We start from the raw sequence: 64,107 nt of genomic DNA, 5'->3' as shown, positions 1-64,107 counted from the left end.
GGGCCCAAATTATTGTGGTGAATGGAGTCAATTCCACTTGGTGGCTGGTCACAAGTGGTGATCCCCCAGGGCTCAGTATTTGAGTCAGTTCTGTTTAATGTATTTATCAACAATCTGGACGAGGGAATTGAGTGCACCCTCAGTAAGTTTGCAGATGACACCAAGTTGGGTGGGAGTGTTGATGTGCTGAAGGGTATGAAGGCTCTACAGAGGGATCTGGACCATCTGGATCAATGGGCTGAGGCCAATTGTATGAGGTTCAACAAGACCAAGTTTCAGGTCCTGCACTTGGTCACAATAACCCCAGGCAATGCTACAGGATTGGAGAGCAGTGTCTGAAAATCTGCTTGGTGGAAAAGGATCTGGATGTCTTGATCAACATGAATCTAGTGGAGTGCCTCAAGGGTCAGTACTGGGGCTGGCATTATTCAACATATTCATCAAAGTTTTGAACGAGGGAATAGGAAGGCTGTGCTGCTGTCCAGAAAGACCTGGACAGGCTGGAGAATTGGGCAAGGAAAAAAATTAATGAAATATAACAAGGGCAAGTGTAGAGTCTTACATCTGGGTAGGAACAACTCCAGGTTCCAGTATAAATTGGGGAATGACTTATTAGCGAGCAGCATAGGGGAAAGGGACCTGTGGATCCTGGTGGACAGCAGGATGACCATGAGCCAGCACTGTGCCCTTGTGGCCAAGAAGGCAAATGGCATCCTGGGGTGTATTAGAAGGGGGGTGGTTAGTAGGTCAAGAGAGGTTCTCCTTCCCCTCTACTCTGCCCTGGTGAGACCACACCTGGAATATTGTGTCCAGTTCTGGGCTACTCAGTTCAGGACAGGGAACTGCTGGAGAGAGTCCAGTGCAGAGCAACAAAGATGATTAAGGGAGTGTAGCATCTCCCTTATGAGAAAAGGCTGAGGGAGCTGGGTCTCTTTAGCTTGGAGGAGACTGAGGGATGACCTTATTAATGTTTACAAATATATAAAGGGTGAGTGTCACAAGGATGGAGCCAGGTTCTTCTCACTGACAAACAATGGTAGGACAAGGGGTAATGGGTTCAGACTGGAACACAAGAGGTTCCACTGAAATTTGAGAAGAAGCTTCTTCACAGTGAGGGTGCCAGAGCACTGGAACAGGCTGCCCAGGGAGGTTGTGGAGTCTCCTACTCTGGAGACATTCAAAACCCGCCTGGACACATTCCTGTGTAGCTTCATCTAAGTGTTCCTGCTCCAGCAGGGAGATTGGACTAGATGATCTTTTGAGGTCCCTTCCAATGCCTAAAATTCTGTGAATCTTTGGACATGAGCCAGCCATGTGCCCAGATGGCCAAAAAGGCCAACAGCATCCTGTCTTGTATCAGGAATAGTGTGGCCAGCAGGACAAGGGAAGTGATTGTCCCCCTGTACTCAGTGCAGGTGAAGCCACACCTCAAATGCTGTGTCGAGCTTTGAGTCCTTAACTACAAGAAAGACATTGAGGTGCTGGAGTGAGTTGAAAGAAGGGCAATGAAGATGGTGAGGAGTCTAGAGAACACACCTTATGAGAGGCTGCCGAGGGAACTGGGGCTGTTTAGCCTGGAGAAGAGGAGGCTGAGGGGAGACCTTATTGCTCTTTACAACTACCTGAAAGGAGGCTATAGCATGGAGGATGTTGGTCTGTTCTCCCAGGTAACAAGAGAAAGGACAAGAGGAAAAGGCCTCAGGTTGTGCCGGCGATAGTTCAGATTGGATATTAGGAAAAATTTCTTCACAGAAAGGGTTGTGGGGCATTGGAACAGACTGCCCAGGGAAATGACTGAGTTACCACTCCTGAAGGTGTTTAAAAGAAGTATAGATGAGGTTCTTAGTGACATGGTTTAGTACTAGAGTTAGGTTATGACTGAACTCTGAGAGTCTTTTCCAACTAAATTTATTCTATGATTCCATGATTGTTGTTTGTGCCATGCTTGTGGCCTAAATAGAATAGTAGAATGTAATGTTTTGGTTGGAAAACACCTTTTAGATCATCGAGTCCAATCATTAATCTAGTCCCTTCAAGGATATGGAGATGCATGCCCCCACTCTTCATGGGAAAGGTCCAGTATGGACTCAGGCAGGCTCAGCTCAGCTTGCTCTCCACTCCACTTGCCACCAGTGCTGGGGGAATGTGGGAGTGTAAGGAGCCTTTCCCTCCGGTTAAAGCCCACTTCTTCTCCTCTGTCCCATTCACTTTGCAGCTGCAATTCACCCACCTCTGCAGTGCCACCTTGCCCTCCCGTTTCCCCCAGAAGATGAAACGGACCAGAGGCAGGGGCCCCAGGGCAGCCCGTGGAGCGAAGGGTACCGCAGCCCAGAGCCAGGCCGGGTTCAGCACCGCGGACAGCAGCCTGCCCTGCCCTGCCCCGGTCCTGGCCCGGGTTGGGTACAGCCTGTGGAGGCCTCTCCCAGGGCTGGCACTTACCAAGCTGTGCAAATCCCGCAGTGCCCACGGTCTGGATGGGATGTTGTTCCTCAGGACACTGAGACCTGCTGCCTGGTCATAGTGCTTCAAAACTCACCGTGAATTTTGTGTCTCAGCCGGGTAATAGATGGGGAAATCAAGACCTTCCCAGTGCTTTGTCTTGAGCCAAGGGCAAACACTGCACTATTATGGTCTCTGGAAAACATGATTTGGTTGCATTGTCTTATCTTCCTTGGCCAGGGAGGAGGTAAGAGCAACACAGCACTGGGGTGTATGACCCAGACAGGATCAGCTAAGGGGCACATTAGTAATGTCTCCATCTGCAAAGGGAGGACAGAGAGGTGGTCTTCTCTGTAGGCCAGCAAGATGACTTTCACAGAGGTTCCAGTACGCTATAACTTGGGGTATGACCATTGTTCAAACCCAGAAACACGTTTGTGGATGTCAAGAGATACCATGCCCTGACAGAGGTAGAGCTGAACCCTTCCTGAGCTTGTCCTGCCAGCTGTGAGAAAGATGTAACCCTGGTCTTTTTGAGAGTCTACTTCACTGGAGATAGAACTTGTTTCTGTCATAATTTTAACAGAGAAACTTAGCCTGGAGGCAGTAGTCAGCTCCTGTAGGGCTAGGGTAGAACAGGTCAGATCCCATGGGTAGGAAAAGCTCAGAAGAAGGCAATGAACTTCGTCACTGGCTCGGGTCTCTCTGGCACTCCCAAAATTGTGCCTGTGCAGAGGGGACACCATTTGGATTGGTCTAGGGTTTGGGGGAAGAGCCTCTTTGGTTCCTCAGGGCCATGGTCAATGCAGAGAGGGGCCCAGTGAGGTAAGAGAGAGTGGGGAAGAGGAAGGGCAATATCATACATTGTGCAGGGCAGTCCAGACTGGGAGATGTAAATGGGGCTCACTTTAATTGCCTCTCCACAAAGGAGCCCATCTTCAGGGTTGAACAGCTTGCAGACACCTTCAAACAGAGCGGAAGGGTCATGCTTTGAAGTTACCCAGAGGAGGAGGGTTCTCTTGGGCTTTTGCGCATATCCTACGCAGGCGGTTTCCCTTGATGTGTCTGGCATGGCCAGCATAAATGTCCCTACACCTATCACAGTAACAACCAACTTACTTTGCTGCTGTCTGGTGGTGCTGATCTCACCACGCACATATACAGACTGCACCTCCAGTCTCACCACATCCCCTGGCCATTTCTCTGGGAGAAACACTCACATCCTCAGGCAGTTCCCACTCAACATCTGGCAATTGCAATCCACTCCTCTGTCTCCCAATGAAGACGAACTTGGTGGGGGACTCAGGCCAAATGGAAGAGGCCAGCAAGGAGAAGGAGATGTGTGGCATGGAGTCATTGAACAGGCAAGGAAACATGGACTCCAACAGGGAGGATGGCAGAGCCAGTCTCCTCCTGACCCTCACCCTTTCCAATGTGAGGAAGATTGAGCTCTCTAAGGCAGCCAAAGTCTTTGAGGTACAGACATCACCCTTTGCTTCCTTCACTGAGACCTCTTCTGTCCCTATTGCCTTAACATCCCTCACTTTGCATCTCCCTCTCTCTCACCCTTTTCTTGCTCCCTGCCTGATTTGTGCCTCCACCTGCCTTCGCCCCTTCTCACTGTCCCTGATTTGCTACATGTACCCTGCGAGGTTGGCTAACCTCTCCAGGTGAAGGAGGAGAGTGCTCTGGAGGGAGGGAGCAACTGGACACAGTCATTTAGAAGCATCATAATTTTATATAAGGGCTGTTTAGAGCAGATATCAATCTATTATTTCTTTCTAGCAGTTATGGTGGCCAGTCATGACTAAACAACAGGCCAGCATATCAAACACTCAGATTGGGGGGAATATTAGAAGCCAATGAATTTTCTCCGCATATTTGGCAGGAGATACAGAGAACACAAGATCTGTAAACCATACAGGCTTTGTATCTTCTGGGCACTTGAAGTATCCCTACCAGGTGCTCAGTCTCATCTGTGAAAATGAATAATTCAAAACAAAAGTCTTATATTTGTTACTTATTTTTAACTGTTTGCAATTATTTAATGATTAGGGTGTTATTATACATCAATAGATCTTCTTTTATTCTGCCAGGGTCATAAGAGTTACCCAGCCACTCCTTTGTTATTCCAGCACAGATTAAATGCTACAGTCAACAGTATCTCATCTTTCATCTCCCCCTATCTCTACCTAATTGTACAATGTTTAATCCTTAGCTCTGCCTGTTTTTTAGCTCATTCTAATCTGGGCATTATTAGGCTTCATTGCTTAACATGCACTTCTTGTTAAGATCTCTTTTAGCCACTTTTTAAAGACACTGTAGAAGTGTACCTAGACTTACCTGGATTGTCAGTCTTTGGAGAAGCTTCTTCATATGAACGTCTCTTGCAGATGTTTGAAACTCAGATCCATCACTTTGAAACCAGACAAGCCAAAAAGCCCAAGAACTCTGCTGATGATCTTGACATTTTTGTTGAATGTGAAGTTCGCAGTGCTGATGTTGCTGTCATTATCACCTCCTTAAGGAGAGTAGCAGAGGATGTGAAAACTAGCAGAGAAGAAGAAGGTAAGAAAAGTATGCACCTGATAGTGCTGTTTTGTTTCTTTGTGCAGTAACTTTTTTACCATTAGCACCATAATAGTAATTTAATTAGTCTGGAAAGCAAGTGAGCATGCATTAGTTTTTCTTCACTGCATGACAGTTTTCCCTGAATTGACACCATTACCATTGGTGTGGAAACAGAGGCAATTCGTCATAGCCGGTGGAATTGAAGTGAGAAAAGCATTCCAGCAAAAAGGGAGATGAGAAGGATAAACCAGCAAAACAGGAAGCTGAGGAGTAACTGCGAACTTCTCAATGACAGGAAGATTGTGGGCTGAGAGGTGGGCAGAGAACTGACCACTCTGAGGTGAACACAGATAGTTGATAGGAATACATGATACGGCAGATGGTCTGAATGTTTCATTAGCTTGTAGTGTATTGTGTTTGTTTTGTTAAAAGAAGCAGTAGCTGTCTGTTTAAGGTGTCCACTGCCATCTAAGTCAAGTAGTCTAGTCTGTAGGTAGATTGCTCCTCCACTGAAAAGAACTAGATACAACCAGCTCAAAGAAGCTTCCAGAGGGCAAGAGAGATAGGGTCAGCAGAAAGCCTTGTAGGGCAGGCTGGTAGAAACAGGGGATGAGCTTTTTGTAGAGCACAGACCCACTACCAAATTTAGAGTAACAGAGCATCAGGCATTTTCCCAGGCACCTGAAAATCTTCTTTGGAGATTGTGCAGCTTCAAAGGTTGCACTTCAGGAACAGTATTTCACTTGGCAAAGTGCTGCAAGTAGTTACTCCTCTGCCTCCGTTGTATTTGAGTCACCATCCCTACCAGTCATTGGGAAGGAAAACGAGTTTGACAGAGGTAGACGGGTATTTTTCCCATTTACAGACAGGTAGGAGATCGATGAGTACAATAAGCTGTTAGAGACCTTCAGTATAATCCTGAGGATGCCAGAGGTGCCCCTATAGATAAGAAGGCTGAGGGTCCAGCTCACAGGTTGAGTTATTTAAATACAGAACTGTCAAGAGGTTTGCCACCCTTGACAAGGCCAGGCAGAAATCCCCAGGACCCTTTTAGCTAATACAGTCCTGTTTGAAAACCTTTGGGTGTTGCTTGAAATTCACCTTCAGGCTAGTGGTGACAGGCAAGATGTTCTCAGGAACTGTGGGGATATCAAAAGGATATTGCTGTCATCAGGGAAATTGGAAAACCAAAGAGGGTATTGAAGCTGAAGAGGCATTTCTTTAGGTTTTTCTTGGCACTTGAGAGTTTTGTGTTAAGAAGTAGCAACTAGTTACAGGTGTGCTGGGACTGGGACATACAACAAAAGTAAGGGACTGCTAAAAGAGGGTGTGTTTATGGTTAAAGCAGAGGAATATTAGGGACACAGTTTTCTTCACATTTTCCTTTTTCTTATGGATTTGAACAATAATCACAAAAATAATCAGGCTTGGTTTGGAGGTAATAATGCTAGAATTAATATACTTGGCATGAAAACTGACAAAGTCTGTTTCTAAGTTAGCTCAGACTTACACATAGCACTCATCAGTTTGTAAGGAGTCTTTTCTGGGTATTTGAAACCCAGAATTGAGTAGTTCCCTAAGCAGTTCATTTGATTTTAAGATGAAAGGGTCCGAGAGTTGGTATTTGTCGTGCACAGAGACACCTTAGGTATGGGCACCAGGAAGAACTGTGGATTTGGAGGTTTTAGCTTTAAAGTTTTTGTGGTTTTGGACCTATGAAGGTGAATTCAGGGGTGCTAAAGTGTCAGGGGACTTTCAGTTCAGCTATCCCCTAGGTCTAAGATCGGCTAGTGGCCCATTTTACTGATATACCTTATTGAAAGTGGTGGTGAATCTTATTGAAAGAGGCTAGCTGGAGCTTCACTTTCTAGTGAGGTTTGCAAATGCCAGTCAGAACATATTGGTAACTAGGAGATATCTGAGTTGTATAGACATGCTTACTGGTCAGCAACTATTATTCTGGGAAGAGGCAAATATGTATGTTCTGGCTACACCCATCATCTGAGGCTCCAGTTCCTAGATTAATTTATTTTTTTGTACTTTTTCTTCAGAATTTTCAGGTGAGCCTGAAAACCCAAATTAATTTGGTACAGTTGAGAAAAGCAGTGGTTTTCTCTGCTTCCATGCAGCAGAGGCAGATGCAGTGAAAATTACATGCGTCAGCACTATCCCTGTTTTATTGGCTGCATCTGTTTCTGTGACCAGACCAAGGATTCTGCCATGGTCCTTCCTCTCCTCTCCTTTAACCTCTCTGCCCTCTCCAAGGACTTGGTAAGGGATAGGCAGGATGTGTATGGGGACATACGCTGGAAGACTTATGATCAGGTACAGGTTTTGAGGAGATATGGCCATAGATGGTAGGGCAGGCATCTTCCAAGCAGAACCATCGGTACAGCCAAAGACAAAGGCTCAACAAAAGTAATCTGGGGTGATGTAAGACATCTGTCAGACTAGTACTTCTTCCTTCTTAACACAGAATTGGCCATAACTGCATGAAAGAACTGGAATTTCCCAACATTGGTGTGTATGTGTAGCCTTGTACCTTTGTGAACTGGCTGTGTCTGGATATAATATAACAGGGCTAAAGCTAGATTTGCCATTCAGTACAGAGATGCCTGGTCTCTTGTCAAGTATGAGATTAAGGTGACCCCAAATGGATCTTTTCTGAGCTGTAACACACTAAGTCTGATCATAACATCAGTCAGACCTCAGATAGCAGTATCAACTTTGGTTTTTTTTCAGTATTTTTTAAATTCATGGATTGTAAATGCTAGTACTTAAATTAAAATGAGCATAATTTAATTTTATTTTAGTTACTAGCAAGGTCCCCACTTCAGGGAAAGAAAATCATTTGGAAATTCAGCTAATGCTAGAAAAAAATTGCTGAGGAAAAAGAAAAAAAAAAGAGCCAGAAAGAAAAAACCTCAAAGACAAGATATTTCCCATTTTCCTTTTAAAATGTTGTTTTCACTTTTAAAGATATGAAAATATAAGACTACTTTTTAGTCATGATCGAATATTTTCTTAAATCCAAAATATAGAAATAAATTTGCTGAACTGTGTTATACAGAACATCTCATTTGGCCTAAAAGGAAAAGACTTTGCCTTTAAAAATTGTTTCTAGTAATTAAAACTGAAAGACTATAATTGCAAGTTACTTTCAGATAATTTTTCATCCAATCTGCCTGTTTGGCTGGCAAATGAATACAATTACTGACATGGTAACACATGAATGTGCATAGTCTTAGATAATGATGTAAAGAAAGCTTGTAATCTTCCGCACAACTTTTATTTTCTGTGTCTTTTGAAAATTATTTGATCCTTTCTTATCTAACTCCTGCTACTTTCTCTGCAGTGCCCTGGTTCCCCAGAAAAATTCAAGATCTGGACAAGTGTCATCATCTGATCACTAAGTATGAACCCAGTTTGGACCATGGTCATCCGGTAAGTTTGATGTCACTGTTATTTCATTTTTAAAAGAGAATTTTTTGTAAGGAAAATTTCAGGAGGAAGGAAATACTCATGAAAGGACAGAAAAAGTAAGGGATCAGATAAAGCCTGACCTTTAGCAAGATTAGGAAGTATAGAATGAATAATTTAGCGAGAAAAGCTTATGGGTCCTGTTTCATCAAGCTACATATGATTACCATCAGACACATGCTGAAGTAATTAATGTTTTTTTCTATGTACTGCTCTGTGTGGTACAAAAACTTTCCAAGTCTATCTTCTATTTTTAAGAATCACTTATTAAATTACAGTGCTCTTGAAGAGCTTCATATATTCCTTAAATAGGACATCTTTCATTCTTCCTCATATCTTTCTGATAGCAACAGTCTAAGTATTTGTCATTCTCCAGAGCTAGCCCTGAAACTATTTTTCGTTAGATAAACAAATGCACATTAAGAATTCTTTGAACTGGGCTAAGTTCCTCTTCTACTTTGCCAAATAGGAGATATGAGCACTGAAGAGGATGAGAGACAGCACCAACGGTGCAGAGCTACCGAAGTACAGAGTGGGGATAAATCCACACTGCAGAACGATGCGGTGTGACGTAGAAACACCTAAACTAGCTTGAAACAAGTTAGCTCAGGCACTGAAAATCATTTGTCTATGGCAGGAGGGAGCACAACATGGGCTCATTTACTGTGTTTCTAAGCACAGCTAAAAAATTGACAGGCTGGAGGAAAGTACAAAGGAAGCTGATGAGCAGGTAGTTCATCAGAGATTTTGCATTTTTACTACCAAATAGGCAATTCAGGCTGTCCATCTCAACAGCTTCACTTTGTTCTTTACTGTGACTTTAATGGCCGGAAAAGCAAACCGATTACACTGTGACACCAGTCTCTGGGGCATCCTGTCACTGGCTGTAGTGATCGCCTAAGGAGGCTCCTGCTGCTCTGGTGGTGGATACAGAGCCCTGGGAAAGCAGGGACAAAGCTGACAGGTCACAGCATCGATGCTAGTCTGGACCCATGTCTTTTCCACGTGTTTCGCATGGACTTGTTACAACCACTGACAAGCAAGGGTGGCATCCGAACGAACATGTTATCCATAACACATGACAAAAATAAACATGCTTTTGGGATCCAGTTCTTTCCTCAGATTCACGCACACAATACTCATTAACTGCAGTATTACTGGTATTATTGCTACACTGAAAATTATGTGAATAAACCTAAGGGAAAAATTTGGCTTGTAGTATGCAAAGTGGTTCCAGTAAATTCTGAATATTTTAGAATAATAAATATTTGTACAGTGATGTTGATCAACGCTGCTTTATGAGTTATATTAGTAACACAGTGCCAGATTTCAGATTTTATTCCTATTATGAATGATGTAAAATTCAAAGGAATTTAATTCCACATCTCTATTTGTATTTAATAGTTGGAGAGGCCTGCCTGAAGCTCAACTTCTAGTACACACTGAAGGGGCAAAAAGAAAACTCTGGTATTTAATAAATAAGTAAACTGCCCCTTTAAACAGATACCACTGAATCTGTCTGTATTATAACTTGGTAATATAAATGGGCAAGGTGACTGAGCTGAAAGCCTGTCCTTTCTGCAGATAGTGATGGCTCTAATGATTTCTAACCAATGAGGACCCCTTCTTCAGCCAAAGTGCAGGGTATTGTGCAGCTGTATTATACTGTCTCTGATGAGGCGGTACTAGGCTTGGTACCATTGTGTTCAACGCAGCCCTATATTGCAGTCTTTACGCTTAGCCCAGAAAATAAATGATTCAGAGATTTATCTCTTCCCCAGCAGAAGTGACACCCAAATTACAATTCCATTTTCAATGTGATTTGCATTTAAATTTGACTGTAAGTGTAATAGTCTCTGATATAGTGTTTCTGAACAGCTCCGAAAATTTCCCGCCAAGCCATGTTACTTTCCTTTCTGGCCACAGACCCCAAATTTTCATCAAAGTGTCAGAAATGTAGCTGCCGTCAGCCTTTGTCTTACCCTGTTCATAAGGCTCAAGATCCATTGCCTCAGAGAAAACTACATGTTTGAGGCCTAGGTTTTCTGAATGCTTCTGTTAGCAAATTTACTTATGTTCACAAATCTCTCTTAATGTAAAACTTTTTTTTTTTTTTAATTATTTTCCAACTCAGGGAAATGCTGACCTGCAGTACAAGAAACGGAGGGCATTCTTTGCTGACCTTGCCTTTAATTACAGAGCGTAAGTACAAGGCTGCTGAAGGAGACTTCAAGAGTCCATATGTGCTTTCAGACATCTTTGTGTGCAAGACATACCAGAGCCTTGATCTTTTGTCAATGTATGAATGCGGCTATCTTTTAGAAAAGAGAGTTCAGCCACAAAAGCTTTCACTCCTAAAACCCTGTCATGTCTCATATGGGTGATAAGAAATGTTTCTGTCTTACATGTAAAACTTCACCAGAATCACACTGCTGTCTGGCAGAGTCAACCAGATGTACAGGTAGAGCTGGTTGTGGTTTATGAGCCTTATGGTGTCCAAGAACTGGTGAAATCTCCCAAGTCTTGAGCGATCTCTATTTGAGGACAGATTTCTCACTGCAACCATATATCACAGTTAGCACAGTGCAAAACAGCACAAAAGCACACACTGAACTGACTCGGAGCTCCTGAAGAAGCAACAATAAGGAAGAGAAGATGGCCCATCAGAGAAACTAGTGATAACCACGCAACGTATACCTGGGCATCTCTCTGCTGAGTTTATGAATGTTTCTCTGAAATGATGTTGTGCTGATCACATCCTTCAGGGATGGACTCTCCAGGCATACACTGCATTTTGGTTGCTAGACTGCCTTAGTAGAGGTAAGGGTAAGCCTAAAGGCTTCTTTTGTCTTCTGCAGAGCAGAATGTCCCTCCCTTTCTTACCATATCCCTTTTCCTTTGCACACTGGAACAAAGATGAAAATGCATGCATTAGAGACTACGGAGACAAAGAAGTTGTTAATTATGTACTATTTTGCTGTTTCTGTCTTCATTACAGCAAATATTTATGGTGCAGGCAAAGAAAATAATACTTCGAAAGTGAACTTGAAATCTACTTCAGGCACATACATTATTTCCTCTTTTCATTACAGAGGAGATCCTTTGCCTCACATTGAGTACACGGCACAGGAAACTGCAACTTGGTGAGTCTGTTATTTATACTCCAACTCCTGGGACATTCCATTGCAGTCCCAGGAAAGACTGTCAATCTCAAATTTTACTCCTTGGTTAAGTGTCACCTTCTGGTAATTTGTTTTGCAGAAAGCCACTCATAGTGGCTGGTCTTAACTTTGCACTTTCTACAGCAAAATTCATTTTCCTGACTGTGACTCTGCCTGGCAATCGCATCAAGATATCAAAAACCAGAAAACACCTAGAGCCTACAGTATAACTTCTTCTAAATGACCTTTAACTAACCATAGGTATGACGGTGACAGAAATATCACCTTTCCAAATCTGTTACCAGAAGAAAATGCCCACTCACAGGATGGAAATTTACTCATAGGATGTGGCTAATTCAATGTTCATAGGACAGATGAGCCTTGCTTGTACTGCATGCATTTATTGCTGTTAATATGAATATATATCATTCTCTCAAAGTAAGATAAAGGAAATTTTGGAGTGACCTTCCAGGATACGTTGTTTACACTGTAAAAAAAAGCCTTTGATATTATACAAAATAGTGCCAAGTTACTTTTACATGGATGCAGCATTTCTTCAACGGAGCTTCATTTCTCCTGAAGATTTGCCACTCAAAACAAACAACCAAAACCAAACCAAAACCAACAAGAACAACAAACGACCAAACAAAATTAGTTCAACTCAAAGTATGTTTGCAGACTTTATGTGAAGTACATAGCAGATCTGAAAGAAAGCAGGGTTCTTATTTCTTATACCCCTGTTCCCACTTTGTCCCACTAACTTTACCAAATCTCAGTAAGCAGCAATAATTACGTTTGTATGATAATACAAACATAAATACGTCCAAATGTCCCAACTAAGAACAGAATCCCAGGATTGTGCAAAGTTCTACATGTGCACTTAACAAGAGTCTTTGTTTAGAAAAGTTTACAATTTAAATAGAAATACAGCCTAAAGGTGGGAAAGAAGAATGATGACAACGTTTTATAACTGCAACTGGAAAAGCTAGAGCTTAAGTGATTTGCCCAAAATTATACACAAAGTCTACGTCAATGCCAGGAATTAAATTCATACACTAGATGCCACTTCATGCCAGAACCTCAACCACAGGGCCATCCCATATTTTTTGGTGATCGTTTTCTTTTAAATAAAATCTACTGTGTCATAGAAAGCTTGAGAGGCATTGCCCACAATCACACAGAAACCCTGCATCCAACTTATCCAGGCAGTCGCAATTATATTAACCTCACATAGTTTTTTACAGCATCTTTCAATTGACAAAGACTGATGGTCAGTGTCACGCTCATGATTGCTACCACCAGCCAATAATCTTGGCATGGTATGATGTGTGGGAATGTCATATTTAAGCAAATTTAATTTTGTGTTCTTTCCTGTTTTTCCCTTTTGTTGCCAATATCTGTCATTCCAGCTCTTCTCCACCTAGAATTAGTCCCACTGTGGTAACGGAATAGACCTTTAAAGGAGTATCTGCCCATTTCCCCAAACAGCCAGTCCCAGCAACCCAGGTTTTCTTGTTATGTAAAACTATTTCCAAAATTAGACCTCATAATGGTTATCACAACCCCCAGGGGCTATGCCCTGAGGTCAGCTGCATTACAGCACAATTTGATTGAGCGCTGTGCAATTGAACCAGAAATTTGTAGCAGAGACTAAATTCCCTTGGTGTTCACTCTGAAGAGCTGTTGGATGCCTTCAGTTTGTAGCAACATGGTTATAAAAACGAAAACTAATCAAGTGAAGAAATACAATTTTCAGTAAACAGAAGGTACAGATGACCTGAGTTTCTGTTTTCAAGAAGGCTTATTGGAAGCCCTGAAACTAAGTGGTCACAAAAGATGTCTTATGGGTAAAGGCTATATAAGAAAAAAGGAGAATCTAGGACAGAATTTTCTCCCAAGTAGCAAGTGATAGGACAAAAGGAAATGGCCTCAAGTTGTGCCAGGGGAGGTTTAGATTGGATATTAAGAAAAATTTCCTCAAGGAAAGGGTTGTCAGGCACTGTAACAGGCTGCCCAGGGAAGTGGTTGAGGCACCATTCCTGGGGGTGTTTAAAAGATGTATAGATGAAGTTTTTAGGGACATGGTTGCCAGAGTGCCAGTTAGGTTAATATTTGGACTTGATGATCTTGAGGGTCTCTTCCAACCAAAATAATTCTATGATTCTGTGAAAATTATGGGGATGCATCTGTCACATCTTCATAATAAAGCTCAATATTGCCATTTTTTTTTCTCCTAAAAGAATAATGACATTTATATAAAACAAGCTCATTGCCTTTAAAGTCTTTCAAGTGGCTGGCTCTATCCTTCGTTATGAGGTTCCTTTCTAGAATATTTCATGGACTGTGCTTTCAGCAGCTTCTCTTTCCATCTCTGGACTGAAGCACCATCAAGCAGCAGCTTAATGGTCCTACAGTGAGACATTACACCTATTTGAGACACTACACTAGGGTAAGCTTAATGTTTGTCTGCAAATATCTGCTGCTCTATTGACTTCAGAGTGAACTTAGATGATCGCCTTAGAGGTATTTAGAAAGGAGGGACTCAGCTTTGGATAATTCATCACTAGTCTCTGAGGCTGCCTATATTTCTGTGGTAGTCAATGTTTGGACACACAGTAGAATGATATTAATACTTTGATAAAAGAGACCATATGTGCAGAAGCATAAACAAGCCTGCTCTCTCTAGACTCTGGTCTGGGGATGAACTCTGTTCTGGTTAAGATCCTATGCAATCCCACTGAAGTCACCAGTATTCTACAGAGAAATAAGCCAGGGCAACACTTGAACTGCAGTTCTACTCATTTTTTCCTAATTCTTCTATGGAAATGGCCCTGTCTTCTGTGACTTCAGCAATAATGACAGCAGCCACTGTTTCACTTGATTCTTTTAGTTTTTTTTTCCTCCTAAGGTCTTCCTGCCCCCCTTCATTCTGGTTCTTTGCTCCTACATTGTGTAATACACTCGTACAAATGAAAAGAGCCATTACCAGGGACTGGCAATCACTTCCATAGCAACAACAGCATCACACAAAAAAATACAATACAAAAACAACAAAAGGTCATTTCTGTAGCCAGCATTTCCAAGAATGATCTCAATTTTCATAAACTAATGTTTATAAAATTTTTAACACCCTAGGGCCATGTCTGAACAAAAATAACCATTTCTATAAGGTTCTTTGCCATCCTGTTACTACTTGTTTATTTTGCAACAGCTAAATATATTCCAAACCACAGCTCTAAATCCAAGCACCATTAAGTCTAGGAGAAGCTTGAAACTTGTGCCCAAATCTGGTTGTATATATTTTTCCTCAGCTGATCTCTTTTTGTATAATTTGCTAAACACTTCAGGAAGTTGGCATGTCTTTCAAATACATAGCCCGTGCCAGACATTTTGAAATGCAAAAGTATGAACCTCTTTGCCTGTCCTGATATTACTTTTTAGTATCAGAAAATGTGCTTTTTTTAGAAGGAGGCTGATGAGAGTCGAACACACTCTAGGCTTCAGCACAGAGATGAAGGGATTGGCATTTCAAGTCAGGCAACATAGAGAGGGCCACAGCTTTAGCTTTTCCCTAGGATTTCCCTGGTACCTATAACACCCTTATGCCCAAGCAAGAAACACTTCTGAATCAGGATTAGAGTCCTGTTACATTAAAGGAGGGTATTGGAAGGGATAAACCAGATTTGCTGAAGAGAATCCACCTTCTACAGGAAAAGTGAAACAAAACCCCTTATGTTTTGCTACATCCACCCAGGCAGCAGCTTCAAAGCACCAGCTGTCCTGAGTTCAGATTTTAAGACCATTGCCTATGCAAGGGGTTTATGACTCTCTGTGGATCTGTAGACAGGGCAGATAAGTACTGCCTTATTGAGGTGGGTCATGCTCTACAGTTTTTGCTTTTCAGGAGAGAAGTCTACAGGAAGCTGAGCAGCCTTTACCCTACTCATGCCTGTATGCAGTACCTGGATGCCTTTCGGCAGCTGGAGAAACACTGTGGCTACCAAGAGGATCACATACCTCAACTTCAAGACGTCTCCAGATTTTTAAAAGGTCAGTCATTATGAACCATGGTCTATTCTAGGCTTTCCTGGATATGTTTGTGCATCCCATACACATACAAGCCATCTCATAGGGCCCAAGCTGGTGAACAGAGATGATTAGTTGTAGAGTTCCCTTGTGCAAGATGAGCTGTAGCACTGGGCATTAATACCAGACATATCTAGGGACCAAGCTGTAACTACACTTGTGTTTGCTCTGTGAGTGGCTGCAATTGGTGTAGCACTGACCAGCCAATTCCAGTACCAGCAGCAGTACAGCCACAGCAGCACACCACACAGCATGACTGCCACATGCAGGTTTTTTATGGGTTGGGCTGTAATTTATGCTTCTAAAGCTATGCTGTTAGTAACACCCAAACACAAATAAAGGTACACACCTCTCAAGTCTGATGCATGAGACACGATGACAATGTCTCTTAAAAGAAATTATTTCCAGGAGGTCCTGCTAGTCAATCAGCAGCTACCTTGAAAGAACACTTTTCACTCTCCATGGCCCCACTTGCTAGAATAAACTCTTTGATACCTGTCACATGGCTGACAGAAGAGCAGAAAGCCTGAAATGCTAGTCTGTAAATGCACGAAGGTGTGGCCTTAGATGAAGGGACACATAAGACTGTTAGACTGACCTAGGTGCTGTTAGCTGGGAGCTGACTAGCAAGGGGCAGGAGAGAAAGGGAACCTGCATTATTTTTATGAGGCCACAGGCTGCATGTGTTCCCAAGGCCAGGTGCTTTGTGTCAAACAGCTGATTTCCTACTGTTATCCAGAATGACTAAAGAATGATGGTCTTTAAAGAGTCCTTGCTTCTTCTCAGTGACAAGGAGATGTACCAGGGAGTGGAGGACAGCTCAGTACTATGCTGAAATGAAAAACAAAAAGTATGGTTTAATTTTAAATAAATTAAATTAAACTCAATATTCAGAAAATCATGTGACCTGCTGCGCATATCAGCAGGTGATGTTAGTAACCTTGAATAAGTTTTCTGTTGCTGAAGGGTTTTCTAAGACATTGCAATTTTTAGGGAAGATTAAGCTATTTAATGGCAAAGTTTTTATTGCACCTTTAGTATAAGGGAATGGAGGTTTGGCATGTGAAAAGCATCTCTCAAGCGCCTTCACATCCAGATGTAGGAATTTTTCTGTGTATGCATTCCGCATTTTCTCAAGTATTTTCCTTTCTATTCAGCTATCCATCTTCCCTCCTACGGTAACTGGGCTTATAAATATTTTTTCTCATGAAGTAGCTATTCTCATCTTCTCTCATTTACACAGTAGCTGACAGCAGGGAGCTCCAGAAATCATGTGAAGCTGATTTGATTACCCCAAATGTTCATACTCCTTAAGTGAATCAGGTGATTTTAAAGGAGAGGGCCAGGGAGTGTGGGGATTTAGGATAATGTAAGAATATCCTATCATAATACTCTTTCTATTACTCATATTGGTGGACAGGATTTGACTGACTGGAATCTGGGCCTCTTTTGTGGGCTCTGGTTCTAAATATTCTCTATCCCATACAAATTGCCTCAAGAAAAAAAAATTAAATAGCAACAAAAATGGTCATTCTTAAAATACTGCTAGTAAGGGTTGGGAAGATCTTCACAGTGAGTTTCAATGCACCTACCGTAAACGTGGGGTGTCTATTGTAAGCCAACTGTCCAAACTATTCTAACTGGGAATGAGAAACAGGCAATTCAGAGGCATTTTATTCTGTCCTGGAATGGGTGTCTAAGGAAAATTGAAAGAATGGCTCTTGGGAGTGATGGTCCTACCCTCCTTAAACTGTAGACAAAAACCTAGATTATTTTGGCCTAGGGGCTTTGTAAAAGATTAGGCATAGACAGAATAAAGCTTGTTCAAAAGAACTGTGTATACAGCTAGACACAATTAAGAGTGAGTAAGATATTTTAGCCTTTTAGTTATGTGGGACTTTGAGCTGATATCTTACTTATCTTCAATGATTACCTCTAATAAGGTAGTTTCACTATCCAGATTACTTTGCAGAATAGCATGAAGATTGACATTATTGCAAGGTCCTTTTGTAACAAACTCAGTCTAACTCAGAAGCATCTGCAAGGTCTGTAAAATCTGTATTAAATCACATGCCAAGCATTCATGGGGTGAGAGGTAAGATTTATAAGGAATTCTGATTTAAAACCAATTTGGGTGGCTTTTACCACCAGCATCAGCAAGGCCAGAAATTTTGGTCATTACAACTTATGAATCAACTCTGTGCTTAGGTTCTTTCCTGTATTACAGGTGTGCAGTGCTCAGCCAAACAAACCTCAGCCAAACTATAGACTGTGGTGTGTCTCCCAAGATTCCTTGGCATACAGTGGATGTGTTTCAGCTACTACAACCTATGTGGAGATGCATAGCACAGCTCCTTCTCTCACTGGTTAGCTCTGAGTGAGCCCTGAACTGTCCCATTCTCCCAGTTAGGACTCAAATTTATCTTTGCTAAATACTGCCTCTAAGGACTGGATCATTCTTTAGCATACATGATGATAAAGTCTTTATATAATCAACTGTAAGGATGTAGAAAGAGAGAGAGAGGAATACCCTGGAGAGAAAGTCATCATGTTATAACCAGCCCACACAGACAGATAAACTTCCATCTTCTCTTTTACTCAGCCAGGTCTGTGAGCTGAGGCAAGAAATTCCTTTTGACTTTAATACAATTGATCTGTCTAGTGTTACCTGGCCTACTAGTGAGGCTGGTTTGAACAGAAATGAACTCATATCATGAGTATTTCATGATTGCTTAGAGGGTGACTTAATGGTTTACCATGATGAGTGTTTTCCTAAAGGGTTAACTAGATGGACCTAGGCACATTTTTCTTTCTAGGAAAGATGTTTGGATTTAGGCATTCATTGTCCTCCACAGCTGGAAGAAATTACAGCCAGTGAACTCAAGCAAGCTCACACTACAACACACAGGCCTATATACATGAGGTTTTTAGGCCAAGAACTAAGCCTTGCAGATCACTTTAGGTCAACTGCCCAAGACATTCTCTTCAAGACATTTTAATTTAAGAGATCTTTGGGCAGCAGGTCCAATCAGACACACCCCCACTTCTCTTCTGATTGCTGCTTTTTTGCAGTAATGAAATAGAAGTTCAGATTTAATGAAATAGAAGTTCAGATTTTGCAGATATTACCTTCAGCAGATAACTTTTTCCTATGGCTTTTCAAGGCAACCGGCCAAGTCTGATCCACCAGCAGACTGTCTGATTCACTGGCCTATATTTAAAAGGGCATCTCAGGGAACATAAGTTGTAATTTTCATTTTCCCTTCTGCTCCTCCAATGTGGATGTTAAAGCAATACAAATTTCCCTAGACTTTTTCATAGTCCTTCCAAAACTGAATTACTTAGGGCTTGGTGCTTGTCTGATATATTTTTCAGCTGGTGCAGTTTTCACTTCACTCAGACTCAGAATTTAGTGCAAAGATGACCAGATTCTCAGTTTTTCATGTTCCTCTGGACTGTCTTAGTAGCAAGGGAATTCTTGTGCCAGCTCCTGGCTGCTGCCTAAGGAGACGTAGCTGATGGTCTGTCTATTCCTGCAAACTCCCTGCTTTTTTAACTGGGGATGGGGGAGAACAGTAAGCTGATTTACCATCTCTTCTGGTTCCCTGGTTAACTCTAATGTCATTGCTCAGGATATAGACAAAGACAAAATCTCCATAGGCTTTTGCTGTTGTTCAGTTTTGAGGCAGTCCTGTACCCATTACCATTGAATTCAGTGGAGCAATAGAAGATAACCATGGCAAATACTAACCATTTAGTCCTTCATATTGTCAGAGAGAAGCATTACTTGCTGTCCACTCTTCTTTTGTACTGTACGGCTTCAGATGTTTTTTTGTCACTTCAAATTCTTCCAGCGAAGCCCTTTTTTTTTTTCTTTTTGAATAATGGGAAAAGTGCTAATAGCCAGACAGAGCAAGACAAGAAATGCTGGAAGGAACATTGAAAACCAAAACAAAACAAATCTTGTAAATTGCTTGGTTTCTGGGTGGGATTTTTTTGTTTGTTTACATAAAATAAATTGGATTCCAGGCTTCACGACACAATAGAATATGGATAAAGAAGGCAGAATAAAGCCATTTCTGATTTTTTTTAAATGTAGTTTTATACTTTAAAGAAGATGGCATGTCATTTATGGGAGCTGAGAATGCAACACAGATTTTGAATGTAGGACTTCAAAAAGATTATTATTGTCTCTCTTTTAAAGCAGTGATCTTCAATTCTCTTAGCTTTACAGACCACCAACATGTTTCCCATGGAAATGTAGATTTTTGTGTTCTGCTGAGCATAGGACTGGTTATTTTATTAGTTGTCCCTCACAGACCTTTCATAGTAATGCAGGGAGTCCTGGGATAACAGTGATAGCGCAAACTGAGATCACAGTGCAAAAGTATTGCATTATTCTGTCCTGTTCTATAGATACATGCAAAGCAAAACACATATGATCACATTACTGGGACATTGTGTAGTTCTAGACAAACATAGTGGTTGTGTGTAAATGTTCTAAAAATGTAAACTGGAGTAGGCAATACTCCCATATCTCATATCATTGCTGTGTGAATACACATAGGATGAAGGGCTAGGTGATTTGATATTGTAGTAACTGGATTCAGCATTACAGAGGCACATTGGTAATGATAAGCCAGGGAGCCAGGGCCTTCCTGCTACACTTAGATGGAGGGAGCTACTGCAACAAAGCATGAAGGTCCTCCAAAACTGCTTACCTGAAGTAAGTGTGCCATGTAGTTTACCCTAGAAAAATCTGAATTCGGTCTCACTTCCCTTTGCAGAGAGAACAGGTTTTCAGCTGAGACCAGCTGCAGGACTGCTGTCTGCGCGTGACTTCCTTGCCAGCCTGGCATTTCGTGTCTTCCAGAGCACACAGTATATAAGGCATTTCTCTTCTCCTATGCATTCCCCAGAACCGTAAGTTTGATGCTTTGGCAAAATCCATCCTTAATGTGTTGGGGATGATTCTCTTGGGAACAGCTCTGGAGCTCTATCCAGTAGTCCACAGAATGAAACAATTTGAGAAACTGGTAGCTGGAGAGTTAGAAGGGGAAGTCATGCATGAGAGGGTGTGGGTGTCTCTCTCTCTTGCAGAGTTGTCTGGGGAAGGAAAAGACTGGAGAATATCTGGTTTAATCTTTTCATCCTGCCTTCAGTTACCATCTGCTGGGGTTTGATTCCCTGCTGTGAAACTCTCCCAGTAAGTGCTGGCCAGACAACAGCAATTACATTTCATGAGAAATTACAAGTTCACAGAGACGTTTTTGTTGTATGCTGTAACAAAACAGGGGCCTTTCAAAGCTGTTGTGACATAGGAGACTAGTGCCCGTGCCATCCCAAGTGAGACAATAGCCAGGGTAGTGGGGGGCTGCTGGCTCCCTATGGCAGGCAAAAGGGAATGCTCTCTCCTGCTCCCTCCAGAGCCAGGCCAGGTATGGAGGCAGCTACTGTGGATCAGCACTCACACTCGCTCCACTTAGGGGTCTATTGGCTGAAGTCCTTCATGGGAAGTTCACGTAGGGCAGGAAGAGAGACATTTCTTAAACACAAAGGTCACTTGTTTTCCAGAGACTGCTGCCATGAGTTATTGGGTCATGTTCCCATGCTAGCTGACAAGGAGTTTGCCCAGTTCTCACAGGTAAGAAGTTTGTTAACCAACTGCTCCAGATAGCAGACCAGAAGTGCCTCAAAGGTGTGCAGCTCACCATATTTCAAATGCTACTTTAAGTAAGACTTGATTATGCCTGAGTCACAACCTCCAGTGGGGCGGGCTAGAAGGGCCACAGGAGACTTTTACTCCAAGGGAGTGGTAGCACTGTCCCTATGGACGTGATGTAGAAGAAAGGGCAGACAGTGCTTGTGAGACTTCTCTGTGGGAGGGCCATGTCAGTCTGCAGAAGGATGCCAGTGGAGCCTCTGGTGCTGCATGTTTGAGTTGTACCCACCAAGCTGTTCTCCTGGCTTCTGTTTCTACACCACAAGAACCCAACCAGCAACAGCCATCGAGTCCCCAGGATAATTCTGTCTCTAGATGTACATTTTTATCTCACATGATACTTTAGTTTGTGTCCATCACCATGTCTTTCATTAAAGATATTTTTCCTTTTGCAGCTCACCAGATTCTCACAGCGTTGCTCACACTTGTGAGAAGGCTCCAAAAAGCAAACAGAGCTTCTTTGTACAATAAAGGGCTATTTAGTATGATCAGTCAGTGTCAAACCAAAGTGAACTCAATGACCTCATATAATGAAAGACTTCAGAACTATCAATGTGCCTCAAAACCATAACAGAGGAAAGAAGATAACTCATATCGGTCAGTGGTCAGTATGGAAACTGGTAATAAGATCAGAGGGGTTACATGATGTAGGTCCTTGTCAGAATATCTTTAAAAGAATGTCAGTTCACCCCATATAATGTGGTTTCCAGTTGTGTTGACTTGAATAAATGCCAATTTCTATTTTGGTCATAAATATTGGTTATTATTTGATTCAGTTGACTAGTACTTAAAATGTCCTAGTGGTCTATAATTTATTCAGGGAGAAATCTCTTCAGTTTAGATCAATACCAGAACTGAATGCTCATTAGAAATAAGAGATTATAGCAATTCCAAAACTTTCAGCTTTCCTATTTTCCCATCTATAACACAGACTATACAGAATGGGATCACATTAAATGAATTTTCACATTTCACTTTTCTTTTTCCCCCAAAGTATTTTCACAGTTGAAATTCATCCCATGAAAACTGTTTTTTGTTCCATTCAACATAAGACAATGAATGGTGAAAATCCCCTAGTTCTGTTTGTTTGCTGCATGATATGGCTCCTGGGATAGCTAAGAAGAGACATCTAGAGATTCCTATTGTGAGAATAACAATTAACAGGGAGCACAGACGAGGGTAAACAGAATCCTCCCTGCATAGATCTGACCCACTTGTAAGAGCTGTCAGAAAGAGAGTGAGAGACAGAAAGGTTATGTCAAAGATAAAACCCACCTTGCTGTTCTTCTTTCTCATGCCTCCCTATAAATCTCTGCAATGGACAGTTGAGCATTAAGCCAAGACATGGTTAACTTTACACAGAGAATGCTGAGGATTAAAGGCTCATCTAATGTGGCTCACAGTGCTATGTAGCTGGGAGCCAGGGAGAGGTAGGCATCCTGGAAGCCATGGAAGGTCATTTTGGGTGACAAAAACAATGAATAGTTCATGCTATTCATGCTAGAAATGATGTGGTCCTCCCTCTTCCCCTCTTTCTCTCCCTTGGGCTGAATAATCACACTAGTGTAACACTGCCTGCTTGCTTACTTGCTTTAGGATATTGGACTGGCTTCTCTTGGATCATCTGAAGCGGAGATTGAGAAACTGGCCACAGTAAGTGCAGATGGCAGTTTAATATCCGAGGCAAAACCCAAACGATTCACTGCATATCCCTTACTGTGCAGGGGAAGGTCTTCTCTAGTGTCTGAGATGAGCCACAAATGTGGGAGCATCAGCAGGATTATGTCTTCTCATCCACAGCTTAGGGACATGCTGGAGCAGAGACTGAAGTCCCTGTAGGGGAGCCCAGAAGCATGTGATTCCAACCGAGAAAATACTTATAGTTTTTGCTTCTATAAGAATATATTGCTGAAGCTGATTTTCTATAACTTCAGCCACAGCAGGGTCCCAACTCACTCTCCAGATTCACCTAATCAGCTAGACACCCAAAGTGATTCCTGCATTTTCTCCTATGAAAATCGCAAGGGACTATCAGAATTTGGTGCACCCTGTATTCATTAATCTCACAGAATAGGTGAAGCTTTTAAAGCAATTTGACAGCAGGTACTGTCCTTCAGTTCTGAATGACTAGCCTGTATAACATCTATCAAAATGATTTTTTTTTTTTTTTTTCCTGATAATGACAGCCATTTCCCAGTCTTGATGATTTTCTCAGGGGAAGAGAGGAGCCTTATCCTCACCCAGATGAGTGAGGCTCATCCAAGAAAGGGGGTGGATGTGAGGAGAGTGTCACTCCTTAAATTTCTCACCCAGCCTACAGCCCCACTCATGGTGAAGTGGAACAAGGCACTGTGTGAAGGACATAATGGCTCACCTAAAATCTACCTGCACATATCTGTCTGTGGGTAAGGACTAGATAAGGCTAGCAGTATTTTTAGAGTTTGGAGAGCAAAAGGTACCAGTGCTGAATTTTTCATAGCATCATCCAGGTTCTGGGCTGGTGATGTGAGGGGACTATGCAGTGACACGCGCACATTTCCTCTGCAATTTGCCCTCTCTGGGTCTAGAGAGGCTAGAGTAAGATCCATGCTTTTGCTAAGATTTAAAGAAGCAGGCATCCTGGAGAGCTGTATTGCATCATTACCCAGGTCTTGGTGGGACTGGGTGAAGGCCAGTGGCTCACATAGCATTTCTCTGCAAGCACCTCTCTCCGAGCGTTGGCTGCCTAGGACTAGATTAGAGGTAGGGTTAAGATTAGAAGAATGATAGGTCTCACACCTGAAATTGTCACAGCATCATCTAGGGTTTGGAGAGATGGAATAAGGGCACCTTTTTGAAAGGACTACCTGCAGTTAAGGATCTGTGAGAACACAATTTTGTAAGAGCCATTCAAGTATTCTAAACAGTAAACATATTCTGGATTCTCAGTCTTCAATTGTTTAAAAGTTAAACATCTGATCTAGTCTTATTAATTAGGTTCCTTCACTAGAAAGTGAAGGTGGAGAAGAACTTGTAATGTATTTTCTATCCTGACATAAATGTCTAACATAAATTCTTTTTTCTCTCTGGAAGTTCCTGTCATTCTCTATCCATTATAAAGATAATGTAGGTAACTAGATTATATTATTTGGCAACATTTAAGCAAACTAAAAGATTATTTAAAGAACCTTAACTTTGCTGGTTGCTATGGTCTATAACATTTGTAAGACAAACTTCGAAATGCCATTACTTCATCCAGTTCCTGGACTTCTCCAAGCAGGTGGATCTGTGCACAAGAAATGGGAAATTGCCAGTATTCATGTTGTCCACAGAGTGCCACTAGTACCATGTCTTGTACTGTGTTAAGCCAAATACAAGATATCTAAGGAAACATTGAAAAAAATCCCTCCTCCTCCCAAGTCTCACTCTCCAGTCCAAAAGACTGTCTGGTAAATGGGGAGATACTGGAAAGACTTTTCACTGTGAAATCATAAGAATCAAGATTATTAGCACAACAAGAATGCAGAATTATTAGATGAACTTCAAGGGAAACAGCTCAGGATTTTGCAGAAATAAAGATCCTGGCATGCTGTTTCTTTAGAGGTGAATTTGCAGGCTAAACCCAAGCTGTCAATATCACAAGACATGTGAGATAGGGTGGGAGAAAGAAAGAGAAGGTAAAAGGCAGGATAGACAGAATAACATAGTTTCACATTATTTTACAAACCGTCTGAAGTTCTTTGAGAAGGGTGCTGAGAATGCAATACTTATGGCTACACCAAAGCCAAGGTCCAGCCCTACCTGTGAGGCAACAAACAGCTATATGTCCCTAAAGGAACCTTGAAGAGTCGAGACACAAAGCTGTATTCTTAAAATGCCCCATGGTTTTCTTTTGCACAACACCTACCCATATGCTCAGGTGTCAGGCTGTGTCCAAAATTGCTCCTTCACTGTTCATTTCCTTAGATGCTATAATTAGGGAAGGACTAACAGGTTAACAGAGCCAAGTGTTGCTTTTATCCCACTGCTGTCCAGCAGGTTAAGAAAGTATTGTCCTAAGCATGCTTAATTGCAAGAAAAGCCCAGAGAGGTGTATCTTTATTTTCTACTGGAGCATGCTGAAGACGTAATTGGAATAATCTTAAAGGGCACATTGCTGCTAAGTGATAAGTCATTCTTCAATTCTTCTGAATACTATCACACAGAAAAAGATGGAGGGAAACGTCCTTTCAAGGACCTTTCCTAGGGTCTTGAATCCTCTACAGGAGTCTACCTGTCCTAGGGACTACGGGTTGATATCTGTCAGCTTCCACTGACTGTAATGAAGCTCAGGGCTAAGAGGTTGCAAGGTAATATGTAGCATTTTCCAAAGAAAGAAGGTCATAGGACTTTATGGCTTTATTTATCCATGTAATTATCATTAGCATTGTTGTTTGTTTGTTTGTTTGTGGTTGTGTTTTGGTTTTGATTTTGTTTTTTTTTTTTTGGTGAGGGAAGTGAGAATAAGAAGGATGGCAAGTTTTGAAAAAAGATGTTATAATTCATGTGTGCTATGTGTGTGTTACGTGTTTGAAAGAAAAAATAATTTTCTTAAAATATACAACTACAAAATTTAAAGATACAAAGACATTAATCAATAAGGATAAAAGAAAATTAAAGGAAAAATGAGCAGCTTAAAAATGAACTGCCTTTTGAAACTGTTTTTCACAAGTTGTTCTTATTACCAGCTTTATTGGTTCACTGTGGAGTTTGGTCTCTGCAAGCAAAATGGATCGATCAAAGCTTATGGGGCAGGACTGCTTTCGTCTTACGGGGAGCTTATGGTATGTGTAAAACCTATGGTATTGCAAGATTTCTATAATCAAATTTTCTGAACTCTTTGGTAAAAGCAAAATATTGTTTCCTCACATAACAATATGATTTATAATACTTATTTATCTCTTGCAAAGAAATTCATTCTCCTTTCCCAGAAGCTACTGAATAGAGGAAAAACTACTGTAGGATTGTACCTGTCTTTCACCTAAAGAAAAGAAATGCAACAAAAGCAACCATCTTGTAAAGAAATAGATTTCCTTCTTACAGCTCCTGGCCAGTAGCAAGCAATATAGTTGACTTTTAACATAAAACTCTTGCACCTTTCTGAGTTACTCACTAGAGGGCAATATCATGCCTGTTATGAACTCTGCTACTTTATCCATGCCGTTGACATTCACTTACACACGACTCAGAAAGGCACTGACTGACTGGAGCAAATAAAGTGTGAAGAAACTGTAAATAGCACAGACACTGACAAAAAGAAAATCCTTTAGAGTTTTACATTCTTAAATAAGTTTCAAAACTAATCCCAGCCCAAGTTTTATGTAGATGAAAATCTGCGTACACAGGTTTGATACTGCCATTCCTGGACAGATTAACTGTGGAAAGAGGGACTGTGCACCTTTACAGAAAGCTTACGGGTTTCCCCTTCTTTGGACAAACAGCTGACAGCAAAACCCCTAAACTGATACCAGTAGCTCTCAAGAGCTTCAGTTTGTGCAGATATTGGATGATTTATTTGAATTAGTAAGAGGCATAGGAAAATAAAAAGCACTCTTTTCATGCATTTTTATAAAATAGAAATAGTTTGTTTTTCATGGGAGATAGAGTTTAAGCTTAACACATAGACACAACAGCTTAACAGCCAGCTACATCCAGCGACACCTGGACAAACTGGAGAGTTGGGTGGGGAATAACCTAATGAAATTTAACAAGGGAAAGTGTAGAGTCCTGCATCTGGGCAGGAACAACCCCAGGTTCCAGTATAAGTTGAGAAATTACATATTAGAGAGCAGTGTAGGGGAAAGGGACCTGTGGATCCTGGTGGACAACAGGATGACCATGAGCCAGCACTGTGCCCTTGTGGCCAGGAAGGCCAATGGCATCCTGGGGTGTATTAGAAGTGGGGTGGTTAGTAGATCGAGAGAGATCCTCCTTCCCCTGTACTCTGCCCTGGTGAGACTACATCTGGAATATTGTGTCCAGTTCTGGGCCCCTCAGTTCAAGAAGGACAGAGAACTGCTGGAGAGGGTCCAGCGTAGGACAACAAAGATGATTAAGGGAGTGGAGCACCTCCCTTATGAGGAAAGGCTGAGGGAGCTGGGTCTCTTTAGTTTGGAGAAGAGGAGACTGAGGGGTGACCTTATTAATGTTTATAAATATATAAAGGGTGAGTGCCACGAGGATGGAGCCAGGCTCTTCTTGGTGGCAAACAATGATAGGACAAGGGGTAATGGGATCAAGCTGGAACACAAGAGGTTCCACTTAAATTTGAGAAAAAACTTCTTCTCAGTAAGGGTGCCAGAGCACTGGAACAGGCTGCCCAGGGGGGTTGTGGAGTCTTCTTCTCTGGAGACATTCAAAACCCGCCTGAACATGTTCCTGTGCGACCTCACCTAGGCGTTCCTGCTCCAGCAGGGGGATTGGACTAGATGATCTTTTGAGGTCCCTTCCAATCCCAGACATACTGTGATACTGTGATACTGTGACACATGGAACCATTGCTGAATTAGCACAGTTTGGACTCTCATAACTGGAAAGAGTTGGATCACCATGATGATAAATGTACTACAAAACTCTCCTAATGGCATACAGGTCAGCCTGCTTCCCCGTCGATTGACAGAGAGAAGCAACAACATGTTAACATATCACAAGACATTTATAACAGGAGTCCCAACAGAGGAGTAGTTGTGATTTAACATATAGAAAGGAGAATCCTCCCAGACATCAACCTTCATTTTACCACCTGCCTAGTTTAGCATTGGTTTTCTCCCAACACTTGCAATTTGGAGACTTTTGGGAGGAAACTCTGAGGTATATGTTTTGTAAAGGTTTCTTTATTGATAAGCTGGGAGATCTGCATGGTCATTGGTCCTCTAGAAAAATAAATGTGTCTTCCTTTCTACATAACAACCTCATCTTGTGCCTGACTGCTAATGGACAGAAGCAGAAGTCTGCTAGCACTATTGCAGCACTCATCTGTAGAACAGTGGAAAGTATTGTTTTGAAACAGTGGATCAGTGAGCTCCCCTACAAATTACACTCCAGTGCAATGTGTTTGCTTTATGTCTATCTGTTCTAGGTTAAGGCTGAAGCAACTGTGTTTCTGAAAATCCTTCAATACTTGCTATATTCACAGACAACAAACAGGAAACCTAGGCTTGCTTTTATTTACCCGGTAAAACCAAAAATGTCCTATATCAAAGTACAGTTCAAGGCAACTTTTATTCTACTCTACCTGCCTGAATACTTTATAATTTTAAATCAGAGTACTAAAGGGCAGAGGTAATCATGTCTCCAATACCTATGTATTAATAGCTTTCATAGTAATATGCACCACAGAATCTATCCACATGATGTTATCTCCTTCTTCTGTTTAATTTCAACAAAGATAAAGGTGAAAGTTGTATCAGAATGCTTGCTTTTGGTGGCTAGAGTTGAGTGTACCAGACTTGTGCTCTCTCTCTTTTCTTTCTACACATTTATTCACCAGGCATCAGCAAGCTCTTCTGCTTTTGATTAAAGTTGTAGGCAAGAACTGCTTTTTCACAAAACTGTGCTATATAACACAAAATTATAACTGCATCTCAAATTACCTACCTCTAAGGCTGAAAATGGAAGTAGTAACTATCTTCAAGTTGATAAAGGGTAGATTCTTGTCATTACCTTTATCATCACTTGTTGTTTGGTAATGCTGCAGGGTAAACTTTTGGTACAGCTGGGTCCACCTAGGTCTTCATCCATCATATTCCTGAAATTACATGTGGGTGTGGTAGCATTCAATAAGTAATGAAAAAGGATTATCTCCCTTCCAAAAGTGTGTCCATCTTTCACTTAACACCTAAGATAATCTGAAGATGGGAAGTAGTTCACCAGCAATGCTGTTATGTGCTCTGTACAATCCCTATGTGAGCTCAACAAGTTCATCACTGTGTAGCTTTTGGGACAGCAGGTCAGTGAGTTCTGTGCACTTCACCTTGAGCATCTGAAACTTCTCATACACAAATTAATTATAACCATGGCCTTCATTGCTGAAGTTTCCTTTTACAGCTGACTGATTATGTCACAGATTTTTAATTGGAATGAAACTGAAATACAGAAATGTTTCAATATAATCATTCTAGTCTGCATAAGCATCTGATTCTAACTTCTGTATAGGCGGTGGCAGTGTGAGTAAAGTGCCGAGGTCCTAAGCACCTGCTAGCAACTTGAAAATGTATACCAACTGTTTCTTTCACAGCTGAAGAGAGGAAAAATATGTGGTGCAATGTCTATTTTGAAGAAGGGATTTTTTTAGAAATATAGCAGTGGCTAGACAGTTTTGTTAGAGAAGATGAAGACTGGAAGATAGTGAGGCGCATGACAGCCTTCAGTTTCTTGCAAAGCTCATTTTGCATTCTTAGACTGGCTCTTGAGAAAGCTCTGGATAAGCTTTGCTATTGCTTAGGAGAAAGCCATTGTCCATCCTGATAATGATCTGCCAGTCTTCTCAGTATGGGCCCAGATGTTGGCTTGTGCATGGAGGCCCCAAACTTGATTCCATATGATTTAACTGATTGGCATATTTGGCACGGACAGGTTCACTGCAGCTCATGTGACAGAGGTGACATGTTACAACAACCCATGCAAAGGAGGAGTTTGCTCATCACTGAAGGTTTCTGAACCAGGAATAGCAGGATGATTTGGTCACTGAGGAGGTAAAAAAAGCATGAGTTACTAAGGCTAGTGGTTGTCTACGAGAAGGTAGCACCTAACCAGCTGGAAAGAGTCAGCAGCAGTACGTGCAACTGATGTCATGTGAAAACTTAGCATCAGCAAGGAGTCTGGGAACATCCCTGAGCTGCAGCCTGGACCGATAGTCTGTGGGTGTGTGATTGTAACCCAGGGAACCACAACCTGATTATGAAATCTTCAAAATGTTTTCCTCTTCTCCATAGCATGCAGTCTGACCAGTTTGAACTCAGCTTCAGATAATTATTTTCTGTGGATGAACTGATCCTGCCCAAACTCAGGGAGTAACTTGTGAGAAAGGCAGAAATGAGAGGTAGAGCTAGACATCTTCTGCATGAGACTTGCACTTGAATCCATGTTATCTAACAAATCATTTAGTGGCAGCAGCTAGGTATCAGAAGGGACAGGATAACCATACCTAAGTCTAAACTGAACAGTTGTAATGGGTCTGACTGCTGGCCAAACTTGCCTCCTCTGAACTGTAAGAATTCCTCCCCAACAGCTATTGGTATTCCACTATTTATTTCATTATATTCTGTCAGCTGTTCTACATTATCCAAAATGCTTCTCCTGTTAACACCCAGCTGGACTCTGTCCTACATACAGTAAAATCTATGGCTCATACCACACTTCTGGCAGAACTCAGTGCTACATATGCTGTTCTTGCAGCACAAGTACTTAACTTGTAGAGGCCTTTAAGGCCATACGGTTTCAAGCTGAACTTCCACTGAAATCAATGGGATTTCAGTTATGCTTGAACACTGACAGCATAGCAGGACCCCTGTCAGGTTTTGAGTTTCTGAAATCTTTTCCCATTAGTCCCCAGAGCTTCTAAGATTATAAAAGCAGCCTCATGATTGTGTATATCATCCATCTTAGACTGTATGAGTGCTCTCCAAGGTTTATTCTTCAATTACACACTGCAAATGAAGAACAGGAAAAACACCATCTTTTAGCATTTTACATGTTGTTCATTTTCAGTTAAAAAAAATTAAATGCTCTGTATTAATTTCTGCACCAGTTCTGCAGCAAATTGGCCTGCTGGTTAAGGCAGGCCTCTAGTGATGGAGAATTCAGCCTCAGTTCAGTGAAATGTCTACAGTCTGCCTAAGGGTACTGTCTGAGTTCTTTCCAGTTAGCAGACTGAGCTGAAAGTCTTGCACAGTGTCACCCACTCTTACTAGTGTCTTACCAGTTATTTACAAGTACCATGGGAGTTGGCATTTTGGATCATAAGATAGTGAAGGGAGCCTTCTGAAGACTAGGGAAGAAGAGAGAAAGACAAACAGACAGATCTCAAAGAAGCGGTGGGTGCTGAAACACTGTCCCTAGGTGGATGGTGCCCACTGTCCAGGCAGAAGGTGGAAAGAAAGTTCTCGACATTGACTGGAATGGGCTACCTTTTTCCTTTTTGTTTGTACCCAGGACACTTCACCAAAGTGGCCATGGCACTCACCAACCTGGCCAGTTGGAGGCCAAACCAGATTTTAAGCACATCTGTGGTGCAGTTCAAACATCACGGGAGATGAGCTAGTTTTAAACTGTCTCATTTGGGTTTCAGGGACAAACAAACTGTGCAGGAACTTGCTTTAAGCCTGACAGGACCCTGTGCAAGTACTAAACAACCAACATCAATACCTATACAATCACACTGTCACCAGCTCTGCTGCTGGATTGTTTAAAGGTATCTCCAGTATGTGTAAACAAATGATAGATGAGCTGACATAAGCGACTTCCATAATTCTCCTGTCTGCCTAAGGGAACAATGTAGAAGAACCTGAGCAAAACATATAGAAGAACCTCTGTGGGCCCAAAACACAAACATGCACACACAGGGTATAGTGCATATTTACATCCTGGGTTTCAGGGAAGCTTTTAGGGTGCATAACTGGCATGGAAGCTGTGCAGAAAATACCAGGAGTGTTCTATCTGTTCTTCAATGCAGCAGGAAATGTGAGATTGGTGACCTGGGCTGAGAACTTAGAAACAGTGTTGCACAGGGCTGTGAAACTTTTCTGATACTGGTTGAAAAGAAGCAGCATGATATTATTTTTTCTTTCAGATATTCAGATTTTGGGAGGTGGCATAGACTTTCCCCTCCCTGTCTGAGAACTTAGCTATGGTACTAAATCATATGTCACTCTAATACAGGAAATAGATTTTTTTTTCTTTTTTTCCTTTTTTAAAAAATTATTTATTATTTGGTTTATTGACCGCTGATTATGAAAAGCAGGTTTCACCTCTGAAAGAACAGAACTTGATATTACCTTTAACTATACCACAAAGGGCATTTCAAGGCCCAGTAAGCACCAGTTCTTGCTATGTTCATTCACCTGCTCTAACCTGTGTTGTTCTCCTTACAAAGTATGCTTTATCGAACAAGCCAGAGTACAAGCCTTTTGATCCAGAAGTGACTGCAGTTCACCCTTATCAAGATCAAGATTTCCAGCCTGTCTATTTCATAGCAGAAAATCTGGAAGATGCCAAGGCCAAGCTTCAGTAAGTAAAGTGCTTGTGGGTGTTTTCATTAAGTGGAGGCACACCAGCTTGAATCCTAATCTCAAACACATCTACCACTACTGCAGTTACCATGCAAGGCTATCTCACTGCACACTTCATCTGCACAGTGGGATTTTTGACAACAAGGCTAAATATGAGATTATCTCAGAAAAGCTTCATAAAAAAATCGTATCTATATATTGCTATGCCCTGCCCCATGCTTCATCTCAGCAATGCCTCATTTTAGCAATTTCTGCAGTAAATTCTGTAACTGAGTAGAGCACAATTCCACAGTTGGGGTGCCTGTGCGTTAGTCCATACAGATAGCAGGTCATGAAGAACTAATTTACTCAAGGCCATATGGAAACTTTTTAGCAGACTCAGGAATTAACATGGATCTGCAGGGGGCTTAAAAACAAGATTGCCTTTCTCCTCTGATTATATCTGTACATAAAATGCAGAGTCAGCATTCACAGGCAATCTAATTTCTACAAAGTAGATGACTGCAATCTATATAACATTACTTCAAATTAGCTCAAGTTGTTTCTAAATGCATTTCTTTGACTGTGTTATGTTATGCAGGAAGGAGATTTTAAAAATTTATTTCTTTTTAAAGTAAGCAGAGTTTAAATTCCAGCTGTCATCTCCAACAGTTAGAACAACATGACCAATTCTGGCTGGAGGCAGAAGGCTGGTCGTGGAGCTACTGGGGAGCATGTAGGAGCTGAAATGAATAATTTATTAGAGGAAGAGAACCTGGGTCAGACTTCTTCCCTACTCCCCCCACCTCTTCCTCAGCATCATTGTCTGCTGGGGTCATAACAATGGCAAATTGGTCCCCTCATCTTAAATATGAAGGTTTACATTAAATTATTAATGTGTGTAAAAACGTGACTGAGAAATCACTGGCAGAAGAGAGGATTTTCAAGAGCATTAGATTCAGGCAAACCTGAAAAGAACTTACAAGGACAAGGAATACACCATTCTCAGATTCTATTTTTTTTCATACATTTTTTTCAAGATAGTTGTGCAGCCAAAGCTGCTGAAAATAATCAAAGGCAAAAGAATCTGTCAGAACAGAAAACATAGGCACCATCAGTACAGGGGGTTCCTATCAGTATGTACTCAATGGAAACTTTGTCTAAAATGGCAAGCAACCATGTTTTTTCTTTTAATAGAGACAGCAAAATAGCCCAGGATGTCGAGTATCAACAGGCTTTTAGAATTTTATGTAGAAAGAGCTACTCCAGGTTATTTCTTGGAAGTGAAGGCAGCAGACATGCTGTGTTCCTGCATTCCTCAGCTTGTGGTTGTAATAATTCTGAATTGTGTTAGAGCTCTAAGAGTACAGACAGATCTGAGCCAGCCACGCTGAAAAGCAAGACACTGCAGATCTCTTGGGCTGCAGGTAGTTCAGCCATGAGGGGGATGTACTGTACCAGACAAAGTTAAGGAGCAACAGGGAGGAGATGTCACAGCAACAGGGAGGAGATGTCACAGCAACCTCTGCACCCTGATAAGTCCATGTCTGTGTACTGAGAAATTAGGTCCTGCAGCTTTTACACTTAGGGAACTAGCTTCTGAGCTAGCAGCTCTGTCTTCTTCACCCACAGAAACTACGCAATGAAGATCAAGAAACCTTTTTCTCTGCACTACAACCCATTCACCAGCAGCATAGAGGTTATGAACACACCTCAGAAAATCAAGAAGGCACTCCGTCAAATGAAAGAGGAACTGAAAAACCTCTGCTTGGCCCTTGAAAACCTCTCTTGAAACTACAGCAGTATTTCTGATCTAGCACTGGGATATTTGTAGATGGTTCCAGCATTTGCAGATTTAGTGATAAAGTTGTAGTTGCATGCAAAAATCTTCAAGACACAAAACAGCTCTGTCAAGCTAATCTTTCCACTGTAATTTATGCTGCTGACTTAGCCATGTTAATGAGTTCCTATTGAGTATATTTTGATGACAAAAAAGACCAAATTACTCCAATTTTTGAAGGTGATAGGAGCTACAGCTCTCTGGAGTGTATTTATCTGTTATTATTGGACTCTTACAGGGTTTTTTTTGCCACCTGCCACCTTTTCAAGTTGTCAGTAAACAGCACAATAACTCTTCAGCTGCACAGTCTTTTACTTGCTGCTTAAATGACATGATCACAATCTTCTAGGTTGTCTAGCTGCCTACAGTTAGAAGTCCTTGCAGCTAGCTCATTTCTGCTAGAAATTACTATCAGCTATTATGCTCACAAATTATGAATGGTTCCCTTACAATGTGCAAATGCAAGACTTTGCAAGAGGAACCCTTTACTTCTGCTTATTTATTTTTTAGATACTCGTCTCATTCTGTAGCCTTCAAATATGGCGAAATAATTTCCTGTCGTATTTGAGATCACATAATATTTGTCCCTTGGCTAAAAAAAAAGGCAGGAAGTAATAGGCCCATGACACTCTGTCTCTCTCACATACAAGGATACATAATTTTAAAGGGAAATTTGAATTCTGGGAAAGAAATTTGGGTGTAAGCAAGGATTTTCAAAGAAGCCTTTAAGAAACAGAACCATATTGGTATTTCATGGGATTTGGATACTGCTGGAGACCTTTAAAAATCTTTGTTTCATATTGATGTAATGATGATTGTAGTAATAACTAAAAGGCCAAATCTGTGGAACATTTAGTGTAAAACCTAAGATCAATTACTAGCAGCCATATTGTCTTGCTATGGAAACAATATCAGATATGTGCACAAGACATTTCTCTACACTCTATAGGTCGTATTTCCCAGAAACAAACCCATAATTTTCTTTTCTAGACTTTCACACACTTTGTGTCCCCCTCCTTCCTCTACGATCCACAAGTAGAAAATAGTTCAGGAAAAGAAGACGAGGCTCATGCCTAGAAGGATTCCTTCTCCTCCTAGCAGCAGTACAAACAGATCGAGTCATTGCATGTTATACGTATGTCATAAGCAGGGATAATATGGATCTCATGGCTCAAGATGGGTGACAGTGATCCACAAATGCAAGGTAGATTTGTCCTATTCAACTTAGAAGCTCTACTTATTTTTTCAAAAGCATATTTAGCACGTGGCAAACAGCAAGTTTGTCCACTGCTATCCACTAACTTCCAGTGTACATGGTCTGAACTCTGAGGTGAATGTGAGGTGGTTTGGCTCTTGATAGAAAAAGAGTCGTCATCTCTGCCTTAACTGGTCACTGTGGGATAGGAGCATGTACACAGAAAGTCACAACAGAGCAATTCACATGATGTTACTTCATTCAGAGCTTATCTCACTGTAATTTGTCCACATGCCAGGTTCTAAAGAAACTGTCTTATTGAAAGTTAATGGGATTTTGTCTCTTAAATCTTCATGTCTATAGGCATTTCAGAAAATTTTCCCATGGGTGGTAATAGAGTATTCAAGATCTGGGGAGCTGCTGTAACTGCTCCATTTCATTAAAATGTGGTGGTGCCTGAAAAATTTGGAAGTATCTTGGCAAAAATGGCTGTGAGACCCCTTCCCCTCAACAGCAAGAATATCCAATTTCGTTAGTTTGTTGTTTGTTTTTTTTTTTTCCTTTTCTTCTTCTTCTTCATTTAGGTCCATGATTCTTCTACTCTATTCCATGAGAAAATTTGCATATCATAAACCTTTTTTTGCCAGTGATTCAGGGACAGGGATAGATCTGAAATGAGTTCCTTGCTTCCAGTATATTATTGCTGTGATGGAGGATGATTTCTCAGCATACTTTCATGGATTTAATTCTACTTATCCTGCTCATACACATACAGAGAAATACCATTTCTCTTCAGAGTAATTTGTTTTGTTACATATTGTAATAATTTATCTGTCTGCTTCCTGCCAACTGGTGCATAGGCAAAAACTCTCGATAGCTCACAACAGATTGTTTTCAGAAGTGTTATTTTCATCAATCAGTTGTTTTACAGTGAAAATTGAACCGTGTGCTCCAGTTTTGTGTGTTTTCTTTTTCTTTCTTTTAAGTGGAAGATAATGCCAGAGAGGAAGAGCTATCAAAATATTTTCTATAGACAGACTCTGTAGGCCATAGGGTCTTTTTCATGTATTCCCTCTGAAACAGTTGAATGTGGAGTTTAGACTTGAGTTTGGCTATTGCTCAGAACAGACCTATATTTGGAAGAAATGAGAGACCTGATGGATTTGTTTTGCCCAAGGCCTCACACTTTCCTTGGAGGGACTCCAGGCCCGCCCACACACCCTTGTCTTTTCCAGTTCCTGTAGCAAGGAGAGAAAAAGAAACCATTTGGAGCCAGATTCTCCCACCCTTACACAGACTGAGTAGTACCCAATCTCTCGAGCAATCCCAGCCAAAGTGCTGAGCCTATTTAAGGTGCTGTACACAGAAAATAAGAGCAGGATTATCAAAACCTCTGTGAGTGTACTTGCTTTTTTATTGTCTTAATGACAGTCAGCCAGCATAATCAGCTAGAGTAGGCTCCAGTGGAGCTTACCAAAGCTTCAAAAGTAGTGAATTCAGTTACTTCAATTTTAAAAACCATGAATATTTTTCCCAAAGGAGGCATACCTTTCCCGCCTTGCTCAGGCAAAACCTACCCCTGGATAGCCATGTTTGACACTCCCCTCTAAGGAGGTCCAAATTCTTCTCTTCTGATTCCATGTAGTGACAAAGCAAAGGCCTTCAGGGCTACATCCTTATGAGGTACAGTGGTCATGCTGCTCTTCCAATAGTTGTTCTTTCTTTTCCTCACAGAAGCCAGTCTGAGGCAGGGGTGATGAGGAAGGCAGTCATGGGGCCTACTGATGAAAATAATGGCACACAGGAAAAAGCACCAACCAGTAAAAATATGTCTTTTTGTCAGTTTGCACTTCAGCAGTTTCATATTACTCTTGCACAAGAAGGCTGCGAAGCCAAGTAAAACACATCTTGTGACTTGAAACTGAACTGATGAACTCCCCATGGGTCCTTTGCTTATCCCGATAAACTTATTTTTCCTAGATGGAGTGCATTTAGAAGAAAATAGTGTATGTTATTAAATCTGTATTGTGTTGTTCTGTTATACATGGGAGAGTTAGTAAATTCAGTTCATGGCTTTGGGTTTGTTTTGGTTTTTGGCTAACCAAGTCTGTCCTCTACCAATTTTGGTCTTCCTTCAAGCCTCCAGCTGCTTCACTGCTTCCCTGCAGGTTTACTAGAGATGCCAAGGGTACCACTGTGTAAGGAGAATACACAGTTGTGCAATTTGGGGAATTTGGCAGGACAGGAAGAGGAAATTTAGGCAGGCCTCCCACCCACTCCCATGAGAAATAGTATTGTATTACAAGGCAGAGCTGTCATCCTCAGAAAGAGCTTCTCAATCACTTCCCTCGGGTTCCTGTAATATTTTGACCTTTATGCTACCTGGTGAACATGAACCTTACTTACCCAATTTAAGAAATACCAGAGAGGAAAAAAATAATTTAAAAAAAAACCCTTCCAAGAAAGAAAGCTTCATTACACTCATTCTTCCTTGTCTCTGCTGACCCAAGAAGGAAGAAGCAAGCAACAACAAAAATCAAAGTTCAGTGGAAATGGTAGTGTCTTCCTGAAGAAACCAAAAAGATTAAATTGTTCCATGTACAACTATACACATGAAGATGTCCTTACACTCATCACTGACATGCCATAACTTACCCACTAAATCATGACTGTCTATTAATCATACACAGAAGTGTTACATGACTGCTTGAGACAGGAAATGAAGCGACCAAGAAAAACCCTCCGGTAGCTTTGCCTTACACACATACTGCAAAAACAGAAGGTTCTCTGGAGCCTGCTTCCATAGATATCCTACAGCATGGAGAAATTCCAGCTGGCAAAGAAACAGAGGGGTACATACATATATCCCTAGTAATCTCACCCACCACTAATCAGGAGTTTATACATGGGCTTTGAGATTTAGTTAGAGGACATTATTTTGCAGCATTCTTCAGCTGGCACATGATCAGAGGTTGGCAGAAAGCGATACTGGCTGCATTATATTAAATATACATTAACTTTGGGTAACGCTGGTGTTTGAGGCCTGCAGTGAAAGAAAATCTCTGGCACTGTCTCCCACTACAAGAATTCCTCAGGGGGAAAGGAAATCAGACTAGAAAAGGAGTCTGGCTGACAACTGGCAAAGTAGGAGAACAAGGAATGGAAAGGACTGGTAGACAGGCCTAAAACATGTTTGGTTTGTGTATGTTGTTTCATTATATTTGAGAAACATTTGTGTTTGACAAGGAGCTTTTTAGCATAAAGCAGGAAAGTGTGTACCTGTAAGTGTAGAGGAGTTGAGGTCAGTTCAGACTTTTTAACTGAGAAATATTAGCCTTATCTAAGGCATTTACTTTCAGCATGGAGTACAAAGGTTAGAAAGTAGAAAAGGGGTCTTCAGGAAAGAGTTTTTTACATGGTGTGTGGGAAAGCTGGAGCTGACCAGGCCTTGCTGCCCTGCAAGACATAAAAGTCCTAAATTTTGAGTGAAGGCTACCTTAGGAGTGGAAAGCAAATAGCTGGCCAAACACTGTACCTCCACAGAAGACTGTAATATTGCTTGTATTATAACTATATGCTAGGTGCTGTGTTTTATCCTGCTCAACTATTTTGTTAAGAGTTTTGTTTTCCCCTTTATTAAACGTGTTATTTATTGATCTCTGTGACTTGTGCTTGCAAACAGGGAAAATTAGCTCACTGAATGTGAAAAAGTTCAATATCATTTTCCCAGGGTTTTAGGTAGAACTTTAACAAGAAATGGGCTCTTTTGAACTTAAACCGGACCCTTGGCGAAGGCAATCGACCTGGCAAAATGGTTACACTTGGATAAAAGAGGTGACAACTACCACTTGATATATCCAAATCAAATCTCTACTCCCACCCACAACCAGTAGTGTTTGTCTTCAAGGTGCATCTTGCACAAAATTACACAGGATAGATTTAAACATAAACTACTAAATGTAACATATAGCACATAACACCTGTCAGGTACAGTAACTAGAAAAATCCTCTAGTTTGGAAGTTCAGTGTCTGAACTGGCTGCTTTGTGAAAATTTTGGATACCTTTTGCAATTATGTGGCCCATTTCAGCTGTTGCTGAAATTCTGGAGTCTGAACACGATGGGCAATAAAGCAGGATACACTGTTGAATTTACTGAAGCCAGTTTTTCTGATCCCACTTACAGACTCTGAATCAACAGCAAAATTTCTGTTGAACAGGCTAATAGCTAAAGTGAGGAAGTAAAAATAAAGGATCCATTTACAGTCATATCACTGTGCAGCATCTAGCACTTTGCTCTTGTACTTAATGGCGGAGAAAAAAACCCCAACTATCAGTATTACAGAAATATTCCTTGAAGTGGTAGACTGGCACACTTTAAATATTCTGACATAAATAGACAATTAAAATGAACTCATAGAAGGAAAATATCTATTAATTCGTTAATTAATAAATGCTGTCTTTCAAGAACATCTCACAAGATGACACAGATGATCATCATTATATTTTGCACAAGAGTGTTAGAAACATTCTCAATAGAACCCACAAAAAGGGGGGAAAAAAAAAAAAAAAAGCCTGTTTTTAAGTATTTCCTGAATGAATCCCAAAACTGATGGGTTAGAAATGGAATGTGTGTTGGATGATGATACAAATTTTGTACAGTGTTTAAGTCTTGTTCTTCAGATATTTCAATTTGGTTCTGACTCTTGCGTTAGTTCATATTTCTTGGTTTAAATCTGAGTAAACAAAATGATTTCACTCGATTCTTATGTCTCTAGTGGCCTACAAAGGCAGAATCTGTAACTGAATCTGAATTTTATCCCTCTTTGTGAAACTTTGTTTTAGCTGCAGGGAGCTTGAGGAGGAAGGAGTTTCGTAAATGAAAATTGCTGGTCACTGTTGCTTGTTGTAACTTTCTTCCAATTATCCCTAGGCAGGAAACAAGTCAAAGGTTACCAGAATAGACTTTCTATTACAAATGTATCATCCAATAGCGCTATCAAGTGTGAACACAGTTTTATTGTACTTCTACCCCATCACTACCGTGGTAATAGATTCATTATGATATTGCTTGTTTGGATTGTGGGCAAACCACTCAAGGACATTTTCTCGGTACTTTGTAATACATCATTAGTTTCCACATTGCTGTCTTTCTTGGTTAACTGGAGTTAAAGAAGATTCAAAAAAAAAATGAGTGGAGAAAATTGACTTTTCTATTGCCTTGGCATCTCTGCCCAGGAACCAGACCAAAAACAAGAAGCAAAGAAGCAATGATGTCATTATGCAGAAAGCTAGGGAACACCTCACTCTTTACTACTTGAATGGCAAAGATGGGTTGTACAAAGACTTTCCTGATTATTTTTTGCAAATTATTCTTCACATTCCAGCTCTTTATGAAAAGCTTTAGGTGCTGACAAACAGCTGAGGAAACTGAAATTATTACAAAGGACTTTTGGGCCCAGAATGATTCCCACTGATGACTTAATTATGTATCCTAACCTGACATAAAATGCTATTACGCCACCAGTTTCAGAAGAGCTGTCTTAGGCTATGCTACATGTTGCCTGAGAATTCAGGAAAGGAAGTTCAGCTTTTGTGCTTTTTAATGTATCAGTTTTGAGATTATGGCATCCTCTTCATATTTGTGTGCAAGACAGAATAATATAAATTATATCATTTAGGAAACATGAGGCACAGAGAAATAGATTTTGCATAAGGAACCCAAGTCACAGAACTGAGGAAGAATGTACTCTTCTAGCTGAGGGCACCATCCAAACCCAGCAAGAACTGTTTTGCTCTGAATTCCTCCTATAATACCGTAACAGTCTTCTGCTCACAACTTCTTTCCAGAGAAACAGATTCAGCATTTGTCACATTACCAGATTTCCACCCTAAGTAAAGAAGTTGTTATTTTTGGCATGACATGAAAATCTTTCACTAGGAAGATCTTAGAAGATGAAATAAACACATCTTTAACATTAAGGTCTTTGGTATACAACCTATTTCTCCATGGCACCTCTGCTATTTCACAGTACTGGTCAGTGGAAGAGAGGAGCAAAAGGAAGGCATGCGAGCATAAATGAGAGAGAGTCCTAGATCCATAGTATTCCTGTACAGCAATTTTGCTGTTCTTGAGGCAGAGCAAGGGGTGAGGGATTTAATCCTGAGTTAAAGGACCACTCTTCCATAGGGCTAGAGTAGAAAAACTTCCGCAGTGCATTTACCACCCCTCATGTCCTAAGCTTATCCTGTGCTTCTGCCACACCAAAAAATGGTATATATACTTTGGTCTTTCCTATCTCCTTGTAAGACAGGACCTGGAACCAGAAGAGGGCTGTGATGCTTCAATAAGTTTATTTGGGCAACAGGAGAATTAGGGCAGGAAAAAGTGCTGAAGCAAGCACAAGGAGTCACTCATGTCCCACAATACCTGTGGGCTGAATGTTATCCTGAAAGCAGAATCAAAAGATAGAAATGTTTTTCCTCTCTTTGCCAAAAACGGAAAAAGAAGCTGTACACAGGAGCATTGTTCCTGTCAGAACTGTGTCTGGAATAATGAACATGGTACTGAACAGAATCACAGAGGTTGGACAGGACCTCTGGAGACTGTCTAGTGCAACACTCTAATCAGAGCAGGGTCAACTAGAGCAGGTTGCTCAGTATTGTGTTCAGTCAGGCTTGGAATATCTCCAAGGACAGAGACTCCACAACTTCTCTGGACAGCCTGTTCTAGTATTTGACCACTCTGACAGTAAAATAGAGTTTTTTATGTTTAAATGGAAATTTCTGTATTTGAATTTGTGCCCATTGCCTCTTTTCCTTTCACAGGCTGCTGCTGCGAGGAGTCTGTCTCTACCTTTACTCTCCCTGTCAGGTATTTATACACATTGATAAGATACCACTGAGCCTTCTCTTTTCCAGGCTGAACAGTCCCAGCTCTCCAAGCATTTCCCTGTATGTCACATGCTCTGATACCTAAATAATTTTCATGACCCTTTGTTAGACTTGCCACAGTTTGTCCATGTCCTTGTACTGAGGAGCCCAGCACTGGCTGCAGCATTCCAGATGGGGTTTCACCAGTGATGATCAGTAAGTAAGGATAACCTTCCTCCACCTGCCTGCAATCGTCTCTCTAGTGAAGCCCAAGATGCTGTTGGCCATCTTTGCCTCAAGGGCAGATTCCTGTTTTACAGTCAACCTGTTGCCTACCAGTACACCCAGGCCAGCAGACCTCTTCTGCCAAGCTTTTTTTTTTTCAGCTGACGGATCCCCCTAGCTTGCACTAGTGCATGGGGCTAATCATTCTTGGCTGCAGGATTTTGCTCATAACTGAGTTTCCTGAGATTCCTCTTGTCACATTTCTCCATCCAAGAAGTCAATTTGTTCCTCAGCCTTTTCCATGACCCCATTCAGAAACATGCCTACATTTCCCCCAGTGTGTGGTGCGGTTTGGTTGGTTGGTTGGTTGTTTTTTTTCCTGCAGATATACTCATAGAAGCCCTTCTTGTTGCCCTCACCAGATTCAGCTCTACCTGGACTTTGGATTTCCTAACCTAATCCCTGCATGATATAATGTGTCTGCATTCTTTATGGGAGATTTGAAACTGATTCCACCTCTTGCATGTTTCTTTTTTATGTTTCAGGTTTGTCTGGAGCTCTTCGTTTCATCCATGCAGGCTTGCTGCCAACTCTCCTTGGCTTCCTGTATGTCAGGATGGACCATTCTTGAGCTTGGAGGAGGCAATCCTGGAAAAAATTCTCAAACTGTCTTACAAAATTGTAGAGGATGAGGGAGGTGAGACAGAAGGAATGCAGAAAGAATTTTACTGCCTACCATTAAGGCAATCTGTAGTCATGTTAGAGACCCAAGTTCATGTGCTCGCTCCAGTAGATATCTAATTAACCATGCAAAGAACATCATAGAATCATAGAATAACAGGTTGGAAGGGACCACAAGCATCATTTTGTCCAAGCTTTCTTGGCAAAAGCAGAGGAAGGCTTGCTCTGTGGAATCAAATAAAGTGCGGTTTTGGACATGTTCTCTGGATATAGAAAGCCTCCGTTTGATTTTGTGTCACATCAGACCATAGAGAGAATCTGACATCAGTATAAATCTGGATCTCTAGCTGATTAACTAACGAGAAGGAAAGTCCCCCAAAAGCTTTTACCTTCAGCCATGTAAGACCCAAATCAGCCCATGCTAATCATCTTTGACATGTACTTGAGATGTCTGTGTAATATTTGTTTTTCTAATCCCTCTGTAGTTCATGTGTGAAGAGGCATGTCACATAGTACATCTCCTCCTGATTGTGCAGACTTTCAGACCTGCAGGGAGATTCCTTCTGTTTTAGGGAAAAGGAAGATTAAGTTTTGAACACACCTTCTTCTCTGAGAATCTAAGTGACATAGGGCACTTCATCCTGATGGGATGAAGAGGTTACCAAAAATATTCTTATTAATAACATATACAGTAACTGAAATTTTAGGTGGTGTTTTGATTTCTTTTCTTCCCTGAAGCACAGCATTGAAAGGAAAGAGAGCTGCTGTGATCCCAACATGTGCAAAGAAGACCATGGAGAAGTCAAGACTTCAAGGTAATCAACTGCCAAAGAACTTGTCATTTGAGCTAGCAGGTAGAAGACAGTCAAGGATGCTGCAAGTAGCTCTGAGGATTGCTGTTGAGAGGAGACAGGTCAGAGGAGTTGCTTATTTAAAGGCATATATACTCTAGTATCATAGGAGTATTATTTCATTCCTACTTGCTTCTCTCTGTATCCTAGAAGAGAATCAGATGGTCATATACCTTTGAGGGGTACCCTTCACCTGCTGTCACACTTGAAAACTCCAGTGGATTTTCAAAATCTGTTTGGCTTCTGCTGGCTGCTCAGATTCTGAACGGGCACAATCTGGAGGATTCGAACTATACCGTCCTTGTGAGTCCACTGTCACCTTTCCAACCAGTGCTGTATTTATTTCGTAAGGCTAGTGTGTTTGCGTGTGGAACAGCTTTGTGCTATTTACCTTCTGTCCACCAGGTGGTAGCGCAGCATTAGCATTACTGTAAACATGGTGGCTCGCTTAACTCTTGCCCGGTTACCTGAGAGGCTCCTACTACTGGACAAATGTTGACAAGCTGCTTCTTTTTGTTAACTTTCTAATTAGGCAATAGCTTGATATGTTAGACCAAAGACATACACCGGGATAGTAAACATTTCTGAAAATAAAGGAAACAGAAATCTATTCCATGCCTAAAAGGTCTATTTGGAAAGAATGAGTGGTAGGGATAAAATCATGTAACCTAGCTTTGAGATTTTGTCTTGCTTCCAGAACTGCTGAGGTCAGATATGATCAAATTCTGCTCAAGAGGAATGAAACTGGCTGGGCTGCAGTGGCCCCTAACATCATACTTGACTGGCTCTCTGGCTGGAAAGTGTGTCATAGTAGACACACTTTTTTCAAGGCCCACCAGAACCCATATCTAGCAGCTTGTAGGATCCTGTGTTGGTCACCTCTTGTGTTGGTCACCTCGGTGAAATAACAAATCTGTTTTCTAAAGCTAGTTTAGGGTATAGTTTTGCCTTTGGCAACACTACTATGGGCTTCAGACAGTCCCATCTACCAACCTCCTTCCACTTTCTACTGCTCATTGCTGCCCACTACACCTGACAGCACGACAATGACAGACAAGGAAACTACTTCAACATTATTAGTCTCCCCCTTACATATACTCCTTTTTTTTTCAATCAAATTTCAGAGGTCTAACTCATAACACAGGCTCCTGAATGGTTGTGCTGTCATTAACAAAAATGCATTGTACTTGCAGAGGGTCAGGAGTGGGAAGGAACAAATTAAACTGAAGTTAAGTCCATGAACACTTTTCATCATGGAGCTGTGGCTGAAGTTCCCCATGGTGAATGAGCAATCTTGCCAGTATTCACATCTTATTTTTCAGTATGTTGTACCAAATGAGGTAAAATGTCCTTTAAAATACATATTTCACACTAATGTTATGAAGATCACTACTTATAAAGTTACTTAACAGCAAAATACTTGTTATTTTTTTGTAATTTTATTACAACATAGACAAGCTAATTAACACCTCATGGGGATTTATATATGCTAAAAACCTCTTAATACTAGTTTGAGAGTGACTTTTAGTAGTCAGTCTTTTGTTCAACAGAAAATCAGGGCCTTCATATAAACCCTTTGAGATGACATCCTACCCCAGTGATTGTGCTCAGTCCTGGGATATGTAAACTAATCAAGTAGTGATTTTTTACTGAAGAGGAAGGCATAGGAAGAGAGCTTTATCTCCTAATCACTGTGGTCTCTATCTTCATATCACATTATAGTTAGTGTTGATTAACCAGTTCACTCTCTAGACTGCCTAATTTGATATCTCCTTCAGCAGGTTACCTAACAAAGTGGCTCTAACCTCAAACCCTGGCTGCTAGTTTCCTTATGCAGGGTTGAAGCGATGGAGTGTATTAGTGTCAAAGAGATCAAAAGAAGGTTTTGAACCTAGTTCGTATCAGAACCTAGTACTGGAACAAAATTCCCTTGTTTGAGTCTGTTTACCAGTAATTCTAGGTGGTCTTCCACCAAAGTGCTGGAAAATCCTCCTTAGTTTCACAGTGACTGCCCACAATCCTCACAACCAAGACAAAGTGTTGCACAAACTACGCAAGCTCTTAGTTCCCAAGGGTATTACTGCATACCATGGACCTGACTATAATTCTTCATCTGTTACCATAACTGTAGTAGGAGGCCTTTATTTATGTCAGAATACCCTTATAGTGTACTGATAAAATATTATGAAGTATTCCAGGGAATGGATGTAGCTCTCTCCAAGAAATGGAACTGCTGTTCCAGCCTAGTGAAACTATCCAGTTGACTGAAAATACTTGTACTGAAGGAAACAGTTTTGCCAATATGCTTCTGCCACCGTTGGGGATCTCACGCTCCTGATAGACAGAGCCTGGCAGGAATTTGGAGCATAGATGAGATCTAGATCAAATGAACAGTTTCGAGTTAGAAACATATAGCAATGCTCCTTTCAAAATGCCTTTATTTACAGAAACATTCAACTGAAATAGTCTCTTAACAGGAGGTCTTGATTACTTTTCCATTTCCAAACCACACATCATAATGGGGATGGAATGTGGTTACCATAAATTGTTGGTTTACAAATCATCACTGACTTGTTAGCAACAGCTAGGATGTTAGAGTTAGAGCAACAGTTTGGATGTGATAAAATAGCAAGAACCCATTTTTCATGGCATTGTTGGAATGAATATAAATGAATTCTTCCCAGAGATTCATTGTGGTGGTTGTGGTAAATAGCAAACTGCATATTTCCTGCTCATGTTGAAATCAATGGGAGTTTTATTATTGGCATCATGAGAAGCAGGATTTGACCTTAATAGAAAAGAGAAGAGGAAAAGAGAAAAAGATGAGGAAAAAAGAAAAGAATGAGCCTGAAAGTTCTAAAATGACTAGCAATTCAGATGCCTGACTGGAGACACTTCAAAAGAGGAATCTGAAAAGCAGAAAGTACCAACAACCTGAAACTAGGGCCCCTTTCCATTTTGGATTTCTTTCCAAATTTTCCTTTGAATTCTCTGCTTGTGAACTTTGAAACTGAGGAATAACCAATACTAGTCACTGCTGAAAATGCAGATTTTCAAATTTTCCTTTTTCTTGGAAATGCTTCTGCCTCTCTAATGGCACTGAAAAGTTCTCTTATTGGGTTTTGGATGAAGCCTATAAAAATCAGCAAAGGTCTTATTTCAGGGAAGCCAGCACAAACTTTCTTCCTTACTTGTGTTTGAGTCATGACATGGATCACTATCAGTCACTTAATCTTGCTCTAGCAAAATCTGCATCTGCTAATAGACAGAATTAGTAACTTTGCCTCTGTCGTATAGCTAAATCTTTACAAGTGAACTCCTACATTAGAAATAAAGGAAGCAAGAAACTCTGGCCCAACAGAGATCACTATGCTTACTTAACCAGTAGACTAAACTATTCAAACTTATGGATTTTTCCTCAGGAATCTAAATTTAGTGATTCTCTCCTTTATAAAGATAGACTAAACTAAACAAAAAAACAACATACCCATTCTCAGCACGTGCTACAACACATCATAAACTTATGTCCTTTGTCAGGTGTATTCAAAACATTCATGAAGGTCGCAATTCTTAAATATGGTTGTTCAAATATGTGAAAGAGTGAGTGAAATCTGGCCCTGTAAAGTTGACAGCAAAACTTCCAGTGGCTTCACACAGAGCAAAACAGAAGCTTAGCTGAGTAAATGTAATATCAGTGGGGCTAGCTTGATTTCTATTAGCTGAACATTTAGTACTTGCCTACATAGATTTTAACAGAGTAAACATGTAAGTTATCCTTCCCAAAGTATAGATGCCCTTAAAAATAGCTAATGGAAGATACCAGTAAAGACAAGAAGGGCAAACGCAAAGAGTAAATCTTCTGCATAAAACTTCCCATTTGGTTCATGTTCTGTCTTTCAATATCCACAAACCACATGTCCTGAAATACAAATCTATATCCAGAGACTCTGACCCTGCCAATCCCTAACATTCTGTGATTCTGTGATTCTGTGAATGTTCACCAAATTACTTGTTGTGAACCTCCTTTTGGACCTTCGGACTGGCATGCAAATGTTGAAAATGATCATTCCGTGCAACTGCTTCTCGTATGCTGCTAAAGAATATGGATGACATGAGAGTTTAAAACCAGGTGCTAAAGCAATGCAAAGCAGGATGAATTCAGTCTTTGCTAACAGAAACTGAAATTGCAGTATACATTAAACAGACAAACAGAGGGTGCGAAACCAAGTCCAAAATCTTTTTTTTTTTCTTTTTTTTCTTTTTTTCAGGTAAAGGGCTAATGCAGTTCATTCTTTCTCATCTGATATTTATTGGTTCTCTATACAAAACTCTTGTTAGATGCAAGACAGTCCTTTAAATAGCATTAATTGTCCCAGCCAGATGAGGAAGGTTTGTTAAGGAAAGTTGTTTCTAATAAATGTCATTTTTCCTTAACAGAGTCAGACATTGCTGAGCTCTAACATGTAAGAGCAGATGATCCAACTGAGATTATCACAGGAAATCCAAGCAGAATTTAATCCAATCCTTTGAACTTTCAATAAGATTTCTTAACGGTGAAGTACACAAGGAACTATGTTGACTGTTGTCATATTTGGCTAGAGACCCTTCATCTTACCAAAGTATTCTCTAGAAAATGATCCTTTATCCCCAAAGTGTTTCTGGTGGTGCTTGGAAGAGACAGCAAGCACAGTTGAGACTGATTTTGGAGGAATTACATATTCTGTGTTCTAGAAAATCCTAACCTGTCAAAAAATTCACCTTCCCAAAGGTAAAAGATAGTTAGTGCTTCTCAGAAGATGTACTTTTGTACATTTGTTAACTTCATTTACTTTTTGCCTGAAGCTTCATTTACTTTTGTCAAATCTAATGCCTGGAGTACAGAAGGTCTCTGTTGGAGACATAGCCATTTGCTCATTTCACGTGTCTAGTAAATTTGTTTCTCATTTCTACAGAGTGGAACAGAGGTCTTGGGTCCAAAATAGTGAAACACACGCATTTCACAACAAGAAGACCTTCTTCATAAGTTCACTGCTCTGTGGAGTATTTCCGAAACAGTATTTCATATCCAGTTTCACTACTTTCCCCATGACAACTGGGATGTTCAAAAGAAAAGCATTCAAAGTGGTATCTTGGAGAAGTGTTGGTCTCCTTTTTTGGAAGTAGATTGCATTTCAATAGTTTGTTTTAATTACTGTAAGTATTTAAACTCTGAGTAAGTCTGGACTATGATTTTACAAGGTGGTATATTATCCCAGATTCATTATGAATAAAGGTACTGCTATTAGAGGAATTTCAAAATGTTTTAGCATTTCTCTATATGGCAGACAGAAACGTTTTGTAATGTAAACTTACCTAACCTAAGCCGCCTTTCTTGTCCACTGGTAACTGTCTCACTGTGCCAGCAAGGAGCTTAGTAAGGGCTGCTTTAGCCATCTCGGGAGAGTTCTGCAGCCTCTGCTGAATTCTCTGCTCCCATGCCCAGACTCTCCCTGCTGGCACTCATCTGCAGCTGGAAGCCAAGTCTGCCACCTTGATGTTTTGATGGAATCAAAGCTTACTCAAAGCTCACTCTTAAGATATCCTACGATGTGCCATAGTAATGCCAGTTCATAAAGTGTTTGCCTGACCTACATCAGTTTTGATTAAGAGTGGAGAACCCCAAAACAACAGACGTGGGACTTCAGGAATTACAAACCAGAATATTTATATTTATTATATATAACAATAACTTTATATATTTATTATATCAACATATTGTTTATAAATAATAAATGTATAACAATAATAAGATTATATATACGCTGTGCAGAGCTTTCATGGTAAACCAGATTGCCTTTGAATGTACTAAGATTCAGGCATAACAGTCATTTTCTCTGTCAAGATGTTTAGGGGCAGTTTACCCTAAGTCTGTACTTTCCATAGGTTTATTTGCCAGTAATTGAGTTCAGGTAATGACATTATTTCAGGATTACCTTTTTATCCACAAGTACCTCCACATCCTCATTTGACCTTTTAACTACTGTTTTTTCCTTAGACTTAATTCTAGGTTAAGGAACCGCCACATTTCAGCATTCTGGGGCTTAAGAGAAATGTGTAAGTGCTTCCCTAAAAGCCATAGTTAATGCAGAGAGCTACACACAAGCAAGTGTTAGGCTAGGAACAGAGTGCATTGAGACCTTGCTTTTGGGATATACTCAGAGAGGCACTGAGGGGTCTTGTCAGCATGCACAACCCTGAGAATGCCCACGAAGTTGACAGACACTGTAGAAACTCCAGTGGAGATCAGAAGATGCTTCAAACTGAGTGTTTCTTACATCCTGCTTGATGGATATAACAGCAACTGCTCAGGCATCTGGTAGCCTTTGGCTATGTCCGTCCTAAAGTGCGTGTAGTACTGCATGCTGCTTAAAGAGCACAAAGGCTGCTGGTATGTGGTTTATAAACAATGCACAAGCCAGAATGTGGTATTCAGAAAGCTGATGTGTTTCTAATGTATGGATACACTGTTGTTACTAATATCTAAATTATACCTGCATGCCCATACTGAGTCTAAAGCACCTATCCTTGCCAGGGACAATAAAGTAACCCAAATTTGGAGTTTCTTGGTCAAGATAGTTTTGAGCCATGACATTTCTTTAAAATAAGTGTTAGTAAATTATCTAGAAAGTGACATCAATCCACTTTTATAACTATCTTCTTATCTCCCAAATATTTTGCCTAGTATCAGTCAAGTTTTCCTGAAAAATTGTAGTCTGACATAAAAGTTTGCCTGTGAAATTTCAGGTAGATTAATTTTAGCTTGAAAAACTCAGGGTGGGATTCAAAATCAGGCTTATAATGGAAGAATTGCATCAAACTAAACTGTGGAAGAAAGAAGCATCTCTCCATCCTGTATTTTCTCTCAGCCAGAGCTAACAATAACTTTGCCTCTGCTACTGAACAGCTGAGCCAAAAAACCAGAAAGACAAAAGCCAAAGACAAACCAAAAAGACAAGGAGCAGAGACAGCAAAGACGACACAGAGAGAAAAAAAATCTAGCCCACATACAAACATTGCTCTGAAAGCTCAAAGATAAGAAAATCAGCCTCTGTAAAAGGCAGTTACAACATTAGGAGATGATAGAAGCAGCAGAGATGGCAAAGAACCTAACCTGACCTACCATCAAGCAAAGTTAATGAAAACAAGATGGGAAAAATAAAGGAAGTTTGTCACTTTAAAAGAAAAAAGTAAGTTTTAACACTGACTGTATGCAAACCAATAAAATACTCAGATGTTGGACCAGGTCCATATCGAAGTAACTCAGCCTATAATTACATGAAAATTGAAAAATGTCAAAACACAATAATAAAGATACTATGGAGTGTTTTGTCTTTTGCGGAGCAAGCCCATCCGTACCACCAAATAAGGGAAAAAGTTAAATAGGAGTTCAACATGATGATTACAAGAAGGGAACCATAATGGATGGGAATGGACAGAAGCGTGAAGAAGAGAAGAAAAAGTGAAGTAATTAATAGTAGCGAATACTGAGTAAAAAAAGAGGCTGCCTTGTGTTAGATAGATACCTGACAAAGAGCTGCAACACAGTCATGTCTTGAAGAAATTTCCATATTGAAGCTTGCAGAGAAAGATAGCACCTCCCATCAGTCCAACAAATACTATTAGAAAAAAGCAAACATGCCTTCAGAAATATCAGCCAACTTTTAAGTATGAAGTAGAAAAAGACTTTGTATACCTTGAAGTTTGTCTGATATTCCAGCAATATGAGAGAGTAACAAATGTACCACCTCTTCCCACAAAACTTATTTTGCCGGTATACTTAGCCCATCATAGCTATATCGATACCGTCACTAGGAATTCCCAGAACAGAGTGTCAGATATAAGTTGATCCAGCTACACTGAGTAAAGCGAATGCATATCAGTTTTTATTAGTCAATAAATCACTCCAGAATCTAGGCAGCAACATGCTTAGTTCTAATTGCTTTACATGGAATGCTCCCAAATGTTCTCATCATTTACCCACCTTTGCTCCAACTGAAGTGAGTGGAAGCATTGACCTTTCACTTTGGTGGGAGAGGGATGAGGCCAGCCCCAGGTGCTTTGAAAAATCTTACCTATTTCAAAGAAAAAATTCTCTGCCTTACAGGTGTAAATCTACCATCATTTAAAAATCAGGAAATAGAGTGTCTGATTTAACTCCTTGTTTGTGGGAAAAACACCAATTATTTCTAACATTTCTTTAGCAGACTTTGAACTGTATATCAAATGCGAAGAAATTGAGAACAGCAAGTCTAAGCAAAGTAATTGCGGCCTACTCTATCCAATGGCAAACTGAAGTATCAAAACGCAAATAATCCCAACCTGATAAAAACCCCTGTGCCTTGAGACTGCACATTTATACAAAAGGGACAGCAACCTTCTGTCCCCCAGAGCTAGTCCTTTTTCTTCTTGCAAACACCTCATTTAATTTTGGAGCATAAATAATCATCCCGAACTTCCTGCATTTTATCTTAGGTCAATGGTAGTTGATCTAGATGATCATAGGCAATTTTATCCACAGTCAATGGCAGTTCTGAAAGTTCAAGGAGTATGCTTTGGGCTAGAAGATCTAAGTCTGAGCCTATGCTTTTTTCTGTGCCTGAAAAGTGGCCACAATTTTATGGGTAACCTCTAAAAACAATTGAAGCAATCGCAGTGGTCTTACATTGTTTAGATTGTTTGCTTTCCACTCCCCAACCTCATAATAAGAACAGAGCTATTACAATGATCTATTATAGTTGGGACCAGTCTTGCTATAGAAAACTCTACAAGCTGAGAAAACCAAAATATAGTCACAGCTCCAAACAGCTTAGGGATGAGATGAATTCTTTGTCTATCCTGCATCCTAAATGCATCCAAATTATTCTAATAGCTGTATATCTACGTGGACCACTTAACTCCCTCTTGAACTCTCCTTAGTGCTTTAAATTGATTGTCAGCCACATGTGAAAAATCTCTACCTAATTTAAAATTTACATTCCAGATCTCTCTATCACTGATTTCTCTCAGCAGTAAGGTTTCCTCTGATCTCGGTGCCACTGGAACGAGGGGACTGAATTTCTCTTGCCTTTTGCATAGATACTCAGAGTTGTGTATGGAGCAGAAATGTAATCAGCTCCAGCCCAGAATTTCAACAGTCCCTTATTTAGTGCATCAGCATGGGGGGGTGCTAGCTGAGATAATAAGGAAACATGATTACTTATGCTGGCAAGAGGACAGATGTCAACCTTGCCTCTCCTTTTCATGGAAACATACCTGGCTTTATGAAGAATAGGTTAGCAAATATTTTAATACAAATAGTAACCTCAGCTGAGCTGCCAAGGCAGGCTCCAAAGAGACTGACTTGTTTACAGTCTGGACCAGTGCCTTAAAACCTGACGTGCTTATTCAACAGAAAATTAACCCCAAAACAGGTATCATCATTACTGCAGGGAGAAGCTCCAGAAAGATAATATCCTAACTCTCTCCAGCTGAACTCAGGACATTGTCCACATTTTATCACATCAAGTGCCCTTGTAGTCATTCAGAATAAACAAGCAAATAAAAAAGTGAGGTATATTGCATGTGATCGTTCAGGTCACTGGGACAGCATAGATATTTGGATATGGCCCAACCCCCTGCCTTCACTTGAATTACTACTGGAATCTAACTTCTTGCATTGTTTTAAGAGACTAAATTGTTCTCTCTATGTTCTTTGGTCATCCCAACTCAGATGTTATCTTTTCCTTTCCCACTCTAGTTTTTGGCTACAAAAAATATACATGAAGAGAAGTTCTGAGAAGAGCCTTTTTTCTTTTTTCCCAGCTGCTGAGTGTATGTCTGTCTATGGTACCATTCTCCTCCAAATGCCTTTGACAAATATTGTCATTTGTGAGGTCATTTTTTTGAGACGTAACTAGTGATTCTCATGAAAATGAATGCTGGTATAGATTTGACCTTGGAAGAAACACTGGTCATTCCAAAATGATGTAAGTAAAAAGGGATACAAGAAATTCTTTCTGAAGTCACCGTGAACATTCAGTGATGGATGAAACCTTCATAGGGAATGGTCACTGATCTGGAAAAGTTACTCTGCGAAGTTGTCATAATCTTTAGCTATCAAATTTCTTGGAAGATGGAAAGTCTGATCCTGGAGTTATTGTGCAAAGGCCTGTAAGACTGGATTTACCAACAGAGACCTCTGTCAGCTTTCTTTGCATAATTCAGTTGATTTTGAGCAACCCCATGAGGCAAGAAGAAAGAGAAACTATGTGGGACAGGTAAGAGCCAAAGCTTTTCCACGTGACCTGGTGGCAGAGCTCTGTAGGAGGTCATGCATTGCCCTGCATCCTCCACAGAGGTCAGTGGCAGGCACTAGCGTGGCAGCTTCTAGGTTGAAATAGGCAAGGGTGGTGCTTTTCATGCCCATTACTTGCTATGTCAAACTACACTTCTTTGGGAGAAGCTGATCTCAGGCCTCCATATAACATGAAAACTAAACTAACTAGATTTGGATTTCATGCAAGTATTCATGGGTCATGAAACCTTTACTGAAACTATAAAAGAAAAAAAGGATTTCTTCTATCCCAGACTATTGCCATTGGGATTGGAACTGAAGCCATTCATGAGGTGCCAGTATTAAGAGACAGCAGTTGTTACCTAGAAGAAAAGGTGAACATAGGGAGGTGGGGAAGGCTTGGGATTAAGCACATAATCTAATTAGTTTTTGGTGAGACCTGAAAGCACATATTCACTTCCACTGAAAATACCTGATGGCACCTGCTTTATACTGAAAGTGTAATAGGACAAAATGAAAATGGAAAGGTTTCCCACAGTATCCTGTAAAACTTTTGAAATAAGTATCTCTTTTGTAGAATTCTATAACTGTTTAAAAACAAAACCAGAAAAAAGGCATTGCTTCCTTTTCTGTCTGCATTTTTAGAGCACTATCCGCAGAAACTTATTAGAGCCAACCCTACTAAATTCCTTACAACTCTCCCACAAGGGTGGTTCTCAAAGTGAAAAAGAGAAAAATGCTGGCAGTTTATGTAATGTCTTTTTTACTTATACAATCTGAGCGGCTATCTAGGAAGTTTAGTGGTATACAAGTCTCTGGTGGCAAGAATCAAGCTGGAGAGCTTTCTCTACAAGCTCAGCCTTGTTTATCCATGTGTCCTCCTGTACACCCTTGTCCCACATCTCTCTATGCTTCTGTGAAGGCAAAGAAAAACCACATTCCCTTGAAAAATAACATACTGAACTAGAATGTAGTATTTGGCCAACTGAAAAAAGCCTTCTACATTTTATGAGATCTGCTTCTGAGTCCATTTTGCTAGAAGCAAACATTTGCCTACTAAAAACTCTAGTTGGGTTCAAGTGGCATAGTAAAATGTTCCCTAGATAATCCTTACTCTGTTTCCTGCCTTTCCTATAAACAATCCATGTTCCCTAATCTTTTCTATCTAAACTCACACAGTGGCAGAGTCTCCTCCCCTCTCCCTGGCACCATAAATGATCTGGAACTCTGGACCTTTAAATGCCAAACTTGTACCTCTCTTGCCATTCAATGTACTAAGGACTGTGTGCCCCTGTGCTATTTTCCCTCCTCAAATGTCTGGTACAAAATGTGAAGCATCCTTGTGACCTTTAAACATCCTGCACAGCTCTCCATCTCCTCTTTACATGATCCAGACTCATCTCCACCTCCTGTTAGAAAATCCTGTGCATGCACCTGGCTTGATTACATCAGCATATATGCACACAGCTGAGCTAACACATTTCAATGAATCCACTGCAGAAGCAAACGGAAATGAATACCTCTCCTTCTGTCTGCAATCCAACAGTTGCTCTACTATGGTATCAATTTGGCATAAAATTAGAGTTAGCCGTAAATCTATATTCACTGTTACCTGAATGCCATGATGTGGGAGACAGAAAAGAACAATACTGACAATATTTTGATAGCGGCCACTAAAAACTGAAACTATTTCAGTTTCTTGTGCTTGAAACATCATCGCCTATGGGCATTAAATTTCTTTTCTCCTTTTCTACTAGATGAAGTAGCTACGTATTCCAGGAGTAATGCGTGAGTAAAGCAAAAATTGAATGAGGGATCCAAGACACACATAAGTCACTATAAGCTACTATAAAATTCATCTTAAATGCAGACAGTCCAGCAGCTATGTTTCTCAAGATCTCTGCTAAGGACATTGCATTTTTCATCATTGTTTGTAAGTGGGTGATAGCTGATTCTTTAACCTGGACAATGAGCATGCAGAAAACACCAGGAAGAGGCCCAAGGATCATATAAATGTACATGCCCAGCAAGACATTTGATCTATAATCCTGAGTTTAACTGTAAAGCATACACAATCCTTTCTCCTTCAAGTGCAGAGGGCTACTGGATTGGAGGGTACTGTAAATATCTTCTGACTACTGCTGAGCAGGTCAAACCAGTGAACAGAAGTGTGGGTTCATTACAGGCACCAGTTGGCTGAAGGAGATCAGCAGTGTAGGAAAACAAGTGTTATTAGTAATAAAATGTCTGCTCCAGATTCTTGTTCTGAACTTGACACCAGAGTACCAGGAAAGTCTCTGTGGGAGAGTTTGGAAGACTTCAATTCATGTCTGGTGGAGCAAACAGCAGTTGTAAAATCTCAAGAGATGAGGGCCACCCAGAGTGTGTCAGTTTATCAACCGGACAGCTGCGGTGTGTCTACAAATGCCAAACCATAAGCTTATTGGCAGAGGAAGCAGGAATTGTGGCCAGCACAGAGAAGTGGCTCCTGAGTTTCTGAATTGCCTGCCTCTCAGAATACACTTATGGTCCAGGCCAGCCTGACAGCTCCAACAAGACTACCGTGCAGCAGGCCAGTGGCATAAACATGCCTCACACCTGGCTTCACAGCCTTTGGGACAATTTCTCTGATTTAGAGGATGGTAATTTTGGAGTATAGTAGCACTCTGCTCACCTCCCTGCCTTGGACAGGGTAGTGAGATAATGATGTTTTAACTGGAAAGACCTAATACTTTTATTGCTCCTCAGTTAGAGAAACAGCCCTTTGGGAGCTATGAGCGGTGTAATACAGGAACCTTCCAGTGGCAGAGAAACCACTGGGAGACTTGATCTCAAGTGCCGTAGGATGATGGGAGTGTGAGCATCACAGTAAAGCTACTTTTGCACAAACACAGTGTTCTTACCTTTAAAGAGAGCCCTGTGCCTTAAATGAAAAAGAGTCAGATGCTGTTGATGGCTGAATTTTCCACCCATAGGAAAAAAAACTAGGAAGGTAAAACAAAGTAATCATGAGAGGAAGGCAGAGGATCACACCTTGAAGAACAACTTGGGATACAGTGAAAAAAATAACCAATGTCTACAACAAATGTCCAAGGAAATTGAACATGCATTACATGAAATGTTGAATAAAGTGTTACCCAAAATATACAAGGTGTTTTATATCAGCTTTAGGTGTCCTTCAGATACTGTATAAGCTGTGATGTTTATGGTAGTAATAGTAGCAGCATTAATATATCAATAGGCTTTGAAGAGATAAACTCTATTCCTAATGAATTCCTGATGAAATTCTAGTGAGTCCTAGTGGATTCCATGTAATTCATTCTGAGAACATCAACTAGGGCTTATTTTCTCTGACTTTTCAGCCAGACACTGGAAGAGGGACAGATGACCTTTAAAGGTCCCTTCCAATCCAAACCATTCTATGATTCTATGGTCTCTGCGGTTGCATAGGCATTCTGGAGCTGTAAATTTTAGAGATGGGCATTTGGACCCATTAGGGGGGGATGGTGTTTTGAAATAGCAGGGAGCATCAAGATGTGTGCTAGTGAGAGAATGAGGAGACCCCTACTGAAATTCTGCTTTTCTGTTCCATCATGACTGTGATTTTTTGTGTATTCCTTAAGAACAGTACAGATGCCTGTTTAAAAATAATGCCGCTGACCCAGGCAGCTCCTCTAGGTAGGTGTGGGGGAAGGTAGGCAGGGCTGAGCACCACCAGCCGTGACCATGTGCACAGTTGCCAAGTGGCACTATGGCACTAGGTGAGGACCTAGATAGGTCACCTAAACAATGTGGTCCTGGTACTCAGCTGATGAATTCTTTCTGCTCTACAAACTGAGTGGAAGTGGGACCATCTGCCATGGGCTGACTCTACTCACCTTACTCCTGGATCTTTTGTTATAATCAAAGGAAAGGATGAAAACAGGGGGAAAAACCCTACAAAACCAACCTCACTTGTTTGAGTCTTTACTCATACACACCACACCTATTAAAATAATCTTTTGGCTCCTGAGGTCAGAGCAAGCAGTGAATTTTGCCAGAAAAATACAAACAGAAGGAACTTCTCCTTTGAAACTTTTATTACAACATTCAAGCATAGTTGTGCAGCAAAATCCATCTTATTAGTTACAGCACACAGTTATAGATTTTATAAGGACATCTCTAACAGGACAGAAGAAGAGGGAAAATGTTGATGATTAGTCATTAGTGAGATACAGCAACAAAGATGACAGCTATGACTCTAGCATGTCTTGCTGAAGAAAGGGAAGTATTAATGCCATTGCAAAAAAGCTTTGGCAAGCCTCCATTGTGAATACAATACAATTCTGACCACCCGTTTGCAACAAAGATGTACTGAAAATGAAGCAGGTACAGAGGGTGGCCACACAGCTGATCACAGCCTGCCCCACAGAAGACCTAAACCAATAGGTTGTTTAGCCTAGCAAAACAAAGGCTGCTGGGTGTTCCAATAATTGTAAGTTCAGCAGACATAAGGGAAGGTATGAAAGTAAATACAGAGAAGAAAATTGAAAATCTAAAGACAATAACAGTATCAGTGGTTGTAAGTTGGCTGGGACTAAATTTAGGTTGGAAAGTAGGAGGTTTGGAACTTTTGGAAGAATGAGTGAAGCTTTGGTGCTCCTCTCTCTGCACTTCCTACTCTCTGTCCTTCATCTTCTCCTCTAGTTGCTGTTGGTATTTTTCTCATGCAAATCTGATCCAGCAGTACAAACTGGTTATCAGACTGAATGGTGACCCCTGCTTCCATGGTTCCCAGGAAGTTACATTCCGTGAGTAGTAGTCATCCTTCTGTGCACTAAGAGTACTTTTTGCCCTACACTATCCTGTAATCTATAGTAGAGTTGAAGGGATCACATTCCATCCTACTCTGTAACAAGGCATTTAAGTTCCCAAAGCAAAACAACAGCTTATTTATTTATTTCCTTTTTCAGATATGGTAAAAAAGCAAGACTTAACAGCAAAGCCCCCATGTTTTCCCTTATAACAACAAAAAAGACACAAGGAGAATCAGATTTTTAATAAAAACAGAATTCCACAAAAGCACTGAAGAAAGACTGGATGCTTTATAATAATCCAGCATCCAGCACAAAGTTTGTTTCTTGCTAACTGCTCCATACCCATTGAAACATCATTCAACTGTTCTATGAACTGCTTTCATACATTCTATGAACTGCTTTCATCCCTACCACATGTCACAAAATGTAATACTAAAGATAAGAAACCGTCAACAGCAGCTTCACTGCTTTCAATCCATCTGCTTTGTACTTCTCTAAGAACCAACATGAACATCTGGATTAATCTTCAGTTATTTGCAGTAGCAAATCCTTCTCATTAGTCTGAATTCTGGCATAAACTCATATAAACTAGCATAAAAATATTGAAATGCATTTTATTTATCTGCATTGAGAAGTTGGCATTTTGGTCATAAACATAGGAACTGTCATATTTAAATATTTGTCCAGTACAGTCATAAATCTCTCTTATAACTGAATGTCTGAGTCCAGCTTTCCCTTTGAACTTTATCTTGCCTTTATGGAAATGTATTGTCTATGTGGTTTTGGTGGGTTTTTTTGGTGGGTTTTCTTGTTTGTTTGGTTTTTGTTTTGTTTAGTTGCTTGCTTGTAGTTTTGTCTACTGTCTGTGTTACAGATGTCTGTGACTTGAGTATTCCTGTGTTACAAAGACACTATATCTACAAACATAGGTATATGAAAGGATTTACAATGAAAATGTATATTCATCATCCTGATCCCAAGTACAGTGAAATCAGAGGCAGTTTTAACCACTCCTTTGACTTTTAACTAAGACTTTTAGAAGAGACTAGCCTTAGGCATGAAGTTCATCCTCTGTAGGATCTCTGATTTGAAGGCTTCATTTAGGCCACATGCTACCTATGGGGCAAAGAATGGTGCTGCAACTGAGGAAGAACTCACAAATATACAAGATCATATGTAACGTTACATAATTCCTTCTTTTTATTCCAGATTAGGAATTTCCAAGGAAAAATAAAAGAAAAAGGAAAAAGAAAAAAAGGAAATCTTTACAGCTCTGAATTAATTAGTCATGAAAAATGAATACGCAAACTATTGTGTTGACATTCAAAGAAAGGCAATTATTCTGTCCCCGAATCAGACTTTAACTGGTTTCAACACAGAGAAGCACAGGAAAGGTATATGTGATTGCAAATGCAATGCGAGGAAGCTTGTGTGTAATTATCAGTCTTAACAGAGGCCCATATAAATACAACTTGCAAATGTTATCTCTCGGGACCCTCAAGTGACAAGAGTTGACTTAAATGGTAGTGAAACTTTTTGTGAGAGGTCCAAAAAATAACATTTTTTAGACATGATACCATTTGCTCTTCTTTAGTCCTTTACATAATTTAACCCCCTGTGTTTCAACTGGATTTTAATGCACAAGGCCCTGCTCCTACCTACCTGGTTAAGAAGGCCAGGAGACTCTCTCATTTCACTGAGATCATCTGCATCTGCTAAGTTAGGTAATATGGGAAATTTTCTCCAAGCTTGATCATTATCAGGAAGTAGTACAGGGAAAACTTACCATGTCACCCCCTAAGCATATATTTGATCAGTGGAGATTAGCTTTTAAGTCTTCCAATGTACAGGATTAGCTTAATCTCCAGGCACTCTTTTAAGGTTTGCCTCAAACTACTCATTAACTTTCCCATGAATCAAAAACCTGAGCTTGTTCTCTTGCCATAAAAAGGGGATCTAGCTAGAAGTGTGTAAAATTACACAGTTTAGTACCTACTGATCACATGCAAACAAAATCACCTATAAGAATAAGAATATACGCAGCCTCTATATCACTGATACTTTGGGATTTATTAGAATGATGTTTTAATTAAATAAGCATAACAATCTCATGTTTGCCGAGTCCTATCACAGATAGCAGGGCAGGAAGCAACTCTTAAACTTTGGGGACCTCCACATTTGAAAATGTCAACAGGCATAACCAGTTCTGCCTCAAGACTGGGATTAGTGTTTTAAAAACACCCTTTTTTTTCTTTTATCTATGAAATGTAATGGAAAACTCAAGAAAGAAAGCCATTAAAATGTGCTCCATAGGTCTGCTGAAATGCTTGATGGCACAGAAAAGTGAAAAAAAAAAACAAAAAGAAGGAATTTCACTAGAGTCTACCGGGTCCTGAAAAAGCTAGTGTAGGAATACAAGAATTTCAATCATTACGCTGTGGTACTGTTCAAAAAAATCAGCAGAAAGAAGGTAAGTGGTGATATAATGCTATTCATTATATACTACACTGATAGCAAAAGCTTGGGAAGCCAGCTAGTTACACAGGAAGGTAACCTGTATATTTAATACATCTTCTCCCCTGAAAACTCCACAATTTCTATAGGGAGGTTACATTTTCACTTTCTCTTCTGCTGTCCATAATCAAACATTCTAGTGCCAGACATTGTTGCTGGCCACAAAAGGATCATAAGAGTATTCATAAGTTCATGAAATGAATGGATACTATTGCTAAGAGACAAAAAAACTGAAGGAGAATAAAACTCTGTTAACAGCACCAGAGAAACCAAACTCTCAATAGTTGCTGTTTTACCATAGCTTTTAAAAGGACTATATCACAGACCACTAGTCCTTGCCAGACACAACCTGCTTCGTTATCCAAAGTGAAGGCTGCTGGGAAATGTTGCATAAACTTTGCTGGCTTACTGAGGTAAGTGCCTTGTTATCCATTCTGACATAAAGGAGGTGGGAGTGATCCCCAAGAGAAGGGGTCCAGAAGGAAGGCCGAAAAATCTGGCGGAATGAACCCTACTAGCAACGAAACCTGGGGAATTGGCAGAATGTATGTGAAATTATTGCTAGTGCACAGAATAATAACAAAAGCCTAGAGATGATGGACTCTTGCAGCTTCAGATCTAATAGGTGTACCAGTCTGCACTTTCTGATCCTATGCCATCCACCCCAGGCACTTTGAAGGCCTGTAGGCTTCTTTTCTGACATAGTTGAAGAGCATCCAGCCATTGTGGCTTTCAATACCTCTTTGTAACATGTGCAGCCTTAAAGTAGTCCTGTAGGAAGCAGCTGCTGTATGAAAAGGGAAAGAGCTGCCACTGGAAAAAAAAAAAAGTGCTGTTATTGAAAATAGTCATTACTTCACCACTCAGCATGCTAAAACATTAAATACAGGAAATTGCCTCTCTCAAATCTGGTATTGCTAGACATATCAAAAAATACATAGTCTTTGCAGGACTCCATCTCCACTACTCTCAGTTTAAAAATCAACTTGGATTCCCTGTGGAGGAAGCAAACAACTCTATTTGCTTATTTTTTGAATATCTGTGAGCGCACTTAATGACACAGACACTAGCAGCAAGACTGATATTTCTGTGGTTTGTAATGAAGAAAATTATGAGGTCAGACTAGCTTCATATAGAGCAGGTAATTCTGATGGTGAAAATTATGCTGCCTATGGAAGACCAGAGCCCAAGATAGTTTTCATGTACTTATCTATGTGGCTCATCAAAAAACTGGTGGGATGAAAGGGAAAAACCTAGCAGATCTCCTGGATAATCTCAAGGGCATATTGTTCCTACAGTACTACCAGCACCTTATTCTGATGTGGAGATGTTGTTTTCAGTCCTGCTCTATAAGAAATACTTAGCTCAAAATGTTTTTTGTAAACTACCACGAAAAGCAAGCCAAAAATTGTGAAAAATGTCAAAACCAATTTTTCTTCAAAAGGCACTAAAACCTGAGTAAGGAATCCTTATGGTTTTCTTTTCATGCTTTTCCTCTGGGCACATTATTTACATCTTTTCCCTGGCCATGTAGTATCCTATCTCAAAGCCAAGGAATAAATAAATGCATACACACATATGTAGTCGGGTTACTGAATGCTGAGGAGTGGAACAAATATTTATCAGATCAAGTCTTCAAATTGGAACTGGATCTCTGTCTAAAATATACCATAGCAGTTGAAAAGAATAAATATGTTAAAAAAGGGATTCCTAGGGAATAATTTATGGCTGGCCTCATACAGGAGAGGCCTGAAGTGAAGAGGGGAAGATAGGAATTCAGTATAGTTCAGTATAAGGGGGAGCCAAAATCATTTGCTTTTCACACAGAGAAGACTCCATCCCTACGGGAGTTAGGGCATATGGTAAACTTTCAATTCAGCTGGAACTGAAAGCCAGTACCACAGAGCCAGAATATGGCCTCTGGCATGAGGCAGCTGCTCCTAGTCCCCAGATTCCTCTGAGATCATAGTCCAGGGAGACAGGCAGGCATGCTTCCCACAGTGGGAGGACCATACCATATTGGATTACAGCACCTCTTCTTTTGGACTTGGGGGTTTTGAAATGATTTTGCTGCAAAGGAAAGCAAAACATTGCTTCCCAGGTGACCAGGTCTCACATAAGCATACTAAAACACATGA

General features: G+C 40.6%; 1 protein-coding gene across 1 annotated transcript; it reads left to right on the top strand.

Moving 5' to 3' along the window:
- Window positions 1–3,717: 3,717 nt before the first annotated feature.
- On the top strand, window positions 3,718–34,476 carry LOC308037896 (tyrosine 3-monooxygenase-like; the record flags this gene model as incomplete). The annotated part of the gene is made up of 12 exons (XM_080339976.1): window positions 3,718–3,915; window positions 4,743–5,007; window positions 8,366–8,454; window positions 10,625–10,692; window positions 11,583–11,633; window positions 15,556–15,701; window positions 20,525–20,660; window positions 21,312–21,381; window positions 23,056–23,112; window positions 26,166–26,261; window positions 32,570–32,703; window positions 34,317–34,476. The coding sequence occupies 12 exons, from the start codon at window positions 3,718–3,720 to the stop codon at window positions 34,474–34,476; spliced, it is 1,470 nt and encodes a 489-aa protein (XP_080196102.1).
- Between the last annotated feature and the right edge of the window lie 29,631 nt (window positions 34,477–64,107).

This window comes from Nesoenas mayeri, assembly GCF_963082525.1.
Source record: "Nesoenas mayeri genome assembly, chromosome: 1".
Lineage (NCBI taxonomy): Eukaryota > Metazoa > Chordata > Aves > Columbiformes > Columbidae > Nesoenas > Nesoenas mayeri.
Note: the sequence above shows the minus strand (reverse complement) of the source record. Positions and strands in the feature narration are given on the sequence as shown.